The 72,089-nt window shown below is 43.6% G+C and overlaps 1 protein-coding gene across 1 annotated transcript; it reads left to right on the top strand.

Moving 5' to 3' along the window:
* Positions 1-21,863: 21,863 nt before the first annotated feature.
* On the top strand, positions 21,864-34,702 carry LOC147117401 (PHD finger protein 14-like). The gene is made up of 3 exons (XM_085988374.1): positions 21,864-22,032; positions 23,350-23,945; positions 34,264-34,702. The coding sequence occupies exons 1-3, from the start codon at positions 21,879-21,881 to the stop codon at positions 34,426-34,428; spliced, it is 915 nt and encodes a 304-aa protein (XP_085844500.1). The 5' UTR covers positions 21,864-21,878; the 3' UTR covers positions 34,429-34,702.
* Positions 34,703-72,089: the final 37,387 nt, after the last annotated feature.

Genomic DNA, 72,089 nt, shown 5'->3' with positions numbered 1-72,089 from the left:
TCTGGTTTGTACTGGTCCCAGCTCCCCTAGAACCGGTTCCAATGTCCCAGGAATTTTAATCCCTCCCCCTTGCACCATTCCTCCAGCCACATATTCATCTGAAATATCCTTCTATTTCTACTCTGACTAGCATGTGGCACTGGTAGCAATCCTGAGATTACTACCTTTGAGGTCCTGTTTTTTAATTTACCTCCTAACTCCTTATATTCAGCTTTTAGGACCTCATCCTGTTTTTTACTTATATAGTTGGTACCTATATGCACCACGACAACTGGCTGTTCACCCTCCCCTTCCAAAATGTTCTGCAGCCACTTCGACATCCTTGACCCTTGCACCAGGGAGGCAACACACCATCCTGGTGTCTCGTTTGCGGCCGCAGAAATGCCTATCTATTCCCCTTACACTAGAATCCTCTATTACTATAGCTCTACCCCTCTTTTTCCTCCCGTCCTGTGCAGCAGAACCACCCCTGGTGCCAGGAAGTTGGCTGCTGCTGCTTTCCCCTGATAAGCCATCCCCCCCAACAGTACTCAGTGGTATATCTGTTTGAGAGGGGGATGGCCACAGGGGACTCCTGCACTACCTGCCTGCGTATACTACTCTGCCTGCGTATACTACTCTGCATGTTGGTCACCCATTCCCTTTCTGCCTGTGCAACCTTTGCCTGCGGTGTGACCAACTGCTTAAATGTGATATCCACGACATCCTCAGCATTGCGAATGGTCCAGTATGTATCCAATCACAGCTCCAGCGCTGCAGTGCGGTCTGCCAGTAGCTGCAGCTGGATACACTTCCTGTACACATGGTTGTCAGGGACACAGGAAGTGTCCCTGAGTTCCCACATAGCGCAGGAGGAGCATACCACGGGGCCGAGCTCTCCTGTCATGACTTACCCCTTAATTAAATCAAATTAAATTAAATCAAATCAATCCCATCAATTACACTACAGTTAAATGATGTATTTAAGGGCCCTGGTTTATCAACAGCCCCCGCTACACCACAGAGAGCTTAGAAACTATAAACCACAGAGTTTAAGTTTAAAAAAGAGAGAAATACTCACCAACCAATCACATTTAAAAAGTACTTGGATATGCACTTGAAGTGTTGTAACCTACAAGGCTACGGACCAAGTGCTGGAAAGTGGGATTAGGGTGGATACCTCCTTGTCGGCCGGCACGGACAAGATGGACTGAATGGCCTCCTTCTGTGCTGTAAATTTCTATGATTCTAAGAGACATTAAACAAATACATTGTAAGAAGACACAAAAAACATTCTGGAATTAGTGGGGTACCAAGGTCCTAGTGGGAATGAGGAACTTAAAGAAATTAGTATGGGACTACAAGCCGACAAATCCCCTGGACCCGATGGCCTACATCCTGGGGTTTTAAAAGAGGTGGCTACAGAGATAGTGGGTGCATGGGTTTTGATCTTCCAGAATTCCCTAGATTCTAGTACACTCCCTGCTGATTGGAAGGTACCAAATGTAACCCTGCTATTCAAGAAAGGAGTGGAGAGAAAACAGGGAACTATAGACCAGTTAGCCTGACAGTAGTAGGAAAAATGTTAGAATCTATTATTAGGGGCGTGGTAACAGGGGACGTAGAAAACCATAATATGATTAGGCAGAGTCAACACTGATTTATGAAAGGGAAGTCTTGTTTGACAAATCTGTTGAGTTTTTTTGAGGTTGTAACTAGCAGGTTAGATAAGGAGGAACCAGTGGATGTGGTGTATTTGGATTTTCAGAAAGCATTTGATAAAGGTGCCACACGAGGTTATTACACAAAATTAGAGCTCATGGGATTGGGGGTAATATAATTAGTATGGATTGAAGATTGGTTAACGGACAGAAAACAGAGTAGGAATAAACGGATCATTTTTGGGTTGGTAGGCTGTAACTTGTGGGTTGCTGCAAGGATCAATGCTTGGACCTCAGCTAGTTACAATCTGTATTAAAGACTTAGATGAGGGGACCGAGTGTAATGTATTCAAGTTTGCCGACGATACAAAGCTAGGTGGGAAAGTAAGTTGTGAGGAGGATGCAAAGAGACTGCAAATGGATGTAAATAGGTTAAGTGAGTGGGCAAGAACGTGGCAGATGGATTATAATGTGGAAAAATGTGAAGTTATCTACTTTGGCAGGGAAAATAAAAAAGCAGAATATTTTTTTAAATAGTGAGAGATTGGGAAATGTTGGTATTCAGAGGGACCTGGGTGTCCTTGTACACGAATCACTGAAAGGTACAGCAAGCAACTAGGAAAGCAAATGGTATGTTAGCCTTTAGTACAAAAGGATTGGAGTATAAAAGTAAAGACGTCTTACTGCAATTATGTAGGGCCTTGGTAAGACCACACTTGGAGTATTGTGTACAGTTTTGGTCTCCTTACCTAAGGAAGGATATACTTGCCTTGGAGTGAGTGAAATGAAGGTTCACCAGACTGGTTCCTGGGATGGTGGATTGTCTCCTGAGGAGAGATTGAGGAGACTAGGCCTATATTCCCTCGAATTTAGAAGACTGATCTCATTGAAACATATAAAATTCTTACTGGGCTTGACAGGGTAGATGCTGGGAAGATGTTTACCCTGGCTGGGGAGTCTGGAACTCGGGGTCACAATCTCTAAATAGGGGGTCGGTCATTTAGGACTGAGATGAGAAATTTCTTCACTCAGAGGGTGGTGAATCATTGGAATTTTCTACCCCAGAAGGCTGTCGATGCTCAGTCGTTGAGTATATTCAAGACAGAGATCGATAGATTTTTGGCTACTAAGAGAATCAAGGGATATGGGAATTGTGCGGGTAGTTGGAGTTGAGCTAAAAGATCAGCCATGATATTATTGAGTGGCGTAATAGGCTCAAAGGGCGGAATGGACTACTGCTCCTATTTCTTCTGTTTTTATGTAATTCTTACCCAGCTCTGTTCAGAACTGCTGAACGGTCATTAAGGCCTATAACGTTAACCCTACCTTCCTGTCTTCACAGATGCTGCTTGACTTGAGTATTTCTAGCATTTTTTGTTTTTATTTCAGATTTCTAGCAGCTGAAATATTTTATTTTTTGCTGGTATGTAAAGTTATGTTGCCTTAGTCATGATTGTGACTTTTGAATAATTGTATGCATACAACTGGGGTTGATTTACGTATCAATCATACTATGAAACTGTAATAGAAAAAGGAGCATAAAATTTGGCAATGATCAAGTGTTTGAATGAGCCTCATGGGAATGTCCTCGGACACGTGATGGGTGTCAACTGATATACATTGCCGCCTTTAATTGACAGCGATTCTTTCACCTGTAGGTAGTGATTTGTGAAAGGGCTGAAACTGTCAGCTGATACAATACTCGACTTAGTTTTACCAGTAGGTGAAATATGAACACGATTGAAGGCCTTGATTTATGAGTTTACACTTAAGTCAACTTGTCTGTTCATTTGTATAGTGTTGTCACTAAGATTTCAGGAAAATGTAATGGTGGATGTGAAATACTGAATTCACTTGAATTGTGAAGAATACCCAGAATAGATTAAGTATAGATTTTGTCCTAAACACGGCCTGTTCCAGGTCCTTTGTCATTCATAAATGATGTAGGGAGGTACTTCACTATATTTAATGGCAGTATGCTATGTGGCTAGTTCACTGTAAAATAAAACAGAAAATGCTGGAAATGTACAAGTCAGTTAGCATCTGCAATGAGAAAAGACAAGTTAACATTTTTTTCCATTTGTAGAGATTGATGCATTTAGACAGAACTGTCAAATTAAGTGAATGGAATAAGGAATGGCAGATATATTTAATGTGGATAAATCTACGTTTTTCACATTAAGAAAATGGTGACCTAATAAAGGGACGTAATATAGTTGGGAAAACATTTGGAAGTGTTTATTGAACATTCACCGAAAGCATCCGGTCATTGTGAAATGATCAACAAGACAAATCTAGTAAAGACCACTGGAACATGTCTCGGACGTTTTATTATAAGCAGGGCCTCTGGAATTCTGCGGCACCTTGAGGCCAGTTTCTGTTGCACGAGAATGCAGCTTGGGGGACATTTTGGTCTCAGTAGAATAATTATTTTTAAAACTCTCCCGCAGGGTAATAAATATCTTTAAATACAGCATCAAAATCAGTGCTCAACTGGTGGCTTTTGTTTAGAAAGGTTAGGCATAGAATACTTGGGCCTCGATTTTCCTGGAGCCTTCAGGCGGGGGGGGGGGGGGGGGGAAGAAACGCAAAAATTGGGGGTCGCGACCTCCCCCGCCTGATTCCCCGCCCCGTCTGACTTTCGCCCTGGTGTTTCAATGCGACCCAAATCAGTCCCGCCCGCAGCAGGCGGGACTGGTCGTCGGGATCCTAATCAGCAATAATTGGCATCTATAATGCCATTTTAAGGGGCCCTTGCAATTTTCAACCTTTCCCCACGTAAACCACGCCTAGTGGGAACACCGCTGATGAAACCTGGTGTGAACAATGTCGGCTTGCTTACTTTCAGCTGCAGGTCAATCAGGAAAGAAGAGATTTAATCAGACAGCATTTGTAGTTTGCAGGACCTTGTTGTTTCAGGCTTGGGGCAACTTGTTCAAGGCTTAGGCACAGCTGTGGAAGGTTGGAGCCTCACACACTTCTCCAGTGTGAGCTCCTGGGAAGCCCCTCTCACCACCCTCACTCAGCGCTTCCTCAACGGAGGCATCTGCCAGAAGCATGGGAGGCCTTTTGTTCCTTCCCTTCTTGGCATTAGAGGATCTCCAACAGCAGAGGAGGCTGCAGCAGAGCCAGCAGCACCAGCAACAGCAGGAGCGACAGGCTGCGGCTCACCCACCTGAGGCAGTACAGGCCAGAAGGGGCCAGCGCATGGAAGGCCGTCGGCGCAGGAGATACCCCCCAAACAGGGTCTACAGACACAGGGTGAGCTACCTCAACGTGACTGAGCAGCACTGCCAAAAGTGGCTCCGACTTTCGCGAGAGGTAGTGACTGACATCTGCGCAATGCTGCAGCAAGACCTGGAACGCAGAGCACCAGGTCGACACTCCTTACCAGTGGCCATCAAAGTCACCACCGCACTCAACTTTTTTGCCTCAGGCTCCTTCCAGGGATCAGCAGCAGACATCAGCGGCATCTCCCAGGCGGCTGCACACACATGCATCACGCAGGTAACTGATGCCCTCTTGCACAATCACATCCATTTCACCAGGGATCGCGCAAGTGTGAGGGCGTGAGCGCTTGGATTAGCTCAGCTGGCAGACTTTCCAAGGGTGCAGGGTGTCATTGACTGCACACATGTGGCCCTTAGGGCACCCCATCGCAATTCAGGATGTTTGTGTCAACCGCAAGAGCTTCCACTCCCTTAACGTGCAGCTGCTGGGTGACCACAAGAAGGAGATTTTGCATGTTTGTGCCAAGTACCCTGGCAGCTGCCATGACTCCCTCATACTGCGCCAGTCTACTGTGCCTCCGCTATTCAGTCCGCCAAACGAACTTCAGGGATGGCTACTTGGAGACAAGGGATATCCCCTGCGGACTTGGCTAATGACGCCGTTGAGGAGACCAGCCAACAAAGCTGAGGAGCGCTACAACTCCAGCCACATTTCCACCAGATGCATTATCCAGCAAACCATCGGATTGCTGAAGATGCGCTTCAGATGCCTCGATAGATCAGGTGCAGGGATTGAGACGCCTATCTCACTTGGGTGTGGACTTCTGCGGGGCTCTGAAGTGGCATGGAAGTGTGAGCACGTGGAGAGGAGCCCCCACTTCCTTGAGGTGTGCCAACAACCTCCCTCTCATGGGTCAGCTCCCCCTCAGCGCCTGCAAGTGGCTGGAGAGCACCTTGCTGCACATCAGGGGTGCCATGGGGACCCGTATCTGCACTGGAAGTCCTGCTCAGAAGGACTTCCATGAAGGTCTGGTTTCGGTGCTCAATAGATGCCCATCGCTCCTCAAGAGATGTAATTCTATTCTGAGCACTCACCATGTTTTCCATACCCTGGCGACTAAGCTCCTCCTCGGCCGCTGCCCTCCTCTCCTCGGCCGCTGCCCTCCTCTCCTCGGCCGCAGCCCTCCTCTCCTCGGTGATGCGTTCATGCGCCAATAACTCAATAAGGCTCTGCTCATGTTCGCTATGGACTCCTCCATTCGCTCCACACTTGCAGTGACCCTGGAGACAAAACCTGACAGAGACTCCTGCATCTGTGCATGGAGATCCATCACCTCTTCTCTTGCGGATGGACCCAGAGGCATAGGGTCGACATGCAGCTGAGCTGAGCTGGCAGAGACCTGCGCCCTCCGATGAGGACTCTCCACTGCTGCTCCTGTCTCCACAATCTGCTGATACTCACTTGTGAGCTGTGAACCACCAGCTGACAACACTACTCCATGTCCCGAAGGTCCCCCCGAGGTGCGATTGTCTTGCGCTGGTGCTGGGGGCGCTTACTTCTGCTGACGCTGCGCCTTCAGAGGCTGGAGCTTCCTCTGAGGAGTCTGGCTGCACAGCCTCTTCCTCCTCCACAGTGGGGACGGGGGCTCTGGATGGTCCTGTGGGGGAGTAAAGGAAAGAGTTAGAGATGTGATGCCAAGGCTACATGCACATTGGATTTTGCAGATGCTCATAAGTCCAAATGATGTAGCTTCAGAATCATAACAGCGACTCATGCTATGTCAATGAGAGAGATGGGAAACTATTCTGTCACCAGCTTGCGGGCCTGCCCGTCTCTCCTTCCGCAGCCACGTCAGCCCCGACAATCTCCAGCACTCCTTCCTCCCAGGGGGTCAGGTGGGCGATTGAGGGTGGGCCTCCTCCAGTCCTCGCTCGCTCTCTCCTATTGTGAGCTCTCTTTTCCTGCAATGAGGGAGACAAGTGGAGTTTGAGTGAGAGTGCAGGCGTGAGTGTAGAGATTGCACAGCATAGATACTTAGAAGGAGACAAAGATGGTGTGAGGCTGAAAGACCAAGGGCCCTCCCTGTGTGTTGTCAGTTGTGTTCCAAGCATCAGTGAAAGGCAGTGTGAGGGCTGCATGGTGGAATAGTTATGTGAATGTGAGCATAGAGAGAGAGGGAATGGGTAAGGGTGCATGGATGTGACTGTGAAGTGGGATGTGGAGGAAGAGAGTGCTGAAGCTGAGTGCTGTTGGGGAAAGGCAATGGGGATCAGGTTGAGGGTGATGGAAACTTCATTCTTACTTTTCCTGTACGGTGAAGGTCATGGAATCGTTTCCTGCATTGCATCCAGGTTCTTCTGGTGACTCCGAGAGTTCACTTCTCCTGCCACCTCCATCCAAGCAGCCCTGGTCTCATTGGGAAGCCTCTTCCTCCCTGAGCTCGGGAAGAGGACCTCCCTGTGGGCCCTAACCCCATCCACTAATGTCTGCAGTGATGTTTCATCAAATTTGGCAGCAGCTCGGGGTCTGGCACTGGCAACAGCTGCTGCAGGCTCCTCTGCCATACTGGACGGCTCGTTGGGAAGCCTGCAGAGGTTGAAAAGCTTGCTGTGGACTTTAAAAGCACCACGAATGATGACATCATACTGTGGGGCACTCTGACTGGAAATAGTCAATTAGCAAGGGTGCCCACACGCTGGAAATTAATTGGCCAATTGTGCAAAAATTGCATCCAGCTGGCAGACCCATTTAGATTCGTGTCGAAACCCGACATTCGGGGAACCCGACAATTCCCCGCACCTGCGGGAAAATCGGCCCCTTTGATTCACTTATGGTGGCTCAGCTGTTTGCAGTGATAGTTGCTACATAACACCTAGTTGTCTCACCTGACTTTTCAGGTGAAAAAATTAAGTGTTAACTAGTGACTTTTTGTTTGAAGTGCTAGTACTTTACAATAGTCTTTCTCTTAGTAAGGACAAGCCGGGTCTAAGCATTAAAAGTACTGTTCAGTGAGTTTTCCCATTTCAAATTACAGTAACTTGCATTTATATAGTACATTTTTTAATGTTAATATCCTAAGCTGTTTCACAGATAAAACGCAAGGAAAATGGGTGTTGATCTAAGAAGGGAGAGAGAGGTTAGGAGTGGTGACCAAAAGCTTTGTTGAAGAGATGCATTTGATAATGCCTTTACAGGAGGAGAGGTGAAGAGGTTTAGTGAGAGAGTTTCAGAGAATTGACTTTAAAATGATAAAATTATATTTTCTAGTGTCCTTAAAGTGCTTCAACCCTTGCCTATGCCATAAACTTGAATGCAGCCGGCTATATTGTGTTGCATGCTATGTCTCCGTTGGCTATTATGCCTGTCTTCGCTGACCTACAGAGGCTCCCAGCCCCCAACACGTTAAATTTGAAATCGTTGTCCTCATTTTAGATCTTTCTGATGCCTCACTCCAACCATCTCTGCAACTTCCTGAAGCCTTATATTCCCATCTATACCCTTCAGTTGTCTGACTGACCATTTGTGCACCCCCCCAACTACCAAAAGTACATTAGAATTAGGAGTAGCAGTAGGCCATATGGCCTCTCGAGCCTGCTCTGCCATTCAATAAGATCATGGCTGATCTTCAACCTCAACTCCACTTTCCCGCACTATTTCCATGTCCCTTGATTCCCCAGAGTCCAAAGATCTGTCTGTCTCAGCCTTAAATATACTCAACTATTCGGCATCCACAGCCCTTTGGGCTAGAGAATTCCAAAGATTCACAACCCTGAGTGAAGAAATTCCTCCTCATCTCAGTTTTAAATGGCCGACAACCACTTATCCTGAGACTTTGCCCCCTAGTTCTAGACTCTCCAGCCAGGGGAAACAACCTCTCAGCATCTACCCTGTCAATCCCCCTTAGAATCTTATATGTTTCAATGCGATCACCTTGCATTCTTCTAAACTCCAGGGAGCATAGAAACATAGAAAAATAGGAGCAGGAGTAGGCCCTTTGAGCCTGCTCCGCCGTTCAATATGATCATGGCTGATCCTCTATCTCAATACCATATTCCCGCTCTCCCCATACCCCTTGATGCCTTTTGTGTCTAGAAACCTATATCCTTCTTAAATATATTCAGTGACTTGGCCTCCACAGCCTTCTGTGGTAAAGAATTCCATAGGTTCACCACCCTCTGAGTGAAGAAATTTCTCCTCATCTCAGTCCTAAATGTCCTACCTCGTATCCTGAGACTGTGACCCCTCGTTCTAGACCCCCCAGCCAGGTGAAACATCCTCCCTGCATCCAGTCTGTCTAGCCCTGTCAGAATTTTATATGTTTCAATGAGATCCCCTCTCATTCTTCTAAGCTATAGTGAATACAGGCCCAGTTGACCCAATCTCTCCTCATATGACAGTCCTGCCATCCCAGGAATCAGTCTGGTGAACCTTCGCTGCGCTCCCTCTATGGCAAGTATATCCTTTCTTAGGTAAGGAGACCAAAACTGCACACACTACTCCAGGAGTGGTCTCACCAAGGCCCTGTACAATTGTAGTGAAACTTCCTTACTCTTGTACCCCAAACCCCTTACAATAAAGGCCAACATGCCATTTGCCTTTGTAATTGCTTGCTGTACCTGTGTGCTAACTCTCGGCGTTTCCTGTACGAGGTCACCTAAATCTCTCTCAACACCAACATTCAATAGTTTCTCACCATTTAAAAACATCTTCTGTTTTTCTATTCTACCAAAGTGAATAACCTCACATTTCCCCACATTATACTCCATCTGCCACCTTATTGCCCACTCACTTAACCTGTCTATATCTTTTTGCAGGCTCTTTGTGTTCTCCTCACAGCTTACTTTCCCACCTAGCTTTGTATCATCAGCAAACTTGGATACGTTACACTCGGTCCCTTCATCTAAGTCATTAATATAAATTGTAACTAGCTGAGGCCCAAGCACTGATCCTTGCAGCACCCCACTAGTTACAGCCTGCCAACCTGAATATGAACCGTTTATTCCTACTCTCTGTTTTCTCTCCGTTAACCAGTCCTGTCTCCATGCTAATATGTTACCACCAACCCCATGAGCCCATATCTTGTGTAACAACCTTTCATGTGACACCTTATCGAATGCCTTATGGAAATCCAAATATATTACATCCACTGGTTCCCCATTATCTACTCTGCTAGTTACATCCCCAAAAAACTCTAATAAATTTGTTACACATGTTTCCCTTTCATAAAACCATGTTGATTCTGCCTAATTATATTAACGGGTCATATTCAGGTTTTGGAACATTTATGTTGTCAGACAGTACATCCAATCTAATTTGCTCCTGTATGATTACTCTAGTTGTCATGATATGTCCAAGGTCCCAGCAGGCCCAGAGCCATATTCTACAACTACACAACATATAGCCTCGATTCCTATTCTCTCATACAGTACATATTTTCAGATTAACCCCAGTAACTTCAAAATTGGATAGAAAATTCATAGTAGTAACAAGCTATATTTGCAGTGTTTTTGGTTACCTTTGTTGTTTGCCAGCAAGCTGTTCAGTATTCATTAGACTAAGCTGTCAGCAAAATATGCCAAAATTGGAGTTATGAAACTGTTGCCACTAATAACGATTTTAATGGGTATATTTCATTTCCAGAAATAATTTTGTTTGTGCCCTCAGCCTCAAATAATTTGACCTCGATTTAGAATTTGACGTTGGTTGGACAGCCAATTGTTTATTTAGTGAAACATAATATATGCCTCTGGCCGTTACTATTATGTACATATTATAAAATTTAGAAGACTGGAGGACTGGATTTTAAATCTATTGCAATTTCATTGAGATTAGCTGTAAAGCTGACATATATACATTGTCCTTAAATAATGCCGTTTGAGAAATAGTTTTCTTAGAATTTGGTCCTGGAGCTAATGGTAGGGTTTGGCTGAGGCAGTGGTAATGAGGACAGAGATGATTGCTCAGTTGATTAAACTTTGGCATGCAAGAAACTGAGGTCCAAATGACTGCCTATGGAAGTGATCGACAATTCGAAGTGATTCAAAGGCCTTGTCACTGGTATTCTATAGAAACAGTTTGGATTCATTAAGGATGTTGAAATGCAGCTGTTGTGATCTGGCTGTAATTTTGTAAAGGATTCACAATCTGGCCACTTCTCTGCAGTATTGTGGAGAATAGACTTGCATTCAGGCAGCTAAGTTTATTTAGTGAAAGCCCAACCAGTCCCCATCCTCCACCACCCTCCTCCGCCTGGCTGAACTTGTTCTCACATTGAACAACTTCTCCTCTGACTCCACTCACTTCCTCCAAATTAAAGGTGTTGCTATGGGAACCCGCATGGGCCCTAGCTATGCCTGCCTGTTCATGGGATATGTGGAACATTCTTTGTTCCAGTCCTACTCAGGTCCCCTCCCTCACCTCTTTTTCCGGTACATCGATGACAATTGGTGCCGTTTCCTGCTCTCGCCCTGAACTAGATAAGTTCATTCACTTTACTTCCAATTTCCACCCTTCCCTCACCTTCACGTGGTCCATCTCTGACTCTTCTCTTCCCTTCCTTGACTTCTCCGTCTCCATTTCTGGCAATCGGCTTTCGACAAACATCCACTGCAAGCCCACTGACTCCCACAGCTACCTGGACTACACTTCCTCCCACCCCGCCTCCTGTAAGAACTCTATTCCATTCTTCCAGTTTCTCCGTCTCCGCCACATCTGTTCTGACGATGCCACCTTCCATACCAGTGCTTCCGACATGTCTTCCTTTTTCCTCAACCGAGGATTCCCCTCTACTGTGGTTGATATGGCCCTTGACTGTGTCCATTGCATTTCCAGCACTTCTGCTCTCACCCCTTCCCCTCCCTCCCAGAACCATGATAGGGTTCCCCTTGTCCTCACCTTTTACCCCACTAGCCTCCACATTCAACGGATCATCCTCCGCCATTTCTGCCACCTCCAACGTGATCCCACCACCAAACGCATCTTCCTCTCACCTTCCCTTTCAGCATTCCGAAGGGACTGCTCCCTCCGCGACACCCTGGTCCACATAAGCTCGAGGAACAGTACCTCATCTTTCGATTAGGCACTTTACAGCCCTCTGGACTCAACATTGAGTTAAACAATTTCAAACTATAACCCCTGCCCCCATTTTTCATGCTGTATGGTTTTGCCACGCCCATTTGCAACATTTTATCTTTCCTGCCTCTTACAAAAGCACAGATTGTTCCTTCAATTCCCCCCCCCCCCTGTCTCTGCACCTTCTTAATATCTGTTACATCGCCAGCTTTTTCCAGTTCTGTTGAAGGGTCCCAGACCTGAAATGTTAACTCTTGTTTCTCTCTCCACGGATGCAGCCTGGCCTGCTGAGTTTTTCCAGCGTTTTCTGTCGTTTCAGATTTCCAGCTTCCACAGTATTTTGCTATTGGCTAAGTTTATTGTCTGGCGGCAGGATTTTCTCTGATGTCTTGCCTGTAGCCACATAAAATGGTTGGCAGCAGCTCTTTACACTGGTGCTCTGACACTCCTATCTTCATTAGGCACCTGAGAAAATCTACCCTTTCTGGTGAATCTAGGCTCTTCTGCGTGCAGTAGAGCCTCATTTAGGTTATAGCAATGCCATTGAAGTTGGTGTTGCCACTTGTCTGTAGTGTTGCAAGATAAATGGAATTCAAGACTAATAGAGAAACACACACATTCTGTGGTGTAATCCAGGTTAATCACATTTCTAATGGGGGTGACACAATTTTTAAGATTTAAAGGGAAGAAGGCTTTCATTTCACATTAGTTTTTAGTATTGTACCGACTTTGTCATTCAGCCTAATTGGCATATCAATAAGGTATCAAATGTGCTGTACGTTCCAGGAGTCATTCTTTTAGCATTACATGAATCTAAAACTCCTACAAATTGCAATAGTTTCTAAATTAATCCTTCATAAATCTAAATTAAATCTTTTAAAAGGCCCTTCTTCAAAATAGGGTTACTTTTGTTGATGGTGCATTTGCTTTGCAGAACTTTGCATAATTTCTTGTAGGTAAGCTTTCATTTGTTATTGGATCCTAGTTCAGAGATACTACTTGTTATTGGTGTAACTTCTCAGTTTATAGATGGGAAGCAATTGTTAGAGATACTGTGTAAAAATAATTGGTTCTCACAAAAGTAGCAGAATTCTAGGTGAATAAGTCACCAGACTCTGACGGCATATACCATAGACTGAGAGAAGATGGCAGAGGCTTTGGCCACAATATTTCAAGGGGTTTGGTAAGGAGTCTCACTGGAGGCTTGTTATGAAAATTTCAGTACAAGAGGAAATGTAGCATCATAGGATCAGGAGTAGGTCATTCAGGAATACCAGATTGATATGGCATCAAAGGTGACAGTTGGCATGAATCTGCAAATTCCCACTGTATTGCAACTGCAGACCCAGCCATTCATATCTGAACTTGTCAAGACACCAATTTGTCAGAAAGCTGTGCTTTCTTTCCAAAGGAGTTGTGTCAGCTACATGCTCGACCTAGAGCCTAATCCAGCTTCACCATGGCACTAAGTGTGGCAATGAAAACGACAATGACACTCAATTTCTTTTTAGACCACAATGGGAGACGTATGCCACATAAGTCATTCTGCAGCCCGCCACTGCATTAAACGGGTGACGGATGTCTTGTTTCAGAAAGTTCCCCAGCTAGTTTTACAGAGTACAGGTAGACTATCCTTTATCCGAAATACCGAAAACCTCTAAAAACCGAAAGTTTTTTCGTTCAGCGTAAGTCGTGCGCACGACGCCGACCCCCGCCCCCGACCCCCCGCCGACCCCCACCCCCAACCCCCCCGCCGACCCCCCCGCCGACGCCGACCCCCACCCCCGACCCCCCCGCCGACGCCGACCCCCTGCCACCCCCCGCCGACCCCTACCCCCGACAAATTTCCCAGTCTTATAAAATACCTTCTGAAATCCGAAATTTTCCGAAAACCGAAACACGGCTGGTCCCGAGGTTTTCGGATAAAGGATAGTCTACCTGTAGTAGAATTTCTCCAGATCCAGGAACCGTTGACAGGATGCATGTAGCCATATGTAGAATCTCATAAAATTAGATTAGGGTTTCATGTCCTGAACGTCCAGATTCTAGGTGAGGTTAAGCATACCATAATGCATGCGAGCGCCTGTCAAAAGTAGTTTCCAAACAAGCTGAAAGGTTTAAACCTGACAGTTATTTATGCCAAAAGAATGCAGTTGAGTGGCAGGAACTGATTAGACCTCATATATAAAGACTTTCTTAGCGCATCAATGACAGCTATAGGTTGGTTATCAATTACTCATAAAAGACTGAGAGTTAAGAGAGTAACTAAAGGCTTTTATTAGCAAAGAACAGAGCATGCCTCTCGTGGTTGACTGGGTTCCAAGAAGGCAGGGGGCTGCAAGTCAATCACCTTTATACCTGGGCCTGTGGGTGGAGCCAGCCGAGACATGTTGAGGCATGCATAGGTACAACAGTGTGTAACAACAACAACAACAATAACAGTGGTTTACCACATTCACCCCTTGTTTAAAATTGAGTCCGGCGGGGTGAAGTGTACTAAAGGTTCGTGTAAGTAAGTCTATCGGGTGGCCTTGTATGCCGTCCTGATCGTCGTGGTGGCGGCGGTGATGGTGCAGCATCCAACGTTGAATCTGGCGTCTCATTGAGTGGTTGGGTGGTCAATGACGGGTCCTGGGGCTGCGGCATGCCGTCTAGCGGGGTTGGGTTGTGGGTAGTGGTGGATGGCAATGGTAGTGTTTCAGGGGCACCCAAAGGTGCTAGATCTCGTGTGGGGGGCTGTGTCCTCCCGCCCGTCCGGGTACGCTACGTAAGCGTACTGGGGGTAGGCGTGGGTAGTGGTGGGTGGCGAGGGAGGTGTTTCGGGAGCACCCGAAAGTGCGAGGTCTCGTATGGAGACTGTGTCCTCCCGCCCGTCCGGGTACACCACGTAAGCATACTGAGGGTTGGCATGGAGGAGGCTCACCCTCTCGACCAGGGGGTCCGTCTTATGGGACCTCACGTGCTTCCGCAGTAGGACGGGTCCTGGAGAAGTCAGCCATGTCGGTAACGAGATCCCCGATGTGGACTTCCTGGGGAAGGAGAACATTCTCTCGTGAGGGGTAGCATTGGTGGCTGTACAGAGCAGTGACCGAATGGAATGGAGCGCCGCAGGGAGGACTTCCTGCCAGCGAGAGGTCGGAAGGCCCTTAGATTTCAAGTTTAAAAGGACTGCCTTCCAGACCGTCGCATTCTCCCTTTCCACCTGGCCATTCCCCTGGGGGTTGTAGCTGGTGGTCCTGCTTGTAGCGATACCTCTCGAGAGCAGGTACTGCCGGAGTTCGTCGCTCATAAAGGATGAGCCCCTGTCGCTATGAATATAGCTAGGGAAACCGAACAAGGCGAAGCGGTCATTCAGACATTTAATGACCGTGGTACTGGTCATGTCTGAGCAAGGGATGGCAAACGGGAAACGGGAGTACTCATCAATTATGTTGAGGAAGTACACATTGCGGTCGGAGGAGGGGAGGGGCCCTTTAAAATCGACACACAGCCGTTCAAAGGGGCGAGTGGCTTTGATCAGGCTTGCTCTGTCTGGCCTATAAAAATGCGGTTTGCACTCGGCACAGATTTGGCAGTTCCTGGTCATGGTCCTGACCTCCTCGATGGAGTAGGGCAGGTTACGGGATTTGATGAAGTGAAAAAACCTGGTGACCCCCGGGTGGCAGAGGTCATTGTGGAGGGTCTTCAGTCTATCGACCTGCGCGTTGGCGCATGTACCACGTGATAGGGCATCTGGGGGCTCATTGAGTTTCCCGGGCCGGTACAAGATATCGTAATTGTAGGTGGAGAGTTCGATTCTTGTCGTTCTTGATTTTGCCCCTCTGCTTATTATTAAACATAAAAGCTACTGAACGCTGGTCAGTGAGCAGGGTAAATCGTTTTCCGGCCAGGTAATGCCTCCAATGTCGCACAGCTTCCACAATGGCCTGGGCCTCCTTTTCGACAGAGGAGTGTCGAATCTCGGGGCCCTGGAGGGTCCTTGAGAAAAAGGCCACGGGTCTCCCCGCCTGGTTAAGGGTTGCAGCTAGGGCAAAGTCGGATGCGTCGCTCTCCACTTGGAAAGGGATGGACTCATCCACTGCGTGCATTGTGGCCTTCGCAATATCTCCTTTTATGAGAGTGAAGGCTGCACAGGCCTCTGCTGTCAGGGGGAAGGAGGTGGACTTGATGAGGGGCCTGGCTTTGTCCGCATAGTTGGGCAACCACTGAGCATAGTACGAGAAAAACCCTAGGCATCTCTTCAGTGCTTTTTGGCAGTGGGGGAGGGGGAGCTTCATAAGGGGGCGCATCCTGTCGGGGTCGGGGCCGATGACTCCGTTCTCCACTACACAGCCAAGAATGGCAAGACGCATGGTGCGAAACATACATTTGTCCTTGTTGTATGTTAGGTTCAGCCGCTGGGCCGTACGGAGGAATTTCTCTAGATTAACATCATGGTCCTGCTGGTCGCGGCCGCAGATGGTGACGTTGTCTAGATAGGGGAAAGTGGCCTGGAGCGTGTTCTGGTCGACCATCCGGTCCATCTCCCGTTGGAAGACTGAAACCCCGTTGGTGACGCCGAAGGGAACTCTGAGGAAGTGGTAGAGACGACCGTCAGCTTCAAAAGCTGTGTACTGGCGGTCCTCAGCCCTGATGGGGAGCTGGTGGTATGCCGACTTCAGATCAATCGTCGAGAACACCCGGTATTGTGCTATCTGATTGACCATGTCAGATATGCGGGGGAGTGGGTATGCATCTAGCTGGGTGTAGCGATTGATCGTCTGGCTGTAGTCAATAACTAGGCGCTGTTTTTCGCCAGCCTTCACTACCACCACTTGTGCTCGCCATGGGCTGGTGCTACTTTCAATAATCCCTTCCTTCAGGAGTCTTGCTACCTCGGATTTAAATGAAGCTCCTATCCCCGGCACTGTAACGCCTGCTTTTGGTAGCGATGGGCTTACAGTCGCGGGTGAGGTTAGCGAACAAGGAGGGGGGGGGACTTTAAGGGTGGAGAGGCTGCAAATGGTGCGCGGCGGGCGGTTTAAAAGCTGCTGGCTGCAGACTGAGAGTGGGGGGAGGGGTCCGTCGTACGCTAATGTGACACTCTTAAGGTTGCACTGAAAATCCAACCCCAGTAGAACGGCAGCGCAAAGATGGGGCAGGACCAGGAGTTTAAAATTTTTGTATTCTGTGCCCCTTACTGAAAGGGTCACTACACAGTAGCCACCGACGTCCGCTGACTGGGCTTTGGAAGCCAAAGAGATCCGATGTCGCGTCGGCAGTACCGGGAGAGAGTAACTGCGCACCGTGTCGGGGTGGATAAAGCTTTCCGTGCTCCCGCTGTCAAAAAGGCAGGTAGTGGCGCGGCCGTTTACCTTAATGTCCATCATGGACCTGGACAGTTGATGAGGGAGAGATTGGTCCAGCATCACGGAGGCCAGCGTATGGTCGAGCGAGTCGATGTGGTCGTCAGATGAGGCGGTGGTTGAGTCCGGGTCCCCCGTGGTTGAAGTTGGAGACGTCCGAGATGGCGGACAAAATGGCGGCGCCCATGGTCCCGATCCCCACGCGGCTGGGGGAGCCCAAGATGGCGGACCAGATGGCTGCCCCCACGGTTCGCACGCGGCGCTGCTGGCGTTAGCGGTTTTACCTTTGCAGGCGCTGACATAGTGTCCTTTCTTCCCGCAGCCGGAGCAGGTAGCGTTTCTCGCCGGGCAGCGTGCTCTGGGGTGTTTTGCCTGGCCACAAAAATAACATTTCTGTGCCTTGGACGTCGCAGCAGCAGTTGAAGGTGGCGGTCCCATGACCCAAGGTTGTGGCGTCCACGTTGCGGAGCGGCTAGGGGAGAAGGCGTCCATATTCCTATGGGCCGCGTCGAGCGAGAGCGCGAGGGACACTGCCTTTCTCAGGTCCATTTCTCCCTTTTCCAACAGTCTCTGCCGGGAGTAGTCGGACCTTAGACCCGCAACGAAAGCATCTCGGATCAGTCCCTCTGTGTGTGCTGCGGCTGATGCTTCTTTGCAATCGCAGTCTCGGCCGAGTATCCGTAGTGCCCGTAGGAAGGCCTCCACCGATTCCCGGGCTGCTGTCTGCGGGATCTTAAGAGGTGCCGGGCATAGACCGTATTTACCGGGCGTGCGTATTGCCCTTTTAGCAGACCGATAGCCGCCGCGTAGGTCGTCGCGTCCTGGATTATTGTATAAACTTGGTGGCTCACCTTTGAGGCCAGGATTTCCAACTTGTTTTCGTCCAGGGTCACAGTTGAGGCTTGCAGGTAGGCCTCGAAGCAACGCAGCCAATGCGCGAATTTGGTAGCCGAACCCGCTTCTTGGGGGTCCAGGTCCAGGCATGTTGGTCTGAGGGCTCGCAGCAGCTCCTGTTGCTCAGCGTTTGCTGCAGCAGCCTGCTGTTCCGCGTTTGGTGCAGCAGCCTGCTGTTCAGCAAATGTCGACATTTTGTTTTAGCGCATCAATTTTATTAGCAATCAATTACTCATAAAAGACTGAGAGTTAAGAGAGTAACTAAAGGCTTTTATTAGCAAAGAACAGAGCATGCCTCTCGTGGTTGACTGGGTTCCAAGAAGGCAGGGGGCTGCAGGTCAATCACCTTTATACCTGGGCCTGTGGGTGGAGCCAGCCGAGACATGTTGAGGCATGCATAGGTACAACAGTGTGTAACAACAACAACAACAACAATAACAGTGGTTTACCACAGTCATCTCCTTACAAATTCTCAGTTGCCCACAGATTCTTCCGCCTCTCTGTCTAGCAGTTTCAGGACTTTTTCCTTAAAGCATTTGGGGGGGTCCTTTTACCGTGGCGTTCTTTTGCCTGACGTCGTGTGCGGTCTTAAGAGGAAGGTACAAAGTGTGAACGTATTTTGTTTGCTATTCGAAATGTAGCTCAAGTGTGAATAAAGACTGCTTCATAGGGGGTGATTATAGCACTAGATTGAATCAATGATATCAGTGAGACTTTCAGATTTTCAGTACATTTGAGGGTGTGAGTTAAGGAACATTTGCAGGGTGAGAGTGAGTGTGTGAAGGGTCTCGTGCTTCCTCGTGGACATTTCAAGGGGGACAAAAAGACGGTGAGTAATACTGGGAAGGAAAGGTAGTATACTCAATAGGAAATACTGAATGTTAATCTTTTTACCTTGGCTGGCTTGGTAAGGTCATTAAACTTATTTCAACATTGATTAGCCAAATGAAGTGTTCAGGAAGTGATCTCTGTCGCCTCCTTCCACTGGGCCTGGATGGTTGCTTTGCTAGTTTTCTCCATTTTATTTCAAATAGCCCAGCTTACCTGTTCCTAATCTGTGCCAATAAAATTTCCACTGAGGGCTAAGTGAACTTAGGATCTCTCTGTTCCAAGGATCTAGCTTTTAACATCCTAGAATGGTTACAGTTTGCAAATACTGAAAATGGATGCACTGGAACTTCCTGCTGTTTGCCGCCACTTAAAATGCTGTAATAAGATCGGATTTCCCTCCCATTCAGAGGAAAGTTCCCAAAAGAGGATCCAAATCGAGCTGGGAGCCCATGCACAATTGTGCAAGGTGCTCGACCAAGAAAAATTAGGCTGAGTTACCAGAGCCTGGGGAAATGCAGTTTTGGTGCTAAATCCAATCATAGAATGATTCAGCACAGAAGGAGGCCATTCGGCACATTGTGCTTGTATCGGCTCTTTGGTAGAGCTATCCAATTAATCCCACTTCCTCTGTAAATATTTTCCCTTCAAGTATTTATTCAATTCTCTTTTGAAAGTTACTATTGATTCTGCTACCACCACCCTTTCAGGGAGAGCATTCCAGATCACAACAACTTGCTTTGTGGAAAAAAAAATATTTCCTCTTGTCGCCTCTGGTTCTTTTGCCAATCACCTTAAATCTGTGTCCTCTGGTTACTGACCCATCTGCCACTGGAAACAGTTTCTCCTTATTTACTCTATCAAAACCATTCATGATTTTGAACACCTCTTATCAAATTTCCTCTTGACCTTCTCTGCTCTAAGGAGAACAATCCCAGCTTCTCCAATCTCTCCACATAACTGAAGTCCCTTATCCCTGGTACCATTCTATTAAATCTCTTCTGCACCCTCTCCAAGGCCTTGAAATCCTTCCTAAAGTGTGGTGCCCAGAATTGAACACAATACTCCAGCTGAGGCATAACCAGTGTTTTATAAAGCGTTAGCATAACTTCCTTGCTTTTGTACTCGCTTCCTCTATTAATAAAGCCAAGGATCCCATATGCTTTTTTAACAGCATTCTCAGCTTGTCCTGCCACCTTCAAAGATTTGTGCACATACACCCCAGGTCTCTCTATTCCTGAACCCCCTTTAAAATTGTACCATTTAGTTCATATTGCCTCTCCTCATTCTTCCTACCAAAATGTATCACTTCACACTTCACTGCATTAAATTGCATCTGCCATAGTCTGCCCATTAAATCAGTCTATCTATGTCCTCCTGAAGTCTGTTACTATCCTCCTCATTGTTGCTGCAAACTTTGAAATTAGGCCTTGTCTAGCCAAGTCCAGGTCATTAATATATATCAAAAAGAGCAGTGGTCCTATTGCTGGCCCCTGGGGAACACCACTGTAAACTTCCCTCCAGCCTGAAAAACAACCGTTCACCACTACCCTCTGCTTTCTGTCCCATAGCCAATTTTGTATCCATGCTGCCACTGTCCCTTTAATCCCATGGGCATTAATTTTGATAAGTCTATTATGTGGTATTTTGTCAAACTGCTTTTGAAAGTCCATATACACAACATCAACCGCACTTCGCTCATCAACCCTCTTTGTTACTTCATCAAAGAACTTGATCATGTTAGTCAAACATGATTTGCCTTTAACAAATCCGTGCTGACTTTCATTTATTAGCCCATACTTTTCTAAATGCCAATTAATTTTGTCCCGGGTTATTGTCTCTAGAAGTTTCCTCACTGCTGACTGGCCTGTAGTTGCCGGGTTTATCCCCCTCCCCTTTTTTAAACAATGGAGAAGAAAATCTAGCCCTTGAATTATTAGAGTCCTTAAATTAAGTATTCTGATGATTCAATATGGTTCACGCTTTTGCCTTAATGAATTTCTGTCTCCTGTAATATGAACTAAAGGTGAAAGTCTGCAGCTTCTCGCATCCTAGTTCAGAAACAAGACTTTCACAATAGGCTAATGTCTTTGACAAAAAACCTAAACTCTTTTCAAAGGCTGGTAATCAGTATTAATTTATATTTATAATAATTGGAAGTGGGGGAAAAGCACAACTCCTCTCCCCATCTAGGAATTCCTTATTACTGCTGGCTTCCCACGCCTCCTCTTTGTGTAATATTATGCATCAGCAAATCATCACACGCCATCAAGCCATTAACATGTAAAGCCTCCAGACACAATTGCACCTAAAGGGTCTTGACACAAAAGGAAAAAGGAAATCTTATCAAATGCAGCAGCTAGGGTTTCCATTAAAAAAAAAATCATATTGCCATACCTAAAATTCATATAATATAGTCCTATTTTATCAGATGATCAGGGATGGAGCCCATATCATTATAATGATGTCTGTCGCCTTATTTTTATAATGTACTAACAGATCTTCTATGGCATTGTTCATGACAAGTTGGAGGGTATGCTTTTTTTTGCCATCCTCGTATCTATGTAAAACATCCTCCCTTGCTGGATTTCATTGTGGCACCTGCAATAACGTGAAGGGCATTTTTTAAATATAAAAGTTAAACTCTCAAATGATGTTGGGTTAATGATTGAGGTTAATAAAAGGCTCATAGTTTACTAAGGCACTTAAAATGAATATATATTGGTATAATATAAGTGGGTCAAGCTGTTTTCAGTTGATGTGAACAGAGTGGGGGGAAGGGAGAAAATATTTTAATGAGTTGAAAAAAATGTAAATAAAATTTTAAATGCAAGTTATTATATTTTTGTTGACTCCAGGAATCTCCGGCATGTGGCCATTTGTATTTACTATTTTATTCTGGATTTCCATAGTTGAGCGTGGTCCAAAGAAGAGACAAGTGAAGACACTAGCAACATCCCTGCTGGAAGCATTGGATTATGACAGCTCAGATGACAGTGATTTTGAAGTTGGAGATGCTTCAGGTAAGTGCTGTTTGTAACTGTTTATTTTGTAGAATTTATTTTGATCTGTACTGTGAAGCATCTTTTTTCTCTCCAGGTTTTTCCCTCCCCTTCTGAAAGTGTTGACTCTCTTATTGGGGCACTGTTTCATTGGTGTTGGTTGCAGTTTCCATAATTCATATGTGAGCCCAAGATGGTGCATGTTGGCAGCTTATTTGATTGTAGAAAGCACCATAGTTGAGCCTGCTTTTGTCCAGTCACAAAGTTCACATACAAAACTACTTCCAGCAAGAATTGCTAGATAGCAGTAAGGCGTGAGAGCTTAATTGTAGACTACAATTTGTAGTTCTCCTACCATCATCCTTGCTGAAATCACGTAACTTTGCACCAATTGATTAATTGAGCCTATGACCCTCCTGATCTGTACGGCTCAGCTACTCATTGGATAAACCAGTTAAAACATTAGGAAATAAGTTACTACATTGTTTTGTGGATGGGGGGGTGGGGTGGTTAATGTCAAATGCCGGAAATATTCAGCTGGTCCACCAGCATCTGGAAAGAGAAAAGACACATTCTGATAAGGTTCTACCGTCAAAAGATTAACATGTATTTCCAGCATTATTAAAAAAAAATCTACATTAGTTTTGTCAGGATATGATTCAAAAAATAGGACTTGTAGTTTATTTGTTGATTGAAGATCTGATAATTCACAAGTGACTAAGGGTATTTCTTTATGGCAGGTAGTGGTCTTAAATTGGTACCTGGTTTGAGTGAAGCTATTTGTCATAGCTTTAACATAGTACATTTGTTTTAAATTCTGCATTACATAATACAAGGCCTCCTTCCTTTCCAAAAGTTTTAACTGTAAACTGAGCTATAGTACATTACTAAGAGCTATAATTTCCTCTCCTTGTTGAACTATATAGGTGTGTAAGTTGGCATTTACTGTTATTACATTAGCATGTTTCACCATTGTGGAGCATTGATCAAATGAAATAGTTTAAGGACGAAGTTATTTGACTTGGTGTATAGATGACACCTCTCTGATTAATAGTGTCATACACCACAGAATCTCCCCTGTAATAGATCTTCATTGTTGTGATAATTGATAACCCATCCACAGGGCTTTAATCAGAATCCCCACTGGCGGAACATCCTGCGTGACAGTAAACTAGATTGTGCCGATTACTGTATTGAATTTGAAAAACTTAGATCAAACATACATAATACTCAGAATGTATTTTCAGATAAAGGCTTTTTAATATATTTATCAACTATATGCTAATCATCTTGGTTATTTAAAAATACTAAGAAAAATTGATATTGCTTGTGTAACAGATTCTGATGGTAGTGGAGAGAGTGCCGGTAAGGACAGTGAAGAAGGTTCAGAGAGTGAGGGCGGACAAAATGGCAGTGAAGCGGACTCAGAACAGGATAAAAAGGATATCTCTGATGGAAAGATAGAAGTTGAATGCAAGAACGATCAGTCAGAAGAACCTGATGCCAAGGAACAAACTGAAAACAAAACTGGTAAGAAGAAAACTAAAGAAACAGTAGATGATGCTGGGCCAGATGAATCAAATGATGGACAAAAGAAATGGAATTTGCGTAAAAAGAGATCAATGCTGGATATGATATCAGTGGAAGAGTTGAATGGCTTTGATGATTATGATAGTGAAGATGATAATGACTGGCGACCTTGTGGAAAGAAGAAAGGAAAAGGTGTAAATAACGATGATGGTGATGAAGGTGATGGTGAGGATGATGATATCAGTGACAGTGAAGATGGCAATCCTGATGATGAGGAAGACAGCAGCAGTGCCAGTGAGGAAGATAAGAGAATCAGAAGGAAAAATAGACCTTCCAGTCAAAATGCTGCCAAGACTGAAGGAACAAGCGATGGCTTTATTCTGTCACAGAATAAGAACTATGAGGTACTGTGATTAATCAGTTATGTTCGACCATATCATACAGAGCTATTGCCTGTTCAGAGCTACATGCAAAAACACATGTTAGAAAAGGCATGTGATCAGATTTTAGTTTTAAAACTTTTTAAACACAGAAGATTGTATATGATCAGCAATAATGTAACTATTTTCAAGGCATGTAGTTCTTGTGAAGTGCTTATTCATTAAAATACAGTTATTAATAAATATGGAATATATCTAGTTTGTTCCATAGTGACTGAGTGGAGATAATCCAGAGATTTTACTTTTCCAGTCGTACATTCTATTTGTACAGTTTTGAGGGGGGTAAGAATTAAATTTAAAATGAATAATCTTAAATAGGATTTGGTTCTTGCATTTTACCACAATGAAAAGGAAATTAAAGTTAGTCCATAACCTACTTTCTGTCTTTAGATGTCTTTTATAGGTTAACATTGCTATATGCTGTTAGACATCCAAAGTTTTGTAGATTGCTGCTTTATACTTCAATGTGTTTTTAAAAAAAGACCAAGTCGGTGTGCAGTGAGCTCCTGATCTCAGCTCTGAGTCCAGTAGCAGCTAAATGCTTTGCAGGAGGAAACTAAAATCGGAGAGCGGTGGCCCAAGATCACTTACGTACCAGCATAGGCAGAAGCAGGCCATCTAAGGTGGGGGGGAAAAAATGGGTTTTGAATTAATTTAAAATACAGACTATTACGTAGAATTTACAGCACAGAAACAGGCCCTTCGGCTTCGGCCAGTCTATGCCGGTGTGTATGTTCCACACTGGCCTCCTCCCACCTTACTTCATCTCACCCGATCAGCATATCCTTTTATTACTTTCTCCCTCATGTACTTATCTAGCTTACTCTTAAATGTATCTATGCTATTTGCCTTAACTACTCCATGTGGTAGCGAGTTCCACATTTTCACCACTCTCTGGGTAAATAAATTTCCCCTGAATTCCTTATTGGATTTATTAGTGACTATCTTATATTTATGTTAGCAACATAGCCATGGCCAAGTCCACACACTTTCCAGAAGGCGGTCACTGGATAGCAGAACGCGACTGCAGCCCCAACTGACATCAGCTAACTTGGCACGGATCAGGCAATCCGTCAGTTCAGTGTTTCGCATCACACGTACAGCTATAGCATGATCTCATCGCACCACAACTCGTGTCGAGGTATCGCTCACATTGCACAACATGCCTTAAATGGAACAGTTCCATCCCCAATCCTTGTGTTCCAAATACGAAAGCAAGAAGAAAGAGATGGCATTTATATAGTGCTTTACAGCCAATTAAGTACTTTTGAAGTGCAGTAACTGTTGTAATGTAGGAAACGCGATAGCCAATTTGTGCACAGCAAGGTCTCACTAACAGCAATGAGATAACACACAGATCATCTGTTTTTTAGTGTTATTGATTGAGGGATCTTTCACATCCGCCTGAGAGGGCAGATAGAAACATAGAAACATAGAAGATAGGAGCAGGAGTAGGCCATTCGGCCCCTCGAGCCTGCTCCGCCATTCAATGCGATCACGGCTGATCATCCAAATTCAGTACCCTGTCCCTGCTTTCTCCCCATATCCCTTGATCCCCTTAGCCTTAAGAAATATATCTAACTCCTTGAATATATTTAATGAATTGGCCTCAACTGTCTTCTGTGGTAGAGAATTCCACAGGTTCACCACTCTCTGGGTGAAGAAATTCCTCCTCATCTCTGTCCTAAATGGCTTACCCCTTATCCTTAGACTGTGACCCCTGGTTCTGGACTCCCCCGCCATCGGGAACAGCCTTCCTGCATCTAGTCTGTCTAGTCCTGTTAGAATTTTATAAGTTTCAATGAGATCCCCTCTCATTCTTCTAAACTCTAGCGAATATAAGCCTAATCGACCCAATCTCTCTTCATACGTCATTCCTGCCATCCCAGGTATCAGTCTAGTGAATCTTCGCCGCACTCCCTCCATGGCAAGAACATCCTTCCTCAGATAAGGCAACCAAAACTGCACATAATACTCAAGGTGTGGTCTCACCAAGGCCCTGTACAATTGCAGCAAGACATCCTTGCTCCTGTACTCAAATCCTCTCGCTATGAAGGCCAACATACCATTCGCCTTCTTAACCGCCTGCTGCACCTGCATGCTTACCTTCAGCGACTGGTGCACAAGGACACCTAGGTCTCGTTGCACTTCCCCTTTTCCCAATCTATTGCCGTTCAGATAATAATCTGCCTTCCTGTTTTTGCCACCAAAATGGATAACCTCGCATTTATCCACATTATACTGTATCTGCCCAACCTGTCCAAATCAAACGTGGCCACAGTAAATAATAATTCTAATAGGTCTAAGAGTGTTAAAAAAAACAAGCCTGAAGGCTTTGTGTCTTAATGCGAGGAGCATTTGTAATAAGGTGGATGAATTGGCTGCGCAAATAGAGGTAAACGGATATGATTTGGTTGGGATTACAGAAACGTGGCTCAAGGATGGCCAAGACTGGGAAGTCAACATCCAGGGGTATTCGATATTCAGGAAAGATAGGCAAAAAGGAAAGGGAGGTGGGGTAGCATTACTGGTTAAAGAAGGGATTAATACAATTGTAATGAAGGATATTAGCTCTGATGACGTGGAATCTATGGGTAGAATTGAGAAATACTAAGGGGAAAAAAACATTAGTGGGAGTGGTATATAGACCTCCAAACAGTAAGGCGGAGGTTGGGGATGGCATTAAAAGGGAAATTAAAGAAGCGTGCAATAAGGGCACAGCAGTCATCATGGGTGACTTTAATCAACATATAGATTGGGCCAACCAAATTAGTAACAATACTGTGGAGGAGGAATTCCTGCAGTGTTTACGGGATGGTTTCCTGGACCAATATGTTGAGGAACCAACCAGAGATCAGGCCATCTTAGACTGGGTATTATGTAACGAGAAAGGATTAATTAGCAAACTTGTTGTACGAGGCCCCTTGGGTCAGAGCGATCATAATATGATCGAATTCTTCATTAAGATGGAGAATGAAGTAGTTGACTCAGAGACAAGGGTCCTCAATTTAATTAAAGGAAACTACGATGGTCTGAGGAGCGAGTTGGGTAGGATTGATTGGGGAATGGCACTCAAAGGGTTGACAGTGGATAGGCAATGGCAAACATTCAAAGACCGAATGGATGAGCTACAGAATTTGTTCATCCCAGTTTGGCATGAAAATAAAACAAAAAAGGTGACTCAACCGTGGCTAACAAGGGAAATTAGGGATAGCATAAGATCCAAGGAGAGCACATATAAATTGGCTAGAAAAAGCAATAATCCTGAGGATTGGGAGCAGTTTAGGAGTCAACAAAGGAGGACAAAGGGATTAATTAAGAAAGGGAAAATAGAATATGAGAGTAAGCTAGCAGGGAACATAAAAACTGACTGTAAAAGCTTTTATAGATATGTGAAGAGAAAAAGATTGGTGAAGTCAAGCGTAGGTCCCTTACAGTCAGAATCAGGGGAATTTATAATGGGAAACAAGGAAATGGCAGACCAACTAAATACATACTTTGGTTCTGTCTTCACAAAGGAGGACACAAATAACCTCCCAGAGACGTCGGGGAACATAGGGTCTGATGAAAGGGAGGAACTGAAAGAAATCAGTATTTGTAGGGAAATGGTGTTAGGAAAATTGATGGAACTGAAGGCCGATAAATCCCCAGGGCCTGATGGTCTACATCCCAGGGTACTTAAGGAAGTGGCCCTAGAGATAGTAGATGCATTGCTGGTCATCTTCCAGAACTCGATAGACTCTGGAACGCTACCCATGGATTGGAGGGTAGCTAATGTTACCCCACTATTCAAAAAAGGTGGTAGAGAAAAAGCGGGGAATTATAGACCGGTAAGCCTGACATCGGTAGTGGGGAAAATGCTGGAGTCTATTATAAAAGATGTAATAGCAGAGCACTTGGAAAGCAGTGACAGGATCGGACAAAGTCAACATGGATTTACAAAAGGTAAATCATGCTTGACTAATCTACTGGAATTTTTTGAGGATGTAACTGGTAAAATAGATAAGGGAGAACCAGTGGATGTGGTGTATTTGGACTTTCAGAAGGCTTTCGATAAGGTCCCACATAAGAGATTAGCATGCAAAATTAAGGCACATGGGATTGGGGGCAAGGTATTGACTTGGATAGAGAACTGGTTGGCGGACAGAAAGCAAAGAGTTGGAATAAACGGGTCGTTTTCCGAGTGGCAGGCAGTGACTAGTGGGGTACCACAAGGATCGGTCCTAGGACCCCAGCTGTTCACAATATATATTAATGATCTGGACGAGGGAATTGGATGTAATATCTCCAAATTTGCAGACGACACAAAGCTGGGTGGGAGGGTAAGCTGTGAGGAGGATGTCGTGAAACTCCAGTACGATTTGGACAGGTTGGGTGATTGGGCAGAAACATGGCAAATGCACTATAATGTGGATAAATGTGAGGTTATCCACTTTGGTGGCAAAAACAGGAAGGCAGATTATTATTTGAATGGCAATAGATTGGGAGAAGGGGAAGTCCAAAGAGACCTGGGTGTTATTGTGCACCAGTCGCTGAAGGTAAGCATGCAGGTGCAGCAGGCGGTTAAGAAGGCAAATGGTATGCTGGCCTTCGTAGCAAGAGGGTTCGAGTACAGGAACAAGGATGTCTTGCTACAGTTGTACAGGGCCTTGGTGAGACCGCACCTTGAGTATTGTGTGCAGTTTTGGTCACCTTACCTGAGGAAGCACGTTCTTGCCATGGAGGGAGTGCAGCGAAGATTCACCAGGCTGATACCTGGGATGGCAGGAATGACATATGAGGAGAGATTGTGTCAATTGGGCTTATAGTCACTGGAGTTTAGAAGATTGAGAGGGGATCTCATCGAAACGTATAAAATTCTGTCAGGTCTGGACAGAGTAGATGCAGGAAGGATGTTTCTGATGGCCGGGGAGTCCAGAACCAGGGGTCATAGTCTAAGGATAAGGGGTAAGCCATTTAGGACTGAAATGAGGAGGCACTTCTTCACCCAGAGAGTGGTGAACCTGTGGAATTCTCTGCCACAGCGGGTGGTGGAGGCCAGTTCATTAAGTATATTCAAGAAAGAGTTGGATGTATTTCTTAAGGCTAAAGGGATCAAGGGATATGGGGAGAAAGGCAGGGACAGGGTACTGAATTTGGATGATCAGCCATGATCTCATTGAATGGCGGAGCAGGCTCGAAGGGCCGAATGGCCTACTCTTGCTCCTATCTTCTATGTTTCTATGTCAATCGTACTGGAGTTTTCTGCATCCTCCTCACAGCACACACGCCCACCCAGCTTTGTGTCGTCTGCAAACTTGGAGATATTACATCTAGTTCCCTCGTCTAGATCATTAATATATATTGTGAATAGCTGGGGTCCTAGCACCGATCCCTGCGGTACCCCACTAGTCACTGCCTGCCACTCGGAAAAAGACCCGTTTATTCCAACTCTTTGTTTCCTGTCTGCCAACCAGTTTTCTATCCAAGTCAGTACCTTAGCCCCATTCCCATGTGCTTTAACTTTGCACGCTAGTCTCTTATGCTCAACCATTTTTGCATATGACTTGTTTTCTAATTGCCAAGGTCCTATTCACGTGTTGATGACTATGTGATGGAGCAGAGGTCAGGGAGAATTTGACTGTAAATGATGTGGAATAAAATTAACCTCAAATTTTGAGCTTTTATTAAAATCGAAAGCAAATTGTTCCAAATGTGATTCCACTTCAGTAGCCCAAAGGAGGCGATTTAAACAAATAGGAAGCAAGCAGATGTCGGGGGGAGAAGGCTTTCAAATCAATGATAATTCTTTGGCACATTTATTTAGGTGTAGTAGTAGTTGGGTGACGTAGTGCATGTCGGGCGTGAGTATTTGACCATGGGGTAATGGGACACAAGTCAGTGCCCACAGCTGCTGTTACTGCTGTGGCAGTGAGCAGGGGCCAAGTACTTTTTTGCAGGTCACTTCCCCCATCTATCTCAAACACCATTTAATGGCTAATTTATGAGCAGAATGGAGGCATTTTTTGGGAGTAGGTTGGCCTGCAGACTGTTTAAATTTATTTTTAAAAAGATGCAGCTGGGGAGAGGGGACAAACCCATATTTTAAAGAAGCATTACCTTTTGTAAAAAAGGAAGAAAAGTAGATGTTGATGAGAATCACTAATAGTTTGGGTAGAGATTTGGTACAGGTTTGAAACAAAGCATCAGAGCTTAATTTGCTTGTGGCTAGTGTGGTTCGGCAAATTCTGGTCCCACTCGCTCTCTGTGACTTAAGAAAAGAATTTCAAGTGTGGAGGTTTAAATTCTTGATTTATTACAGCTCAGGTTTATGGTGCAATTCATAATACATTAGGATATGTTGTAGTAATAGTTTCTCCCACACCCCCCATACTTATCATTTTAAACTTGACATTGGCAAATTACAGTTTATTAATTGATGTGTCAGACCATAACCCGTGAACATCAGAATGGTTGGTAATGCATGGATAACAACATTTGCTACTGATTCACCATGTAAGCAGCCAGCTGCAATTGCTATTGAGGGTCATTCCTGAAATGATAGCAATTTTGTTACATGAAGAATAGACAGATGATTTCAAAGGTTCCTGAGAAAACGTTGACAGCTTGCACTTTGAGAAGAAATGAGACAGACTGGGACAAAGACAATGCCTATTGCTAATTATTAAAACTGTGCAATATAAATGAGCTGTAATATTCCCTTGTCACAAACAGTAAAAAATTAATTGTAATGTTAGTGTTTGTTAAATTATACATCACTGCTTGTCAAATCACAAAAGCTTGCCTTATTCACTGTTTTCATGACACTCTGGCTCAAATGGTAAGGCAAAAAAAGGTAAGATATAAGTTTATGTATTGCGTAAAGAATAATGCCAGAACATTGAGTGAGATGATGACATCATCACAACTCTTTTTTATGATTAAAGCAGCACCTTGAAGACTTACATCAATATATTTCATGTAACTGTGTACAGTAAACCAGGAAAAACTGTTTAGCTATGATCATTGTATTGCCACTTTAATATTCAACTAAGAACTTAGTACAGGAAACTTTGTGCTATCCGGCACCCACGGGACTGAGCTGCTGCCGTTGCCTCAAAACTGCCGTACTCTCCAGAGTTAATGTTGAGAGATACGGAGATTCTTATCTCCGTATTTGACAACAAACACTGTTGCTTAGCAACAGCTTCTAAACACTCGGGTGTGGCCCTAAAGCTCTGTAGCTGAAGCTGTTGCTATAGCTACAGACCTTGCACAGCTTGACTGTTCAAACAAAGCAAAAAAAACAAACAAAAAGAATAAAAAACGGCGGCTGATTTTTGCCGGTGGCTCCAGATTGCCGGATAGCTCACCTCCGGATAGCACAAATTTCCTGTAGCTCCAACCTAGCTCTTGCGGCTAATTAAGTGAAATTAGGAGCAACAAAATGATATCTCAAATTAATTTTGCACTGGTCTTAATTGGATTTAATGTTTTAACACAAAGTATATCTGTTGACTGGTAACTGAAAATCTTCTGGAAGTGATTTCACTGGGATTTTTCAGTTATGAATAGTTATTTTAAGTATGGGATTGTGTATTTAATATTTTTTTAAAAAGTAATCTACATCATGAAAACTTCAGCAACAGAAAGAATCTTGCTCTATAAAATTTGTGTTTAAAATCAGCAGTAGAACCCAAACTTAATAAAAATTCCAAGGGGTCTACATTAAAGGAGTAGTTTTCCAAAACTGTTGGGGAAGATCTTGTAAGGCTACAGAAGCTCTTTAAAAGGATAGTGTTCAATGATTTTCCTCACCTAGATGATGCCTGTCCTGATGTATGTAAGATGATAAATGGGAAAGGTTTTCAAAGGCACCTCAATTATTGCTAATTATATCTATCATTTATTATTTTTAAAAACATCTACCAAAAAAATCTGAATTAAGGTAAATATAAGCTTAAAAAACCTGCAAAGGGACATAGACAGGCTAATTAAGTGGGCAGAGATTTGGCAGATGGAATATAATACTGGAAAGTGTGAGGTTATGCACTTTGGCAGGAAAAATCATAGAGCAAGTTATTATCTTAATGGCAAGAAACTGGAAAGTACTGCAGTACAAAGGGATCTGGGGGTCCTGGTGCATGAAACACAAAAAGTTAGTATGCAGGTGCAGCAGGTGATCAAGAAGGCCAATGGAATCTTGGCTTTTATTGCTAGGGGGATGGAATATAAAAACAGGGAGGTATTGCTGCAGTTGTACAAGGTATTGGTGAGACCGCACCTGGAATACTGCATACAGTTTTGGTGTCCATACTTAAGAAAAGACATACTTGCTCTCGAGGCAGTACAAAGAAGGTTCACTCGGTTAATCCCGGGGATGAGAGGGTTGACATATGAGGAGAGGTTGAGTAGATTGGGACTGTACTCATTGGAGTTCAGAAGAATGAGAGGCGATCTTATTGAAACATATAAGATTGTGAAGGGGCTTGATCGGGTGGATGCGGTGAGGATGTTCCCAATGATGGGTGAAACTAGAACTAGGGGGCATAATCTTAGAATAAGGGGCTGCTCTTTCAAAACTGAGATGAGGAGAAACTTCTTCACTTAGAGGGTGGTTGATCTGTGGAATTTGCTGCCCCAGAGTGCTGTGGAAGCGACATCATTAAATAAATTTAAAACAGAAATACAGTTTCCTAGAAGTAAAGGGAATTAGGGGTTACGGGGAGCGGGCAGGAAATCGGACATGAGTCTAGGTTCGGATCGGTCATGGCCCTGTGGGTGGCGGAGCGGGCCCAGGGGCCGTGTAGCCTGGTCCTGCTCCTACTACTTGTGTTCTAATTCTGTGTTAGATTTCAGGAGATGGTTCTATTCACAGGGATTAGTGGAGGCCTCGGGAACAGGCTGCCAGCTAGGAGTCCTTCAAGAGTAAATTGGGCCTGTTCCTGGCTGGGGTGGAGATCACCTCTTACAGAAGGTAAGTACTGCAGGAAATACAGGGACAGAGTGATCTCCTGGACGAGTTTCGATCGCCTAGATGGGTTGGAGAGGAATTTCCCAGATTTTTTCTCCCAAATTGGCCATTGGGTTTTTTATCTGGTTTTTCGCCTCTCCTGGGAGATCTCATGGGTTCGGGTGGGATGGAGAGTGAAAGTAGATTTGAGGTTAGGATCAGATCAGCCATGATCTTATTGAATGGCGGAGCAGGCTCGAGGGGCCGATTGGCCTACTCCTGCTCCTATTTCTTATGTTTTTATGTAAGATGGAGTTTGGAAATTTGTTGACATTTTGTTGTTGCCAAATATTCTGAATTAAGAAATATGTAACATTGAGTAGTTGATGAGAGATTCTGGAGGCTGAGAAGCTACCGTATGGTGTGCTACCACTGAGCCAAGGCTGACACCATGGGCCCACAGCAGATGGTATAACTGGTAATTGTCAATAAGTAAAAAAAAAAAGTACCCCAGGTCCACTAATAAACTTGTTCAAGCAGTGTGAATCAAAGGTTTTTTTTATGGTTAGGAGATTTATGTTAGGTTATACTAGAAAGACAAGAAAGAACTTGTATTTATATAGTGCCTTTTACGACCTTGAGATGTCCCAAAGCGCTTTACAGGCAATGAAATACTTTTGAATTGTAGTCACTGTTGTAATGTAGGGAAATATACTAAAAGGAAGAAAAGGTAAAATTTGTTTAGACATTTGGCCATATTTTAGTGTATGGTCTCAAGTGCAAGGTCTATAGTATGCCGGAGGAAACTATGTAACCTACTGTAGGTTATCCCTAGATAAAGAACAACATAAAAAATCTATTTTAATTGATTTTTTTTTGTCTTTGTATAAATATATATAGAATCCTGCTTTTAAGCCCATCTCTCATAGGGTGGGCATGAGACCTGTGTGTAGTATAACTAGCTGCAGGAAGTTTCACTCTTTGACTTTCCTTACTTTTGTATGTAAGAACCTGCTGTTCACTTGTCTGGCTGTGATATGAAACTTGTGTGGAGATTTCCCTCTGTGAATCAGTGTTCTTCTACTTTCTTATTCTCATATGAACAAGCACAGAAAATCTTATTTCATATTGACAATTTTGGCCAAACACATTGGTGCCATTCCATTTAATATGGGAGAATTAGATGGCTCCCAGTAGTATCTCTTGAAAAGAGTTTTATTGTATTTTTGAGATTTGCATATGGTAAAATAATAGTGGATTAAGAACTTGGCCTCTTCAATGCATTTGTGTATTCACTGTTCAAAATAGTTTTGACAAATAGTTTAATTTTTTACTTTTAAATATTTTTAGGACTCCTTTTTAACAGACAGAGACCTAAACTTCAGTTCTCAGAAGATGGACTTTGTACAGATATGCTGTGTATGTCTGGGAGATAACAGTGAAGATGCAGATGAAATTGTCCAGTGTGACAATTGCGGAGTAACTGTACACGAAGGTAAGTGCTATGGGTTTTAGCAGTGCGTCCTTGTAAATACAAACAATCCAGCTTTAATCTGTTGACTAACTAAAAGTGGTACTGAAGTTTGAACAAAAGGACCATGGATAACATTGTTAGATTTATATTTATACAATTGCCTCTCTACCATGGATGTTTAGTAACATTTTCATCTGCATGAGACCAATGGAATTTTAACATAAATGTATTTCTGAAGAAACAAGAGCAATCGTTGCTGCAGTGAGAGCTGCTGTGTAATACTAGTCTGGGAGATGAAAGGATTAATGTTTGTAATAGTTTCGAAGTCAGTAATGTTTTCAGTTTATTACTGAAAAAAATATTAAAATATTTCTATTATGTACTAAATAAACGTTGTAATTTCAGATCTCAATTTAGTGTTTGGTCGCCAGAAACCAATTCAAAAATTCTAATTGATTTTCCCACTGGCCCTTTGATTCACTTCATGTATAGGCTCGCCCATATGCTTTTCCTTGCAAAAGAAAAATGGCTTCAGTCATAATATTTCTTGGTGCAAATTTATCATGAAGAATTGGGTATCACACCTTGTATGCCTTGAAACAATAATCACAATAGTATGAAGGTTTGCAAACTACTTGATTAGTACCACCATTGTCTTTTGATATACTTAATTAACAAAATCAGGGTGCTAATCAGTGTATGATTCAGATTATCTTAGCTTTTTTAAAATTCATTTATGGGACCTGGGCGTCGCTGGCTCGGCCAGCATTTGTTGCCCCAGAGAAGGTGGTGGTGAGCTGCCTTCTTGAACCACTGCAGTTTGTGTGGTGAAGGTACTCCCACAGTGCTGTTAGGTAGGGAGTTCCAGGATTTTGACCCAGCGATGATGAAGGATCGGCAATATACTTCTAAGTCAGGATGGTGTGTGACTTGGAGGGGAACTTGGAGGTGGTGGTGTTCCCATGCGCCTGCTGCCCTTGTCCTTCTAGGTGGAAGAAGTCGCGGGTTTGGGAGGTGCTGCCAAAGAAGCCTTGGCGAGTTGCTGCAGTGCATCTTGTAGATGGTACACACTGCAGCCATGGTGCGCCGGTGGTGGAGGGAGTGAATGTTTAAGGCGGTGGATGGGGTGCCAATCAAACGGGCTGCTTTGTCCTGGATGGTGTCGAGCTTCTTGAGTTTTGTTGGAGCTGCACTCATCCAGGCAAGTGGAGAGTATTCCATCACACTCCTTACTTGTGCCTTGTAGATGGTGGAAAGGCTTTGGGGAGTGAGGAGGTGAGACACTCGCTGCAGAATACCCAGCCTCTGACCTGCTCTTGTTGCCACAGTATTTATGTGGCTGGTCCAGTTAAGTTTCTGGTTAATGGTGATCCCCTCGTTAAGAGATTGTAAATATTAGCGTATTGTAATTCTTTATTTGCCATACTTCAAAATCATAGGGCGGTAGTGCGTTCAGAATAGGAATTTTGTGCTCCCAATTTTGGAACAGTGCCTCATTTCATTAACTTTAATATAATGTTACAGCAGATTGCTTGATTTATACTTCTTCACTAAGACAATCTAGGGGTGCCAAGGATGACAATATACATACATGTGAATAAAAGTAAGTTGTAACATTTTGATTCTGACTTGAATAGACCTACTGAGATTTTCTCTTGGCTTTCTCCATTTCAAACACCATTCCTTTTTACTTACTGTGGTCAGTTTAATTGTAGATTATTGAGGCATTTCTCTGGGGACGGTGTGATCATCCTGAAAAGGTTTTTTTTCGTGATAGGCAGTGGACCACGCTAAGAAAAATTAAGATTTTGAATTCTTTACACATTGCAGAAAAAAAAAGAAGCCGACTTGTTATTGACAATAGCATGACATGGAACAAAAAAGAATGAAATTACTTGTATTTATACAGCGCCTTTCACAACCTTCCTTCCTTTGTTGACTCCGCCTCTCACTCCCTTGGACTGGAGGGAGGCTCATGTAGTACCGATTTTTCAAAAGGGGAAACGAGTCCGCACTAGGGAACTAAAGGCCCATTACTTTGACTTCTATCATAAGATGCTAGAAGGGATCATAAGAGATACTGTGTGTGATCACCTGGATAAGGAGTTATTAGAGATAACATACATGACCTCAAGAAAAAATTAGTCTGATTGAATTTTTTTGAAGAACTTACTAGGTTGGTGGATGAAAATAGCCCAGTATACTTGTATTTTCAGAATGCTTTTGATTAGGTGCCACACAATAGGTTTCTGTACAAAATTTCAACAAGATAGAATCTTGTAGAATTGCTACAAGGATGTTAGATCAGATTTAGAATTAGCTGCATTCCCGTAGGCAGAAAGTGGTTGTTAATGGTTGTGGATCTGCTTGGAGACCCGTTTCCAGTGGTGTGCCAGAGGGATTGGTGTTGAGGCTGTTTTTTAACGATCTTCACTAATGACCTGAATGTAGCTGTTAGGGAAACAGTTTGCAGATGATGTGAAGATCTGTGCTTAAAGTCGTGGATAAAAATAAACTACTGCAAGCTGATCTTGATGCAATGGGCGAATGGGCCAGTGTTTTGAAAATGGCATTTAACTTAGATAAATGTAATATTATGTAGGGCAGGGCCTATGCCAAGTATGCTTGTATGCTACAAAGTACTGAACTAAATCCTGTTGAGAAAGAAAAAGATCTTTGTGTTATAATACATAATTCTCTCTTATGATTCATGACCAGTGCCGTGAAGCAATAGGCAAAGCAAATAAAATACTAGGTCTGCTACGCCGATTCAATACAAAATAAAAAGCACCATATTGTCCTTGTATAAGACCTTGATTAGGCCCAAGGAACAAGCTGTGCAAGTGCAGATTCTCTGTATACCTTCAAAAGAGAGCTGGACCAGTACCTGACTGGGGTGGAAATCATAGTGTACGAAAGTAGCTGTAATACTAAGTAATATAAATTATGGTCATGTGGTCTCATGGACTAGTTTTGATTGACTTAGGGGGTTGGAGAGGAATTTTCCAGATTTTTTTCTTTCTAAATTGGCCTTGAGGTTTTATCTTTTTTTGCTCCTCCCCAGGAGATATTGTCTTAAAAAAAAACTAGGTCGCAGTGCTGAGGATTATTGAATGTTTAGTTTGTTGGGTTAAAGGTAAGCACATGGTACAATTGTACACCATGTTTAGTATCACTGCAAAACGGTTACCAATTTTCAAGTGATGCTGAAGATGGTGCAGAAAGCAATCTCCATACAGTATAGGACTCTCTCAACGCAGTATCTGGTGGCGTCTGACCTGAACTACAGTTAACAGACTGCAGTATAATGGTGGTCTTCCGCAATTCAGGTTGCAAAGAGCAAATTTCAGTGCCACCAAAAGGAAAGTTAAACTTAAAAAATAATAATTCCTCACTTGGTTGTCCTTTCTGGGAATTAAGTTTGAAATAATTTTCAAGGTTAAAAAAATAACAAACTGTGCAACGTGCTTTGTGACTTCATGCTATCACAATGTCACCACCAAAGCTTCCTATGAGCTGAGATCAGATTGACTGTTAACTGGCAACTTCAGACCAGATGCATAATTCAACATCTTTTGAAGTTATACTGAAACAAAAGGCAATTGCCAACTGTTTTTCTCATAATTACATTAGATCAATAGTTGTTCACAGGTTATCAGTTGGAAAGTTTATCCATTCAAATACAATTGCCACTTCCAGCTCACAGCTTGACTGAATATGCCCAAAGTGCCAATCTGAGCAAAGAGAACCGAATGACACTCAAGCAGAAAGTTTAGGTGCAACTTGTAATGATGCATTTGCAGTGACTTTTTGCATCACAAACTATAGTGTAAATTCTTTCCCATCTTGCAAAAATAGCTACGAATGGTTGAATTTACCCTGTGTGACTGTTTTAATTCCTTGCATGCTGTTTATAGCAATAAAAAATGCAGTTGAAAAATGACAATACATTTTTGTGTCATATCAGTATATTACAAACCAAAAGTTCATATTTTGAAGTTTGAACTTTAGAAACATGCAGATTTTCAATGTTACTGGCCATTTGTGATCTTCACTTTATTTTAAAGAAGCTTTGTGCGTTGAACAAGATTTTAGACAGTGGAATCACATTCTCATCTTAAAACCATAAGCCAAATTTCCTCTGTTATCTATTGATGGATGAAAGGTACTAGGCAAAGCCCATGCTGGATGAGGCTTACCAGCAGTGCACATTTGCTATGTGGTACCAGTGTTTTCTTTTTAAAACAGAATACAGGAAACTTTGGTTTATCCGGAGGTTACCTGTCCGGAATGCTCGATCCACCGGCAAAAATCAGGAGCCGTTTCATTAGGTTTTTTTTCTTTTCGTTGCTTTTTTTTCACCAGTCAGGCTCTGCAAGGTCTAGCTGAAGCTGTTGCTAAGCTACAGAGACGCTTGTAAGGTACGGCCGACTGTTTAGAAGCTAGCAACAGGGTTTGTTGCCAGATACGGAGCTCCGTATGTTTCAACATTAGCGCTCGTTTGTCCGGCAGTTTTGATGGGACGGCAACAGCTCGGTCCTGTCGGTGCCGGATATCACAAAGTTTCCTGTAGTTACAAGACACTTCTTATTGATCAGTCTTGTCATTTGTGAGCTGAGGAAGCATGGTGGGAATTGCCTGTAACAGTGCACTGTGTTTAAATTGTGTTTGAAGAACTTTGAGTCATTAATATATCTTTGTTCTTTAAGGTAGGTTTTTAAAATCTTCTATCCTATGGAATCGATAACATTTCTTAATTTAAATTGGAAGACAATACAACAAATGCACATGTAGATAGTTGAACAGTTAACTAGTCAGAACTATCCTCTGTCAAGAATATGTATGATGGGCCTTCAATAACCACAAAACTAGAAGTTATAGACTTAAACAAGTTGGCTTTTAATCACTAAGATCAGAGCTAACATCTCAACACGCCAACTGGTTCACAGGAATGAGTCATACAGATCCTGGGATCTTTATGTAAGAGAAGTCGGGCGGAGCCAAGAGCCAAGACCTGGAACCTCCCAGGTTAGTCGGGAAAGAGGAAGTGAAACTATACACAGTGGGGGAGGGTAATATACATGAGTGCAAAACGAATACAGGATCAAGACAAACAGATTTCATTACATTCACCCCTTCTATAGATTTAGTCCATCGGGGTGATGTTTCTTAAAAGTTGGTATAAGTGAGTCTGTCAGGAGGTTTTGCAGTTCTCAGTGATCGGCGCAAAGCCGGTTGGGGTGCCTCTAGGGGAGTGGATTCTGGTTCCTCCGCTGTCCGGGCCTCCGCAGTGTCTTCCAGGTTATCTGCAGTGTCCTCCAGGTTAAAGTTGGGTATTGATACCTCTGGGCGTCCTGTCTCTTTGTAGTGTAGGTCTTCATCGGGTAGTCTCCCATCGTTCTCTCCGCTCCCTGAGGGAGCGAGGTCTTTTATGGAAACAGTGTCCTCTCGCCCGTCAGAGTATTTGATATAGGCGTACTGAGGGTTTGCATGGAGGAGCTGTACCTTTTCCACAAGGGGGTCCGTTTTATGGCCTCTCACGTGCTTCCGCAATAGTACTGTCCCCGGAGACGTCAGCCACGCGGGTAGAGATATGCCCGAGGTGGATTTCCGGGGGAAAACGAACATCTTTTCGTGAGGGGCAGCGTTAGTGGCAGTACATAACAGAGGCCTTATGGAGTGGAGCACGTCTGGGAGGACTTCCTGCCAGCGGGAGGTCGGAAGGCCTTTTGACTTTAAGGCTAACGTGACAGCCTTCCAAACAGTAGCATTCTCCCTTTCCACTTGCCCATTACCCCGGGGGTTGTAGCTACTGGTTCTGCTAGTGGCTATCCCCTTCGAGAGCAAGAACTGGCGCAGCTCGTCACTCATGAATGACGTCCCCCTATCGCTGTGTATGTAGTTCGGCATGCCAAACATGCAGAATAGGTTACAGAGACACTTGATGACCGTGGCACTGGTCATGTCTGGGCAGGGAATGGCGAAGGGGAAGTGGGAATATTCATCAATGATATTGAGGAAGTATACGTTACGGTCAGCAGAGGGAAGGGGTCCCTTGAAGTCCAGACTTAGGCGCTCGAATGGCCGTGTGGCTTTGATAAGGTGTGCACGGTCAGGCCTGTAGAAACGAGGCTTGCATTCCGCACAGATGCGGCAGGCTCTGGTCATTGCCCTGACCTCCTCGATGGAGTGGGGCAGATTGCGGGACTTTATAAAATGGTATAGTCGGGTGACCCCTGGGAGAGGTCGTTGTGGAGACCCTGTAATTTGTCCGTATGAATGCTGGCACACATTCCCCGCAATAGGGCGTCTGGGGGTTCATTAAGGGCTCCCGGCCTGTACATAATATCATAGTCGAACGTGGATAGTTCGATCCTCCACCTGAGTATTTTGTCATTCTTGATTTTCCCCCTTTGTTATTAAACATGAAAGCCACCGACCGCTGGTCGGTGAGCAGGGTGAAACGTTTGCCGGCTAGGTAGTGTCTCCAGTGCCGCACTGCCTCCACTATAGCCTGTGCCTCCTTCTCGACAGAAGAGTGCCTGATTTCAGGTCCCTGAAGGGTTCGGGAGAAGAAGGCCACAGGTCTCCCAGCCTGATTGAGGGTCGCAGCTAAGGCAAAGTCTGATGCATCGCTTTCAACTTGAAAGGGAATGCATTCGTCCACTGCACACACTGCAGCCCTTTCAATGTCCTGTTTAATACTGGTGAAAGCCCCCCGAGCTTCAGCTGATAGTGGGAAGGACGTCGATTTAATGAGGGGTCGGGCCTTATCAGAGTAATTGGGCACCCATTGGGCATAATACGAAAAAAATCCCAGGCACCTTTTTAAAGCTTTGGGATTGTGTGGCAGGGGCAGTTCCTTTAGGGGGCGTAATCGGTCAGGGTCTGGTCCAATTACCCCATCTTCCACCACATAGCCGAGGATACAGAGACGGGTTGTGTTGAAGACACATTTGTCTTTGTTGTAGGTTAGATTCAGCTTTAGGGCAGTTTTTAAAAATCTCGCAAGATTTAGGTTGTGGTCTTGCTGGTTGTGCCCGCAGATAGTGACATTGTCCAGATAGGGGTAGGTAGCTTGTAGTTTATTCTCGTTAACCATGCGGTCCATCTCACGTTGGAAGACCGAGACCCCATTTGTTACCCCGAAGGGCACTCTGAGAAAATGGTAGAGGCGCCCGTTCGCCTCGAAGGCGGTGTATGGGCGGTCCTCCGTTCTAATGGGGAGCTGGTGATACGCGGATTTGAGGTCGATAGTCGAGAAGACTCGGTATTGCGCAATCTGGTTGACCATTTCTGATATGCGGGGTAAAGGGTAGGCGTCCAGCTGGGTATAAATATTAACAGTCTGGCTGTAGTCAATTACCATCCGTTTCTTTTTGCTATTTTTAACTATGACTACTTGGGCACGCCACGGGCTGGTACTGCATTCAATAATGCCTTCCCGCAGGAGTCTGTCCACTTCCGCCTTGATAAAGTATCTGTCTTCCAGACTGTACTGTCTACTTTTGGTCGCTATGGGCCTACAGTTCGGAGCGAGATTAGCGAAGAAAGAGGGCGGGCTGATTTTTAAGTTTGATAGGCCACAGACTGTGAGTGGCGGCTGGGACCCGCCATATGCTAGCGTGACACTTTCGTGGTGGCACTGGAAGTCAAGGCCCAAGATTACATTAACACAGAGTTCTGGCATCACGAGGAGTTTAAAATCCTTGTAGTCCGTGCCTTTTACAGTCAGTGTTACCACACAGTAGCCCAAAATGTCCGAAGTGTGGGGCTTAGCAGCCATAGCAATTCTGCTCCGTGTAGGGGTTACCGTTAATGAGTGCCGCCGTACCAGGCTAGCTAGGGTGGATAAAACTCTCGGTACTCCCACAGTCAATTAAACATTTCGTTAAATTCCCGTTTACCTGTATGTCCATCATGGCTTTTGTCAATGGGTGTGGCCTGGATTGATCCACCGTGATCGAAGCCACTGTTGGGCCCTGGGCGGCCGTTGAGTCGGGAAAAGATGGCGGATCCCAAGATGGCGGCCCGCACAGCACGCACGAGGCGGTGACGGAGTTGGAAATCGGATTCCCCCTGCAGACTTTGCTAAAATGCCCCTTTTTCTTACATTTGAAGCATGTAGCGTCCTTTGCTGGGCATCGTTGTCTGGGGTGCTTGGCCTGGCCGCAGAAGTAGCATTTCGGGCCTCGAGACATTGCCGCTGTAGTAGGACTCCTGGGTGAACTTCTGTGTGGGGACTCCGGCGGCGTAGAGCTGGTCTGAGACCTGGAGGGGGAAGATGGCTGATTCCAAGATGGCGGCCCCCTCGGCGCGCACGAGGCGGTGAGGGCCGCATGGCCGGAAGAATAAGAGTCAGAGTTTCTCTGGGCCACGTCCAGCGATCGCGCAGTGGCCACTGCCTTTTTTAAGTCCAGGACCACCACCTCCAGCAGTCTCTGCCGGATATAATTCGATTTGAGGCCCGTGATGAAGGAATCGCGGACCAATTCGTCAGAGTACGAGTTGGCCGTCACGGCTTTGCAGTTACAGTCCCGGACCAGGTCCTTTAGGCCCTGTAAGAAATCGTCCATTGATTCCTCTGGTCGCTGCCTGCGTGTAGCCAGCAGATGTCTGGCGTACACTTCATTTACCGGCCTCTGTTATTGGGCCTTCAGGATAGTGATGGCCTCCGTGTAAGAGGTGGCGTCCCGGATGAACGAATAAATCCGATGACTTACGCGAGTAGTCAGTAGACTCAGTTTATCTACCTCGCTAGCGGATGAGGCCCCCGCGAAGAGTTCGAAGCATTTGAGCCAGTGTCCAAATTGATTTGATGCTTCAGCAGAATGTGGATCCAAGTCCAGACGCTCTGGTTTTAGGAGTTGATCCATCCTAGTATTCTTTAGTGATTAAAATTGATGGGCTTTCAATAACCACAAAGCTAGAAGTTATAAACAAGTTGGCTTTTAATCACTAAGATCAGAGCTAACATCTCAACACACCGACTGGTTCACAGGAATGAGTCATACAGATCCTGGGATCTTTATGTAAGAGAAGTCAGGGGCGGAGCCAAGAGCCAAGACCTGGAACCTCCCAGGTTAGTCGGGAAAGAGGAAGTGAAACTATACACAGTGGGGGAGGGTAATATACATGAGTGCAAAACGAATACAGGATCAAGACAAACAGATTTCATTACAATGTATATTTGCAGCATTAATGCTGTGATTTAACGGAGACTAGATACATGATTTATAATACTGCTTGGAATAGAGAAGTCAAAAATTCAGTTAACTAGGATAGATAAATTCTTTTATAAGTTCTAGTGACAGGGTGGTGAATATGGTACAGCACATAATTATTATTGCCCTCTGTTTCCCACATGAGTTTCAGGTCTTGCCTGTCCCATAGGAGCAGTACAGCTTCCCAGAAGGAAAACTTAAGGCTATGTCATCCCAGGCAGCCTCAAAGTAAATCAGATACATTAAAATGTTGAATGAATCCTGGGCAAAGTTTGCTTGCTCACCATCTTGTCCCAGGTATGCTGTGTGATACAGAGAGATTGAGTGAAGGGGAACCAAAAGAAGGGATATGTATGTAGACTAACCCAATTTGGATATAGTTAAGTTTTTGTTTTAAAATTCTTCCATGGGAAATTGTTTTGGTTTGTGGAGAAGATGAAGAATGTGAATTGGACCTCAAGGCGAACAGCAACGCCTGTTAACAGTAGAAGGGCTGGGACTAAACTGGCTTTCCATCAATTGAGCCTGAAATAAATGTCGAGTTTAAAAAAAAAAAAAAAGTTAAATTCAGCAGTTGGTTGCTGTAAGTTAGGCCAGTATTAAAGGAATGCAGGTGAACATAAGAATTTGGAGCAGGAGTAGGCCATACAGCCCCTCGAGCCTGCTCCACCATTCAATAAAGTCATTGCTGATCTTCAACCTCAACATCAACGTGACTTTACTACCCAATCTCCACATCCCTTGATTCCCTGAGAGTCCAAAAATCTACCCACCTTAGCCTTGAATGTACTCAACGATTCAGCATCCACAGCCCTATGGGGTAGAGAATTCCAAAGATTCACAACCCTCTGAGTGAAGAAATTCCTCCTCATCTCAGTCTAAATGGCCGACCCCTTATCCTGAGACGATGCCCCCCTAGTTCTAGACTCTACAGCCAGGGGAAACAACCTCTCCACATCTACCCTGTCAATAGCTCTCAGAATCTTCTATGTTTCAATGAGATCACCTTGCATTCTTCTAAACTCCAGAGAGTATAGGCTCAATCTCTCCTCATATGACAACCCTCTCATCCCAGGAATCAATCTAGTGAATCTTTGTTGCACCGCCTCTATGGCAAGTATATCCTACCTCCGATAAGGAGACCAAAACTGTGCACAGTACTCTAGGTGTCGTCTCATCAAAGCCCTGTTATCACTTCCAGCATTTTCCCTATGACTGATGTCAGGCTAACTGACCTGTAGTTCCCTGTTTTCTCTCTCTCCTTTCTTGAATAGCGGGGTTACATTCGCTACCTTCCAGTCCGCTGGGACAGAATCTAGGGATTTTGGGAGATGACAACCAGTGCATCCACTATCTCTGCAGCCACCTCTTTTAGAACCCTAGGATGTAGGCCATCAGGTCCAGGGGATTTGTCAGCTTTTAGTTCTATTAGTTTCTCAAGTACTTTTTCTTTGCTGATCTTAATTACTTTAAGTTCCTCACTCTCATTAGTCCCTTGGTTCCACACTATTTTTGGTATTTTTGTGTCTTCTACTGTGATGACAAATACAAAATATTTGTTTAAAGTCTCTACCATTTCCTTATTCCCCATTATAATTTCTCGTGTCTCAGCCTCTAAAGGACCAATGCTTACTTTTGCTACTCTCTTCCTTTTTACATACTTGTAGAAGCTCTTACAATCTGATTTTATATTTTTTGCTAGTTTATTCTCATTCTATTTTCTCTCTTAATCAATTTTTTTGGTCATCCTTTGATGGTTTCAAAGCTCTCTGAATCCTCAGGCTTACTACTATTCTTCGCAACATTATAAGCCTCTTTTAATCTAATACCCCCCCTTAACTTCTTTAGTTAGCCACGTATGGATCACTTGTCCAATGGAGTTTTTATTTCAGTGGAATGTATATTCGTTGAGAATTTTGGAATATTTCTTTAAATGTTTGCCACTGCTTATCTACCGTCATACCTTTTAACCTAATTCCCAATCTACCTGAGCCAACTGGCCCCTCATTGCATAGGATATACAGAACAGGATCAGGCCATTTGGCCCAACCAGTCCATGCCGGCATTTATGCTCCACTTGAGCCTCCTCCTGTATTTCCTCATCTAACTATCAGCATAACTCTCTATTCCCTTCTCCCTCATGTGCTTATCTAGCCTCCCCTTAAATGCATCTATAATATTTGCCTCAACCACGCCGTGGTAGCGAGTTCCACATTCTCGTCACTCTCTAGTTAAAGAAGTTTCTTCTGAATTTGCTATTTGATTTCTTGGTGACTATCTTATATAAGTGAGCTCTAGTTTTACTCTTCCCCACATGTGGAAATACTCTCTTTTTTTGTATCTACTCTATCAAAACCTTTCACAATTTTAAAGACCTCTATTAGGTCACCCCTCAGCTTTCCCTTTTCAAGAGAAAAAAGACCCAGCCTGTTCATCCATTCCTAATGAGTATAACCTTGCATTTCTGGTATCATCCTTGTAAATCTTTTTTGTACCCTCTCCAGTGCCTCTATATTCTTTTTACCATATGGCAACCAGAATTGTACACAGTACTCCAAGAGTGGTCTAACCAAGGCCCAATACAAGTTTAGCATACCTATGTTACTGGCTTTATTGAAGTTTAAGACTCTAGTTTTGAACTTAGTATTTCACATTGGGTTTGAGAGTGAAATACTTATCATATGATCACTCTTCCACAGAGGATCCTTTACTATGTGATTACTAATTAACCCTGTCTCATTACACAATACAAGATCTAAAATGGCCTGTTCCCTGGTTGGTTCCACGATGCATTGCTCTAGGAAACTGTCTCGAATGCATTCCATGAACTTGTCCTCCAGACTATCTTTGCTAATTTGACTTGTCCAGTCTCTATGTAGATTAAAATCCCCCATGATTATTGCATTATCTTTGTTACAAGCTACTATTATTTCTTGATTGATTACTCTGTCCGATGGTATAGCTACTGTTAGGTATAACTACTCCCTCAGTGTTTTCTGCCCCTTGTTATCTCTTATTTCCACCCCCACTGATTCTACTTCCTGATCTTCCGAGCCAAGATCCTTTCTAACTACTGTACTTATGTCATCCTTTATTATCAGGGATACCCCCCTCCTTTTCTATTCTGCCTGTCTTTTCAAAACATCAAATACCCTGGAACATTTTGTTCCCAACCTTGGTCACCTTGCAACCACATCTCTATAATGGCTATTAGATCAAACCCATTTATCTCTCTTGCTGCCACTAATTTGTCTTATCTTATTAGGAAGGCTTCATGCTTTCATATAAAGAACCTTTAATTTAAAATTTTTACCATTATTCCCTGCTTTCACGTTATTCGCTGATGCACTATTACCGTTAAACTCTCTGTCCCTCCCTGTCATACTCTGCTTATCTTTACCCAAATCGCTACACTGCTCCATTGCCTTGACCTTTTTAGATTTCCAAATTTCCCCTCACCTGACCCCTCCCCTCTTTGTTTTTAAAGCCCTCTCTACAGCCCTAGTTATTTGATACGCCAACCCAGTTTAAATGGAATCCGTCCTAATGGAACAGCTCCCTCCTTCCCTAGTACTGGTGCTAGTGCCCCATGAATCGAAATCCCTTCCTCACACCAATCTTTGAACCACGCATTTAACTCTCTGACCTGATTGTCCCTATGCCAGTTTGCGCGTGGCTCAGGTAACAATCCATAGATTATTACCTATGAGGTTCTGTGTTTTAATTTGGACCCTAGCTGCTCAAGCTCTCTCAGCAGAACCTCATTCCTAGTTCTACCTATGTTGTTGGTTCCTACGTGGACCACAGCAACTGGATTCTCCTCCTCCGACTCCAAGTTCTTCTCCAGCTGCGAGGAGATATCTTTAACCCTGGCATCAGGCAGGCAACACCGCCTTAGGAACTCCCTGTCACGACTGCAGGGAACAGTATCTATCCCCCTGACTATACTGCCCCTACCACTACAACATTCCATTCCACTCCCCCCACTTGAATGGCCTCCTGTACCACTGTATCATGCTCAGTCATCCACCCTGCAGGCTTTGCCCTCATCCCAGCAAGAACCTCATACCTGTTAGATAAGGGTAAAGGCTGAAGTTCCTCCAGCACTGCACCTGGGGTCCCCTTATCTGTCTGAGTCGCTGTCACACCATCCTGTACTTGACCCCTAACCAGCTCTGTACCACTACCTTACCTAAGGGGTGTGACTGCCTCCTGGATCAAAGTGTTCAGGTAACTCTCCCTGATGCCCCGCAATGTCTGCACCTCAACAACAACAATGACTCCAGCTCAACAACTCTGAACTGAAGTTCCTCGAGATACTGGGATAGTCAGAGTGTGAAAGGCTCAGAGGGTGTAGAATTCTTAAAGTGCATCCAGGAGAGCTTTTTGAGCCAGCATGTAGAAAGTCCTACAAGAGAGGGGGCGGTACTGGACCTAATTCTAGGGAATGTGGCCGGCCAAGTGGAAAAAGTGCTAGTAGGTGAGCACTTTGGTGACAGTGACCATAATATGGTAAGATTTAAGGTGGTCATGGAAAAGGACAGGGATGGGCTGGAAATAAAGGTTCTAAATTGGGGGAAGGCCGATTTTAATAGGCTAAGGCAGGATCTGGCCAAAATGGACTGGGATCAGCTACTTGTAGGAAAATCCGCATCAGAGCAATGGGAGGCTTTCAGAAGGGAGATTGGGATCATACAATGGCAACATGTTCCCGTAAAGGTCAAGGGTGGTTCCAAAAACCACAGGGAACCTTGGATGTCAGGGGATATACGAGAATGGATTAGGAAAAAAAGGAGGGCTTTTGGCAGATACAAAAGGCTAAAGACGGAGGAAGCCCTAGAGGAGTACAAAAAGTGCAGGGGGATACATAAAAAAGAAATTAGGAGATCAAGGAGGGGCCATGAAATAACACTGGCGAGCAAAATAAAGGAAAATCCTAAGATGTTTTATAAGTATATTAAGGGTAAGAGGATAACTAGGGAAAAAATAGGGCCCATTAGGGACAAAAGTGGCAATCTGTGTGTGGAGCCGGAAGATGTAGGAGGGGTTCTAAATGAATTTTTTGCATCTGTTTTCACTATGGAGAAGGACGATGTAGACATAGAAATAGGGCGGGGGGACTGTGATATGCTCGAACATGTTCACATCGAGAGGGAGGAGGTATTGGCGGTTTTAGCTGGCCTAAAAATGGATAAATCCCCAGGCCCGGATGAAATGTATCCCAGGCTGCTGTGTGAGGCAAAGGAAGAGATTGCGGGGGCTCTAACACATATATTCAGGACCTCTCTGGCCACAGGGGATGTGCCAGAGGACTGGAGAACCGCTAATGTAGTACCATTATTCAAGAAGGGAAGTAGGGAAAAACCGGGGAACTACAGGCCAGTAAGCCTAACATCAGTGGTAGGAAAATTATTGGAAAAAATTCTGAGGGACAAAATTTGTCTCCACTTGGAGAGGCAAGGATTAATCAGGGATAGTCAACATGGCTTTGTCAAGGGAAGATCATGTCTGACTAATTTGATTGAATTTTTTGAGGGGGTGACTAGGTGTGTGGATGAGGGTAACGCAGTGGATGTGGTATACATGGATTTCAGTAAGGCCTTCGATAAAGTCCCGCACAGGAGACTGGTCAAGAAGGTAAGAGCCCATGGAATCCAGGGTGCCTTGGCACATTGGATACAAAACTGGCTTAGTGACAGAAGGCAGAGGGTGATGGTCGAAGGTTGTTTTTGTGACTGGAAGCCTGTGGCCAGTGGGGTACCACAGGGATCGGTGCTGGGTCCCTTGCTGTATGTGGTCTACATTAATGACTTAGATATGAATGTAAAAGGTATGATCAGTAAGTTCGCGGATGATACAAAAATTGGTAGGGTGGTAAATAGCGAGGAGGGTAGCCTCAGTCTGCAGGACGATATAGATGGGTTGGTCAGATGGGCGGAACAGTGGCAAATGGAATTTAACCCGGAAAAGTGCGAGGTGATGCACTTTGGGGGGCTAACAAGGCAAGGGAATACACAATGAATGGTAAGACCCTAGGCAAGACGGAGGGTCAGAGGGATCTGGGTGTGCAAGTACACAGATCCCTGAAGGCGGCGGAACAGGTGGATAAGGTGGTAAAAAAGGCATATGGGATACTTGCCTTCATTAGCCGAGGCATTGAATATAAGAGCAAGGAGGTTATGATGGAACTGTATAGAACACTGGTTAGGCCACAGCTGGAATACTGTGTGCAGTTCTGGTCGCCACACTACAGGAAGGATGTGATCGCGTTAGAGAGGGTGCAGAGGAGGTTCACCAGGATGTTACCGGGGCTGGAGCGCTTCAGCTATGAAGAGAGACTGGGCAGATTGGGTTTGTTTTCCTTGGAGCAGAGGAGGCTGAGGGGGGACATGATTGAGGTGTACAAAATTATGAGGGGCATAGATAGGATGGATGCTGAGGAGCTTTTTCCCTTAGTAGAGGGGTCAATAACTAGGGGGCATAGATTCAAGGTAAAGGGCGGGAGGTTTAGAGGGGATTTGAGAAAGAACTTTTTCACCCAGAGGGTGGTTGGAGTCTGGAACTCACTGCCTGAAAGGGTTGTGGAGGCAGGAACCCTCACAACATTTAAGAAGCATTTGGATGAGCACTTGAAATGCCATAGCATACAAGGCTACGGACCAAATGCTGGAATATGGGATTAGATCAGGCAGGGCTTGATGGCCGGCGCGGACACGATGGGCCGAAGGGCCTCTATCCGTGCTGTATAACTCTATGACTCTATGACAGACACTTACAGCAGACGTAGTCGTCCGTGATCGCGATGCTCTCTACAAACTCCCACATGCTGCAGTGCCCTCCCTATATAACCTTGTTTTATTTATTTATTTAAAGTTCATGTATTCAATTAACTTAGTTTATAGCTAATTACTAGATCTAGTTTAAGTTATAGGTCGATTAAATTAAATATTTACCTTTAACACAAAGCACTACAGGTATTGGAGGCAAAAAGCAGCACCTCCTTCTCCCTCTGCACCAAATTCCCAACTTTAATACACTATTTAGAAGCACTCTGTTTAAGGCCACACTCTGCAGACCGCTCTGAAGATAAGAACTGGACACTTTTTTTTGTAACTTTTTGTTCTGTGTGTTTTACTGGAAAATTATTTACTGGAACTGGTGGCAACCTTTTCTGTGATTGACATACTTGCTACTTGCAACTATATTCTGGTGATGACTTATTTAGTTAGTTTTGGTGTAGGCTATTTCTTCCCTCTCCATCTTGTAAATTTATACAGGCTCTGAATCAAGGTTAACCGTAAAGTTCATTTTCATTCCAGTTCAAATATAACAGCACTTATCTTCTGTTCATTCCACTGCTATTTATCAGGGCCATAAATTGGTAGATTTTGCTGGATACTGATTTGTTTGATGCGGTAAAAACAAAATTCTGTTTCAGGTAATCATTTCCACTCCATCCCAACTTATTCTACTTACAGTACCATTGCAGTACAGTAAAAGCTCATATGAGCTACACCGATGCCAGAGTGTTTTATGCCAGAATGCGACAGTGTGAGTTATGAGTTCTGTTATTTAAACTGCTACCTAATACTGTTCGTTGAGCTGTAACTGTTTGGTACAATAGTGCTAGAATATTTGTATGTTTATGCAGGTGATAAATCTCTCATTTTATAGTTGATAATAGGCAGGGTGCAGAGGCATCGCCTCATACAACAGTTGTTTAATAGGGATAAGAAGGTCTAGGATGTTTATCACTTCACACAAGGTCGATGCCAATTTGAGAAGCTCTATATATTTTCAATGATGGCTTCGTTGGTACCATTCTTGTAAGACATGATAAAATACAATTTAGGAAACAGTGTGCTAAGTCAATGCATCTCAGGCACGTATAATTCTATCTGCTGGTTTACCTTTGGAAGTTATTCCTAAATGTAATGGTAAAAAAAAACATTTTTTAACAAACTGCCTTACTAATTCATTATTTTAACCCAATGATTCCATATTGTAAGCTATTTTAACAAATCTAGACTAACCAATTCAATGTATTTATCTAAAGTCCATCCTTAATCGAAATGCTGTTTTTATACTGCTGCGTGTTTCGGTCAAATTGCGGAAGACCAGCATCTGTGGGTTGGCTCCTGGCATTTAGCAAATCTCTCTCCCTTCTCCCAGTGTAAGATCGTAGACCCAGGATTTAGTGTAAATTCCAGAAGCTTACTCAGAGCGGTCACCCAGAATTCAAACTAAATGATTATCAAGAAGCTTGATTCATAAATGTGGCTTCATAATAAAATATATAGTAGTTATTCATCCCATATTGAAATGTAATTCTGACTTTAAAAGGTTGAAAAGGTATAAGCAAAAGTGAGAGTCAGTTTGCAGAAGTACACTGTTGAACCTTTTAAGTAATAAAAATATGGTGCTAGATAGAAAAAATATACAGAACGATTCTACAGTTAAGGTGTTAATTTCATGGAAATTATTTTAAATTGACTCTCTTGTGCAAAAAAGAAAACAGTTATGTAATTAATGCCATATTCCTTGTTCAATTCAATGGATATGGTGAAAGATGAGTTTTTCCACTACTATGCAATTTATATACAGGACCTGATTGAAAATTGTCGCTGTATATTTGGAGTTTCACCCTCTTCCTGGTAAAACTGCCTTGTTTTTAATTAAAAAAATGTTTTTAAAATGTGTTTATGGGATGTGGGCATCGCTGGCAAGGCCAGTATTTATTGCCCATCCCTAATTGCCCTTGAGAAGGTGGTGGTGAGCCGCCTTCTTGAACCGCTGCAGTCTGTGTGGTGAAGGTACTCCCACAGTGCTGTTAGGTAGGGAGTTCCAGGATTTTGACCCAGCGCCGATGAAGGAACTGCGATATACTTCTAAGTCAGGATGGTGTGTGACTTGGAGGGGTTATTGGAGGTGGTGGTGTTCCTATGCGCCTGCTACCCTTGCCCTAGGTAGAAGAGGTCGCGGGTTGGGAGGTGCTGCCGAAGAAGCCTTGGCGAGTTGTTGCAGTGCATCTTGTAGATGGTACACACTGCAGCCACGGTACGCCGGTGGTGGAGGGAGTGAATGATTAAGGTGGTAGATGGGGTGCCAATCAAGCGGGCTGCTTTATCCTGGATGGTGTCGAGCTTCTTGAGTGTTGTTGGAGCTGCACTCATCCAGGCAAGTGGAGAGTATTCCATCACACTCCTGACTTGTGCCTTGTAGATTGTAGAAAGGCTTTGGGGAGTCAGGAGGTGAGACCCCCAGGATGTTGATGGTGGGGGATTCGGCGATGGTAATGCCATTGAATGTCAAGGGGCGGTGGTTAGTCTCTAGCTTGTTGGAGATGGTCATTGCCTGGCACTTCTGTGGCGCGAATGTTACCTGCCACTTATCAGCCCAAGCCTGAACGTCGTCCAGGTCTTGTTGCATGTGGGCATGGACTGCTTCATTATCTGAGAAGTTGTGAATGGCACTGAACACTGTGCAGTCATCAGCAAACATCCCCATTTCTAATCTTATGTTGGAGGGAAGGTCATTGATGAAGCAGCTGAAGATGGTGGGCCTAGGACACTGCCCTGAGGAACTCTTTCAATCACCACAACCATCTTCCTTTGTGCTAGGTATGATTCCAGCCAGTGGAGAGTTTTTCCCCCGATTCCCATTGACTTCAGTTTTACTAGGGCTCCTTCATGCCACACTCTGTCAAATGCTGCCTTGATGTCAAGGGCAGTCACTCTCGCCTCACCTCTGTAATTCAGCTCTTTTGTCCATGTTTGGACCAAGGCTGTAATGAGGTCAGGAGCTGAGTGGTCTTGGCAGAACCCAAACTGGGCATTAGTGAATAGGTTATTGGTGAGTAAGTGCCGCTTGATAGCACTGTCGATGACACCTTCCATCACTTTGCTGATGATTGAGAGTGGACTGATTGGGCGGTAATTGGCCGGATTGGATTTGTCCTGTTTTTTGTGGACAGGACATACCTGGGCAATTTTCAACGTTGTCTGATAGATGCCAGTGTTGTAGCTGTACTGGAACAGCTTGGCTAGAGGCGCGGCTAGATCTGGAACACAAGTCTTCAGCACAATAGCCGGGATGTTGTTGGGGCCCATAGCCTTTGCTGTATCCAGTGCGCTGAGCTGTTTCTTGATATCACATGGAGTGAATGGAATTGGCTGAAGACTGGCTTTTGTGATGGTGGGGACCTCAGTAGGTGGCCCATATGGATCATCCACTCAGCACTTCTGGCTGAAGGTGGTTGCAAACGCTTCAGCCTTGTCTTTTGCACTCGTGCTGAGCGTCACCATCATGGAGGATGGGGATATTCATGGAGCCTCCTCCTCCCGGTAGTTGTTTAATGGTCCACCACCATTCATGACTGGATGTGGCAGGACTGCAGAGCTTTAATCTGATCCATTGATTGTGGGATCGCTTAGCTCTGTCTATAGCATGCTTCTTCCGCTTTTTAGCATGCATGTAGTCCTGAGTTGCAGCTTCCCCAGGCTGGCACCTCATTTTTAGGTATGCCAGGTGCTGCTCCTGGCGTGCTCTTCTACACTCCTTATTGAACCAGGGTGGGTCCCCTGGCTTAATGGTAATGGTACAGTGAGAGATATGCTGGGCCATGAGGTTACAGATTGTGGTGGAATACAATTCTGTTGCTGCTGATGGCCCACAGCTCCTCATGGATGCCCAGTTTGAGCTGCTAGATCTGTTCTGAATCTATCCCATTTAGCACAGTGGTAGTGCCACACAACATGATGGAGGGTGTCCTCAGTGTGAAGACGGGACTTTGTCTCCACAATGACTGTGCGGTGGTCACTGCTACCAATACTGTCATGCACAGATGTATCTGCGACAGGTAGATTGGTGAGGACGAGGTCAAGTCCTTCAGGACTCGACCAGCTCAATTACTAGTGGTGCTACCGAGCTTTGAAGTCTCCCACCCAGAGTACATTCTGTGCCCTTGCTACTCTGTTCTACTTTCAAATGGTGTTCAACATGGCGGAGTACTGATTCATCAGCTGAGAGAGGGCTGTAGGTGGTAATATGCAGGAGGTTTCCTTGCCCATGCTTGACCTGAAGCCATGAGACTTCATGGGGTCCGGACTCAATGTTGAGGACTCCCAGGGCCACTCCTTCCCGACTGTGTGTGCCGCCAACCCTGGTGGGTCTGTGCTGCCGATGGGACAGGACATGCCCAGAGATGGTGATGGAGGAGAAACATAGACACATAAGAAAAATAGGTGCAGGAGTAGGCCATTCGGCCATTCAGTATGATCATGGCTGACCCTCTATCTCAATACCATATTCCCGCTCTCTCCCCATACCCCTTGATGCCTTTTGTGTCTAGAAATCTTTTTATCTCCTCCTTAAATATATTCAGTGACTTGGCCTCCACAGCCTTCTGTGATAGAGAATTCCACAGGTTCACCACCCCCTGAGTGAAGAAATTTCTCCTCATCTCAGTCCTAAATGTTCTACCCCGTATCCTGAGACTGTGACCCCTTGTTTTAGACCCCCCAGCCAGGGGAAACATCCTCCCTGCATCCAGCCTGCCTAGCCCTGTTAGAATTTTATACGTTTCAATGAGATCCCCTTTCATTCTTCTAAACTCTAGTGAATACAGGCCTAGTCGACCCAATCTCTCCTCATATGACAGTCCTGCCATTTTAGGAATCAGTCTGGTGAACTTTCGCTGCACTCCCTCTATGGCAAGTATATCCTTTCTTAGGTAAGGAGACCAAAACTGCGCACAGTACTACAGATGTGGTCTCACCAAGGCCCTGTATAACTGTAGTAAAACATCCTTGGTCCTGTACTCAAATCCTCTTGCAATGAAGGCCAACATAGCATTTGCCTTCCTAACTCCTTGCTGCACCTGCATGTTTGCTTTCAGTGACTGGTGTACAAGGACACCCAGGTCCCCCTGTACATCAACATTTCCCAATCTATCACCATTTAAATAATACTCTGCCTTTCTGTTTTTCCTACCGAAGTGGATAACTTCACATTTATCCTCGTTATACTGCATCTGCCATATATTTGCCCACTCACTCAACTTGTCTAAATCGCCTTGAAGCCTCTTTGCATCCTCCTCACAACTCACAATCACACCTAGTTTGGTGTTATCAGCAAACTTGGAAATATTGCATTTTTTTCCCTCATCCAAATCATTGATATTTTGAATAGCTGGGGCCCAAGCACTGATCCCTGCGATACCACACTAATCACCGCCTACCATCCCAAAAAAGACCCATTTATTCCTACTCTCTGTTTACTGTCTGTTAACCAATTTTCAATCCATGCCAGTACATTAACCCCAATCCCATGTGCTTTAATTTTGCACACTAACCTCTTATGTGGGACTTTATCAAAGGCCTTCTGAAAATCCAAATACACCACATCCACTGGTTCTCCCTTATCTTACCAGTTACATCCTCAAAAAAACTCCAGTAGGTTTGTCAAACACGATTTCCCTTTCATAAATCCATGTTGACTTTGTCTAATCCTGTTGATATTTTCCAAGTGTCCTGTTATCACATCCTTTATAATAGACTCTAGCATTTTCCCTACTATTGATGTTAGGCTAACTGGTCTGTAGTTCCCTGTTTTCTCTCTCCCCTTTTTTAAATAGTGGGGTTACATTTGCCACCCTCCAATCTGCAGGATCTGCCCCATAATCTATAGAATTTTGCAAGATGACAACCAATGCATCCAGTATTTCCATGGCTACCTCTTTTAGTACTCTGGAATGCAGATTATCAGGCCCATGGGATTTATCGGCTTTCAGTCCCATTAATTTCTCCAGCACTATTTTTTTACTAATACTAATTTCCTTTAATTCCTCCTTCTCACTAGACCCTTGGTTCCCCAGCATTTCTGGGAAGTTATTTATGTCCTCTTCCGTGAAGACAGAACTAAAGTATTTGTTTAATTGCTTGCCATTTTCTTGTTCCCCATTATAAATTCTCCCATTTCTGACTGTAAGGGACCTACATTTGTCTTCACTAATCTTTTTCTTTTTACACACTTGTAGAAGCTTTTACAGTCCGCTTTTATGTTCCTTGCAAGTTTACTCTCGTACTCTATTTTTCCCCTCTTAATCAATCTCTTGGTCCTTTTTTGCTGAATTCTAAACTGCTCCCAATCTTCAGGCTTGCTACTTTTTCTGGCAACTTGATATGACTCCTCTTTGGCTCTAATGCTATCCTTAATTTCTTTTTTTAGCCATGGTTGGGCCACTTTTTCTTTTGTGTTTTTGCGCCAGAAAGGAATGTATAGCTGTTGCAGTTCATGCATTCGTTCCTTAAATGTCAGCCATTGCCTATCCACCGTCATGCCTTTTAATAAGAACATAAGAAATAGGAGCAGGAGTAGGCCATTCGGCCCTTCGAGCCTGCTCCGACATTCAATGAGATCATGGCTGATCTTCTGCCTCAACTTCATTCACCTGCCCTATTGCTATATCCCTTGATGCCTTTACTAGTCAGAAATCTATGGACTTCAGTTTTGAATATACCCAATGACTGAGCCTCCACAGCCCTCTGGGGTAGAGAATTCCAAAGATTCACCACCCTCTGAGTGAAGACATTTCTCCTCATCTCAGTCCTAAATGGCCTACCCTTTATCCTGAGGCTGTGGCCCCTGGTTCTAGACTCCCCAGCCAAGGAAAACATTCTCCCAGCATCCACCCTATCAAGCCCTGTAATAATTTTGTATGCTTCTGAATTCAAGAGAATACAGGCCTAGTTCACTCAACCTCTTCTCATACAACAGTCCCGCCATCCCAGGAATCAGTCTCGTGAACCTTTGTTGCACTCCGTCTATGGCAAGTATATCCTTCCTTCGGTAAGGAGACCAAAATTGTACACAGTACTCCAGGTGTGGTCTCGCCAAGGCCCTATATAATTGGAGTAAGACTTCTTTACTCCTTACTCAAATCCTCTTGTAATGAAGGCCAGCATACCATTTGCCTTCCTAAAGGCTTGCTGCACATTCACTTTGTGTCTCATGTACAAGGACACCCAGGTCCCTTTGAGCATTTGCATTCCCCAATCTTTCACCATTTAGGAAATACTCTGCCTTTCTGTTTTTTCTGCCAAAGTGGATAACTTCACATTTATCCACATTATATTCCATCTGCCATGTTCTCACCCATTCACTGCCTGTCGAGACCCCTTTGAAGCCTCTTCGCATCCTCTTCGCAATTGACACTGCCACCTAGCTTTGTATCATCAGCAAATTTGGAAATGTTACATTTAGTCCCCTCACCCAAATCATTGATATAGATTGTGAATAGCTGGGGCCTAAGCACCAATCCTTGATCTATCATAGCCAACTCACTCCTCATACCTTCGTAGTTCCTTTGTTTAGATTTAGGACTCTAGTTTCGGATTGGACTTCTTCACTTTCCATCTTAATGAAGAATTCTATCATGTTATTGTCACTCTTTCCTAAAGGACCCTGCACAACAAGATTATTAATTAACCCCTTCTCATTGCACAATACCCAATCTAGGATAGCCTGTTCCCTAGTTGGCTCCTCAACGTACTGGTCTAAAAAACCATCTTGTACACACTCCAGGAATTCATCCTCCACAGTATTATTACTAATTTGGTTTGGCCAGTCTATATGTAGATTAAAGTCACCCATGATTACTGTAGTACCCTTGTTACATGCATCTCTAATTTTCTGTTTGATGCCATCCCCTACATTGCCACTACTGTTTGGAGGCCTATAGACAACTCCCACCAATGTTTTCTGCTCCTTGGTGCTTCTTAGCTCCCAGACTGATTCTACATCTTGATTTTCTGAGCCAATATCCTTCCTCACTATTGCTCTGATTTTATCATTTACTAACAACGCCACCCCACCTCCTTTTCCTTTTTGCCTGTTCTTCCTAAATATCAAATATCCTTGGATATTCAGCTCCCAGCCTTGGTCACCCTGCAGCTATGTCTCCGTAATCGCAATTATATCATATCCGTTTACATCTATTTGCGCTGTTAATTCATCTACCTTATTACGAATGCTTCATGCACGCAGATACAGTGCCTTTAGATTTGTCTTTTTAACATTTTTAGACATCTTAACATTTCTTTGTACTATGGCTCTATTTGCCTTATTACCATTTTTTCTTACCCGGACCCTATTTGTTAGTGCACTCCTTTGTTTTTGCGCTCAGTTTAGAACATTGGCTGAAAGGTATGATTCTGTGAGTATGACTATGTTAGGCTGTTGCTTGATTAGTCTGTGGGACAGCTCTCCCAATTTTGGCACAAGTCCCCAGATGTTGGTGAGGAGGACTTTGCAGGGTTGACTGGGCTGGGTGTGCCGTTGCCGTGCCCGTAGCCAGTGCCGAGGTCGCTGCCGGGTTGTGTGTCCGGTTTCATTCTTATTATTTTGTTTCGTAGTGGTTTGTTACAACTGAGTGGCTTGCTAGGCCATTTCAGAGGGCAGTTAAGAGTCAACCACATTGCTGTAGGTCTGGAGTCACATATAGGCCAGACCGGGTAAGGACGGCAGATTGCCTTCCCTAAAGGACATTAGTGAACCAGATGGGTTTTTACGACAATCCGATAGTTTCATGGTTACCATTACTGATGATAGCTTTTTATTCCAGATTTATTTAATTAATTGAATTTAAATTCCCCAGCTGCCATGGTGGGATTTGAACTCATGTCTCTGGATCATTAGTCAAGGCCTCTGGATTACTAGCCCAGTGACATTACCACTAAGCTACCGTACCCCGTTTAGGGCAGAAAATATATTTGTGAGGTTGAAAGATAGGCTTCCCGCCAGCCCAACTTCCCAAAGCTCTGTTATTCCTTCCTGTACTGTAAATGCAATGAATTTGCTAGCTTATCTGTACGGAACATTTTTCATAACTATGATTTAATATAAAATTGTTCTGCAGTGATCCTCCTCCCCCACACATGGCAACTTTAGATGAGAAGTTTTGGTGCATCGGCATAAGTGGCGCGTTAGTGAGGTTGGAGTTGAGCAAGCTGTTGGGAAGAGTTGACGGCGCTTTACTCGATATCTACCTATACTTGTATTTGACCTGTGAGTGCTCGATGCTGATGGTGGTTGACTAAAGTAAAAACTTGTTCCATTGTATAGCATTGACATTCCTCACCTTGACTGATATGAAAATAAATCGTTTTCCTCATGGCTTGTTTTTGAGTCAAACCTCCTGGATGTGTATGTCTCCTGGGCCATTGCATATGATGATTGAAAGAATACACTGTTTAATAGTCTTATTAATAAAGTGTTAAGGGGAAGTGTGTGCTATATACAAGACTTATAAATAATTACAAAAACAATGAAAGAATATTATGTTTTCTGGACATCATTAATCCAATTTCCTGCAAACCTAAATTAATTTCCTAAAATATGTTTATTGCAGGACTGTTGAATTATGCACTAGCACTATAATTATGGTTTTAACAAACTTGAATATGTTAAATAGACTGAAAATGAGAGTAATAAATGATACATATATGAACTTCAAAAGTTACAGGGAAAAGCATTTGCTTTCACAGATCCACACACTGCACATTTTAGTGTGTGCATCTGTCAGTTCTGTGGGCACCAGAGCAGAGGTATATTGGATTATTGTATGTGGTGAGTAGAGGCTGCATAGTTGGGGGTGGCACTGTAGAGTTACAGAAAACTATTGATATGTTGATGTAGAATTTTTCCATTATAAATGTTGAGATACAAAGCATGACTGAAAAATTGTGGCCTAGAACGTGCACACCATACGCAAGACTTTTAATCTCTATATAGATGGATGTACCAATAGTAAAAATGTCTGACAATGTCGTGAGTTATTGAGCATGATAAAGAAAATAGTCAAAATGAATTCAGTGGCCAACTGCAAAAAAAAAATACTGAATTGAGGGAAAAAGCAGTGGCACTGTATTGGGCAGTGAGGGGAGATGAAGAAAATAAAGTATAAATTATTTCTATAGCCAATTGGAAAATTAATCAAGTGAACTGGAGAAGAAAATAATGAACTGCAGTGCATGGAGTTCAATCGTGATTTTTGGGCTTCTCTACTTGTAAAGCTTTTGGCATGGGTTTCTTGCACTGCAGGAAAATCTATGCCAAAGATTGCATAATTTGTATTGAAAGTGGAACAAGGTGGGTCAAAGAAAATGATAGAAACCTTGGCAGTGGAACTGGCTAACCTGGATTTTATGAAATAAAAGCAGCTTTTTGCCGTGCTGGGGAAAGGAAAATGGAGATCAACTAGAAGGAACAAAATTTAAGATTGAATTAAAATAAATAATTCTAAGCTACTGAACAAAATCTTGCATTATTTGACCTGTGAGCTGGTGGAGTCAGTTTGTATGAATGGAATTAGGGAACAGTTAGGATGGATAAAAGGAACTTGGTCACATGGCCTGATTAGGCTAATCAAAAGTTACTATATTAAAAAATAAAAACATTGAAATCAAATATTTAAATGCATTACAGTTAGGTGTAACACAACTTTGTGGAAGTGTGCACTATATAAGACAATAAAAAACAGCAATAGTCATCCATGTTGTAGAGTCTGAACTTGTTGATACTTATTGTGAACCATACTTCAACCATGCCAATAACCAACGTGAAATACCAATAACGTACAACACCAACATAGTATTTGTCAGTTAATGAAGTATTTCCTCCTGTAGAGTACAGTTAGCCAATTCCTCTTCAGAAAATTAAACTGGCTGGATTGGCTTTGAAACCCAATGCTTTATATCTGATAGACTATATAATTTGCAGTGCATTCTGATGGTGCTGACCTTTCTTCCCATTACTCTTGTCGCCTTGTGACATCCATATCAATGACCAAATTTAAGCCACTTGTTGAATGACTCTGAATATTCTATTATTCTACCGTTACCTATTATGGCTATTAAAATCACATGTTACTGCTCTGTATCCTTCTCGCTGGTTTTGATTATCTTCACCTTAAATGCCACAGAGTAACTTCATCTTCCCAGGTCAATAACTTTTTCTGAGTTGTCATCATAGAGTCATAACGGCACAGAAGGAGGCCATTCGGCCCACTGAGTCCGTGCCGGCTCTCTGTAGAGCAATCCAGTCAGTCTCATTCCCCTGCTCTATACCCATAGCCCTGCAAGTTTATTTCCCTCAAGTGCCTATCCAGTCTCCCCTTGAAAACATTGAGTGTGTCCGCTTCCACCACAGCCATCAGCAGCGAATTCCAGGTCATCACCATTCGCTGCGTAAAAAAGTTTTTTCTCACACCCCCTCTGTATCTCTTGCCCAAAACCTTAAATCTGTGTCCCCTAGTCCTTGTACCATCAACTAGTAGGAACAGCCTTTCCCCATCTAGCCTATCCAAACCCGCCATAATCTTGTACACCTCTATCAAATCACCCTTCAACCTCCTTTGATCTAATGAAAACAAATCCAGCTTCTCCAACCTGCCCTTGTAGTTAAGATCCCCCATCCCCGGAACCATTCTGGATTATTACCTGAGCCACGAGCGAATTTGGCTAGGACAAATAAAATTAGAGAGTTAAATGCGTGGCTCAAAGACTGGTGTGGGAGAAATGGGTTTTGCTTCCTGGGACACTGGCACCAGTACTGGGGCAGGAGGGAGCTGTTCCATTGGGACGGGCTTCACTTGGCCAGTGCTGGGACTAGAGTCCTGGCGGATCATATAACTAGGGCTGTAGAGAGGGCTTTAAACTAACTAGTGGGGGGGAGGTTCCTAGAGAGCAAATAATAAAAATTACAACAGAGAAGGTCATAGACTTAGGTAGCAGTGGGGAAATTAAAAACCAGAGCGTGTCAGGAAGGGGTAGAAGGTATGGAGTAAAAGGTAAAGTAATAAAAAGGGCAAAAGCAGGAACTAAGTGTCACAAAACATATTTGAAAGTTCTCTATCTGAATGCACGTAGCATTCGTAACAAAATAGCACAATGTTAATGGCACAAATAACTATATATGGGTATGATCTTGTGGCCATTACAGAAACATGGCTGCAGGGTGACAATGCCTGGGAATTAAACATACCAGGTTATTTAACGATCAGGAAGGACAGGCAGGAAGGAAGGGGAGGTGGGGTGGCTATGTTAATAAAGGAAGGAATCACTGTAATACAGAGAAATGATATTGGGTCAAAAGATCAGGATAATGAAACAGTTTGGGTGGAGATAAGGAATAATAAGGGGGAAAAAAACACTAGTGGGTGTAGTCTATAGGCCTCCGAACAGTTGCAACTCTGTTGGACGGAGTATCAATCAGGAAATAGTTGAGGCTTGTAATAAGGGAACATCTATAATTATGGGGGATTTTAACTATCATCTTAATTGGACAAATCAAATTGGGCAGGGCTGCCTTGAGGATGAGTTCATTGAGTGTATTAGGGATGGGTTTCTTGAGTAGTATGTAACTGAACCGACCAGGGAGCAAGCAACCTTAGATCTGGTCCTGTGTAACGAGACAGGATTAATTAAAAATGTCCTAGTAAAGGATCCCCTTGGAATGAGTGACCATAACATGGTTGAATTCCATATTCAATTAGAGGGTGAGAAGGTTGGATCTCAAACAAGCGTGCTAAGCTTGAATAAAGGAGACTATGAAGGTATGAGAGCGGAATTGAGTAGAGTGGATTGGGAAAATAGATTAAAGGGTAAGACGATACATGATCAGTGGTGTACATTTAAGGAGTTATTTTACAACTTCCAAAAGAAATATATTCCACTGAGAAGAAAAGGGTGTAAAAGAAAAGACAGCCATCCGTGGCTAAGTAAAGAAATTAAGGATAGTATTCGACTAAAAACAAGGGCATATAAGGTAGCCAAATCTAGTGGGAGGATAGAGGATTGGGGAAACTTTAAAAGACAGCAAAAAATAACAATAAGTTTGATTAAGAAAGGGAAGATAGATTATGAAAGTAAATTAGCAAAAAATATAAAAACAGATAGTAAGAGTTTTTATAGTTATATAAAAAGAAAAAGGGTGGCTAAAGTAAATGTTGGTCCCTTAGAGGATGAGACCGGGAAATTAATGGTGGGAAATATGGAGATGGCAAAAACACTGAATGAATATTTTGTATCAGTCTTTACAGTAGAAGACACTAAGAATATCCCAACACTGGACAAACAGGGGGCTATAGGGGGGAGGAGCTAAACACGATCAAAATCACTAAGGAAGTGGTACTCGGTAAAATAATGGGACTCAAGGCGGATAAATCACCTGGACCTGATGGCTTACATCCTAGTGTCTTGAGGGAAGTGGCGGTAGGGATTGTGGATGCATTAGTAGTAATTTTCCAAAACTCCCTGGACTCAGCAAAGGTCCCGGCAGACTGGAAAACTGCAAATGTAACACCCTTATTTAAAAAGGGCAGTAGACAGAAGGCTGGAAACTATAGACCGGTTAGCCTAACAATTGTGGTAGGTAAGATTTTGGAGTCCATTATTAAGGAGACAGTAACAGGACATTTGGATAATCATAATTTAATAGGACAAAGTCAGCATGGTTTTATGAAGGGGAAGTCATGTTTGACAAATTTGCTGGAGTTCTTTGAGGAAGTAACATATAGGGTGGATAAAGGGGAACCAGTGGACGTAGTGTATTTAGACTTCCAAAAGATATTTGACAAGGTGCCACACAAAAGATTATTGCTTAAGATAAAAAATCACGGGATTGGGGGTAATATTCTGGCATGGATAGAGGATTGGCTATCTAACAGAAGGCAGAGAGTTGGGATAAATGGTTCATTCTCAGACTGGCAATCAGTAACTAGTGGTGTTCCGCAGGGGTCAGTGCTGGGTCCCCAACTCTTTACAATCTATATTAACGATTTGGAGGAGGGGACCGAGTGTAACATATCAAAGTTTGCAGATGATACTAAGATGGGAGGGAAAGTAGTGAGCGAAGAGGACATAAAAAACCTGCAAGGGGACATAGACAGGCTAAGTAAGTGGGCAAAGATTTGGCAGATGGAATACAATACTGGAAAGTGTGAGGTTATGCACTTTGGCAGGAAAAATCGTACAGCAAGTTATTATCTTAATGGCAAGAAACTGGAAAGTACTGAAGTACAAAGGGATCTGGGGGTCCTGGTGCACGAAACTCAAAAGGTTAGTACAGTATGCAGGTGCAGCAAGTGATTAAGAAGGCCAATGGAATGTTGGCTTTCATTGCTAGGGGGATAGAATATAAAAATAGGGAGGTATTGCTTCAGTTGTACAAGGTATTGGTGAGACCGCACCTGGAATACTGCATACAGTTTTGGTGTCTATACTTAAGAAAAGACATACTTGCTCTCGAGTCAGTACAAAGAAGGTTCACTCGGTTAATCCCGGGGATGAGGGGATGGACATATGAGGAGAGGTTGAGTAGATTGGGACTCTACTCATTGGAGTTCAGAAGAATGAGAGGCGATCTTATTGAAACATATAAGATTGTGAAGGGGTTGGATCGGGTGGATGCGGGGAGGATGTTCCCGATGATGGGTGAAACTAGAACTAGGGGGCATAGTCTTAGAATAAGGGGCTGCTCTTTCAAAACTGAGATGAGGAGGAACTACTTCACTCAGAGGGTGGTAGGTCCATGGAATATGCTGCCCCAAAAAGCTGTGGAAGCTACATCATTACATAAATTTAAAACAGAAATAGACAGTTTCCTAGAAGTAAAGGGAATTAAGGGTTACGGGGAGCGGGCAGGAATTTGGACATGAGTCTAGGTTCAGATCGGACATGGCCCTGTGGGTAGCGGAGCGGGCCCAGGGGCCGTGTAGCCTGATCCTGCTCCTATTTCGTGTGTCTGATTCTGTTAGATTCAGGAGATGGTTCTGTGATAGTAGATTGGCGGTTAGGATCAGATCAGCCATGATCTTTTAAATGGCGGAGCAGGCTCGAGGGGCCGATTGGCCTACTCCTGCTCCTAGTTCTTATGTTCTTAAATCTTCTCTGCACCCTCTCAAGGGGCTTCAAATCCTTCCTAAAGTGTGGTGACCAGAACTGGACGCAATATTCCAGTTGTGGCCTACCAGTGCTTTATTAAGGTTCAGCATAACTTCTCTACTTTTGTACTCAATACCTCTATTTATGAAGCCCAAGATCCCATATGCTTTGCTAACCACAGTCTCAATATGTCCCGCCACCTTCAGTGACCTATGCACATTAATTCCCAGGTCCCTCTGTCCCTGCACACTCTTTAAAACTGTGCCATTAAGTGTATATTGCCTCTCCCTGTTCCTTCTGCTGAAATGCATCACCTCACACTCCTGTATTAAATTCCATCTGCCATTTGTTTGCCCATTCTGCAAGGCTTTCTATGTCCTGTTGCCATCGATTGGCATCATCATCACTGTTTGCCACACCCCCAAATTTGGTGTCATCGTCAAATTTAGAAATTCTACTCTGTATTCCAATATCCAGGTTGTTTATATATATATATAAGTGGCCCCAGCACTGACCCTTGGGGAACACCACTGTCTACCATCCTCCAGTCTGAAAAACAGCCATTTACCACAACTTGCTGTTTTCTGTCATTAAGCCAATTCCTTATCCAAGCTGCCATTGACCCACCTATTCCATGAGCCTCAATTTTGTCAAATGCCTTCCGAAAATCCATGTAGACAACATCCATTGCATTCCCTTCATCGATCCTCTGTTACTTCATCAAAAAATTCAATTAGATTAGTTAAACACGATCTGCCTTTTACAAATCCGTGTTGGCTCTCCTTAATTAGCTTAAACCTCTCCAAGTGCCTGTTAATTTTTTCCTTGATTATTGTTTCTAAAACTTTACCCACCACTGAAACTGACCGGCCTGTAGTTACCAGGATTGTCCTTACACCCTTTCTTGAACAATGGTGTCACATTTGCCACCTTCCAATCCTCTGGCACCTCCCCAGCATCTAGGGTAGATTGGAAAATTATGGTAAGCCCTTCTACTATCTCCTCCCCCAATTCCCTTTGCAACCTGGGATGCAAGCCATCTGGACCAGGCAACTTATCCACTCTAAGCATACCCAGCCTTTCCAGTACATCCTGTCTATCAATTTTCACCCCTTCCATTGCTTCTACCTTTTCAACTTCTACCGATATTTTGTCAGCATCCACCTCCTTTAGTAAACGCCGATACAAAGTACTCATTGAGTATTCTAGCCTTGCCCTGCGTCTCTAAGCATATAACACCTTCTTTGTCTCTAATCGTCCCCACCCCGCCTCTTACTACCTGCTTACTGTTTACATGCCGATAGAATATTTTTGGGTTCCCTTTCATGTTAACCGCCATTCTACTCTCATATTCTCTCTTTGCCAATCTTATTTTCACCTGCACATCCCCTCTCAACTTATTGTATTTGGTCTGGTGCTCCCTTGAAGAATTCACCTGACATGCATCATACACCCTCTTTTTTTTGTTTCATCATCTTTTCTATCTCCTGCGTCATCCAAGGAGCCCTTGCTTTGGTTCCCTTACCCTTCCCTCTTATTGGAATGTACCTAGCCTGTACTTGGAACATCTCCTTAAAGATCATCCATTATTCCGTTACAGTTTTTCCTGTCAGTCTTTGGTTCCATTTTACCCCGGCTAGATCCTTTCGCATCCCATTGAAGTTAGCCCTATTCCAGTTTAAATGTTCCACTCTAGATTGTTCCTTGCTCCTCTCCATTGCTAATCTAAATCTTGGGTACGAGTGATCATTGTATCATAAGTGTTCTCCCACAGACACTTGGCCGACCTGGCCCACTTCATTCCCCAGCACCAGATCCAGCAATGCCTCCTTCCTAATTGGGCCAAGGACATATTGGTCAAGGAAATTCTCCTGAACACATTTCAGAAATTCCTCCCCCTCCTTTCCCTTTACCCTAGCATTATCCCAATCGATATTTGGGTAATTAATGTCCTCCAGTATCACCACTCTATAGCTCTTGCATATCTCTGTGATTTCCCTGCAGATTTGCTCCTCTACCTCCCCCTCACTATTTGGAGGCCTATAGACTACCCCCAATAGCGTGATCATACCCTTTTTGCCCCTCAACTCTAACCAAATGGATTCTGTCCTTGTCCCCTCAAGAACATACTCCTTTTCCAACATTACAATGTCTTCCTTAATCAGCACTGCCACCCCACCTCCCTTTTTTCCATCCCTATCTTTTCTGAATACCTTGTACCCTTGAATATTAGTCAACTTGCTCTGCCAACGTTCTTCCCCTACTTAAATTGGAACGTTCAGTTAGCATGCAGTACTCCATCTTGTGATCTGAATGAGAATTAGCAAAACTAACTCAGTTTGGGGGCAGTTAAATAGGTCTCAGTGAATGTTGAGGCTAGTATTTTCAGTAGTGCTTTACTTCTGTGCTAATGAATGGCGTGCCCAGTTGGACCATTTCAAAATTGGGTACACATGGACTACCGCATTAACTATTACACTGTTAATAAAAATAAATAATCAAGCCTTTTTTTAGCACAATATTCCATGAATGTGTGACTGATTTGGAAATGACCTGGAAAGAATGTGTTGTGGAGTGGGCTGTCCACAAATTATTCCGAATCACCTGGCAGTATTCAGCAGTTGTCTCAGGCTGCCAGGTACGTAGTAGGATTTTTCACAATCTGCTTTTGATTTACAGGCTGTATCAAATATACATAATTCACTTAACAGGTGGATTTTAATAATTTGCTTGTTGACGCACTTATGTGCTGCAAACAAATTAACTTACACTGTACATAGATTTAGTGTTTACTACGTGTTTTGGATGTGATTTTATAAGGATAACGAGTTACTGTAATAAGGATCTCTGCCCTTTCCACCCTCTCCCTCTTCCCCCAAAAAAGCTGCTTTGTAAGAAAAAATCCTGTGTTTTGGAATTTTTTTTTTCTTACATATTACCTTAAGTAATAAAAGTATAGAATACAAAATGCACGTGGCATTTGATAAAGCAAAAGTACAGTTAAAAGAGTAATTTGACTTTGTAACTAATTGATTTTTTCCACATTTATCTACATGGTGGATTTAACTTTTTTCTCAAACATTTACCTTGAAAACATATTAAACCTAGGAAAAATTGATTATTATTTCAGTGTCATAGTACAAACAGAATTGTCAGTACATTATAGGAAAAACCATCCTTATGCCAATAGGTTTAATTGTGTCAATATACCTTAATATCGCATGCTACTCAATTCATAACCTCAAATAGCTCCTGTCACCATGACCATCTGTTGCAGACCTGTAACCACTAAAAATTCCACTGTTGTATGGTTCAAAAATACTCTTCAGACACCGCTCAAGTTTGTAAGGACAAAGTCTATGATTGGACTGCTAGGTGCTTCTCAGAGTTTAAATGGACATAGCACACAAAATTGACTTGTGCACCATTGCGCTTTGCTGAAATCCTTGTGTTAATACTGCATCACTTCATATTTCACTGCATTATAGCTGTGAGTGTTCCAATTTTAACTTAATTGGAATTTTTTCAATTGAAAACTTATTTGATAAGTAGTTGACCTAAATGATCAATAAAATGCATTTAATGTTGGGGCCTATAAAATGTGTTTAAAGTTTACACAAAATGGGGAATTTGTCTTTTTCGTCACCACTAGTTTTCTCCCTGTTGGCGATTTAATGGTAAGCTGTAACATTTCAGTGTATAAACTATTGTTGATTTTTGGAGCAGAGTTACAGAACAGTGGGTATTGGTGTCATTTGCAAAGCATTATGTTGAACGTTTAACATCATGCAACAACCCACTGGCTATAATTTATTTTCTGCATCAATATTCTTACCTCCTTTTCTCTCCTTGCATTTAATGTATTGATTTCTTGCTATGAGTGCTGTCCATCCTTTGAGGAGTATTGACAAGCTACATGACAGATGGTGCATCACAGCTGAGTCCGATTTTGTCCTGGCCTCCTGTCCCCCACACGCTTGCAGCAGGGGTTGCTGGTTAGCAATTAGGATTAAGGGCTGTAGTCAATTTACGCCCCTCCTCCCTTTAATGGTACAACCATTTACAAAGAAGGATTTGTTCTTTCTATAAAATTCCCTACTTAGCGTAATCCTTTTTTCCACCTCAACTTGGTTTATGTGATATGCTGTCAGACAACTAGAGTTTTTGTACACAAGTTGAACATTTGTTAGAGTTGCATGGCGCTTACACTTTGAGTTCCACAAATGTAAGCCTGAATTATTCGCTATCTGTGAGTTGATGCATAAGAAGAAAATTTTACAATGTTACTTCAAAGGGGGAGGAAAGTCGATGGTAAATGCTGAAAAAAGATACCCACACAATAATGTTTGACATATGGGGCTGCTCCCTGTCAGTGACTCCAAGGAGCAGTCTAGCAGACAGGGAGAGTGGGGTGGGGTCTTTTTGGAGGTCATAACATTGAATTTTAAACTAAATACTATTTTTGTTTACTGTTCAATATCATTTTTAAAACTTTCTTTGCCCTTTGCAATGTCCAGCAACAGTACTGCCAAATATATTCCACCTTTTTTAGAAAAAAATCAATTGCTGTTTAGTGATGAAAAATGGCCATGTGGACATCAGGTGAGAGCAAGTTGGGTTTGGCTACAATACCCATCATGGCCCAATACCCGCTGACTCTCTCTGCTTGGGCTTATGGGGTGAGCAATGGAGGGCCCCCAACAGCTGTGGAACTGTGCCCCAGGATGAATTGGTGCCTTCTGGAAAAAATTGAGGAGGTGAAATTCATGTTTCTGTCTGACTTTTCACCCATGATGGCAAAGATTTTAATATCATTGTATCTCAATAATTCAATTCTGACTTCATGTGGACAATTGGGAATAAAATTTCCAATTCCAATTCACCTCCTTTCACAACCCATGTTCTGTCTGCTTAATTTTGGCCTCTATCCAACCAATTTAATCTCCTAAGAATATTTCTAAAAATGTTCCTGCTGGTTTTTCTTTGCTCTCCCTTCACCCTATTCCTTCCCACATTCAAAGAAAAAGCTAAATTAGATGCCTATCTAACTTGTGTCTTGGATTGCACAACCTGGGCTAGTTGCCTTCCTCGATGTGACATTTCCATAGTTCATGCAGCTGAGGAGTCATCCTGTTCATTGCATCATTTGATTAACTGTCTACTAATACTTATAAACCCTAATAATGTTTCTGCCCAATGTTTATCCAGCTCATTTTTAAAAGGTTAACTTTACTTGGGAGTCCAGTCCACATGTTAGGGCTCATGGAGTTAGGGGTAATATAGTAGCATGGATAGAGGACTGGTTAATGGACAGAAAACAGAGTAGGGATAAACGGATCTTTTTCAAGTTGGCAGGCTGTAATTAGTGGGGTGCCGCAAGGATCAGTGCTTGGGCCTCAGCTATGTACAATCTATATTAATGACCTAGATGAAGGGACCAAGTTAGGTGGAAAAGTAAGCTGTGAGGAAAACAGAGTCTGCAAAGGGCTATAGATAGACTCAGTGAGTGGGCAGTAAGGTGGCAGTGGAGTATAATGTCGGGAAATGTGAGGTTATTCACTTTGGTAGGAAGAATAGAAAAACAGAATATTTTTTAAATGGTGAGAAACTTTCAAATGTTGGTGTTCAGAGAGATTTGGGTGTCCTCGTGCAAGAAACACAGAAAGCTAGCATGCAGGTACAGCAAGCAATTAGGAAGGCAAATGGCATGTTGGCCTTTATTGCAAGGGGTTGGAGTATATAAGAGTAAAGAAGTCTTGCTACAATTGCACAGGGCCTTGGTGAGACCACACCTGGAGTACTATGCACAGTTTTGGTCTCCTTATCTAAGGAAGGATATACTTGCCTTAGAGCCAGTGCAATGAAGGTTCACTAGATTGATTCCTGGGACGAGAGGGCTGTTCTATGATGAGAGATTGAGTAGAATGGGCCGATACTCTCTGGAGTTTAGGAGAATGAGAGGTGATCTCATTGAAACATAGAAGATTCTGAAGGGGATTGACAGGGTAGATGCTGAGAGGTTGTTTCCCCTGGCTGGAGTGTCTAGAACTAGGGGGCATAGTCTCAGGATAAGATGTAGGCCATTTATGACTGAGATGAGGAGGAATTTCTTCACTCTAGAGGTTTGTGAATCTTTGGAATTCTCTGCCTCAGAGGACTGTGAATGCTGAGTCTTTGAATATATTCAAGGCTGAGATAGATAGATTTTTGGACTCTAGGGGAATCAAGCGATATGGAGATCGGCCAGGAAAGTGGAGTTGAGCTCAATGATCAGCCATGATCGTATTGAATGGCGGAGCAGGCTCGAGGGGCCGTATGGCCTACTCCTGCTCTTATTTCTTATTTTTTATGTTCTTGTGGCTGCTTCTCTGCCTGGGTAGGGGAAGAGGAGGAATCTTTCTAATGTCAAATCTTGCATCTTATTTTGGTTGTCTTGCTCCACTCATAGTTTCAGTTAAACAACTTGCTTACATTTACATTATGCATTCCATTTAGCAGTTTAAGAACTTAGAACATGCTTCCCCTCCTTCGTCTTTT

The sequence above is a fragment of the Somniosus microcephalus genome, chromosome 5 (assembly GCF_052327205.1).
Source record: "Somniosus microcephalus isolate GS21.2 chromosome 5, FLI_Smic_1.0, whole genome shotgun sequence".
Classification (NCBI taxonomy): Eukaryota; Metazoa; Chordata; class Chondrichthyes; order Squaliformes; family Somniosidae; genus Somniosus; species Somniosus microcephalus.
This window is presented reverse-complemented; position numbering and strand designations above follow the sequence as displayed.

Excerpts from the sequence above, each read along its gene's own strand:
- LOC147117401 (XM_085988374.1), top strand. The coding sequence starts at position 21,879 with ATGTGGCCATTTGTATTTACTATTTTATTCTGGATTTCCATAGTTGAG. Across the intron at positions 22,033-23,349 it reads TGAAGTTGGAGATGCTTCAG|ATTCTGATGGTAGTGGAGAG; the intron begins GTAAGTGCTGTT and ends CTTGTGTAACAG. Across the intron at positions 23,946-34,263 it reads CACAGAATAAGAACTATGAG|GACTCCTTTTTAACAGACAG; the intron begins GTACTGTGATTA and ends AAATATTTTTAG.